The 72,089-nt window shown below is 41.0% G+C and overlaps 1 pseudogene; it reads left to right on the top strand.

The window, feature by feature from the left end:
* The first annotated feature begins 27,453 nt into the window (after nt 1-27,453).
* LOC134616218 (uncharacterized) lies at nt 27,454-52,337 on the top strand (annotated as a pseudogene).
* Nucleotides 52,338-72,089: the final 19,752 nt, after the last annotated feature.

Genomic DNA, 72,089 nt, shown 5'->3' with positions numbered 1-72,089 from the left:
ATCGGGGCAATAGTGCCTAAAATGTTGCATAATTTTGCTGAGAGATCTTTTACTTTGTGGTAATCTTAGATGAGTAGTTTTATGGACAAAACCCAGCAGGTCATTCAGTGTTCCCTTAGTGCTAATGTGTCAGAGATGTTGGTGTACTATAACTGAAGTAATGTTGTTAAGTCCTTAAAGTCATATTTTATTGTCATGACTGTATTTGAAGCTATTTTTGTATGATACCTGATTTATATGGAATATGGCTGAAGTAAACTAAAGTCTAAAATACTTTAGTCATTTGTTTAATAGTAATTTAACATTATATAATTCACATATAAAACTATGAATTGTAATTTTAAATGGTTTAAAAGCATGTAGAATATCATATGTAGGCAAGTATATTTCTCCTTTTTTTTTTATCAAGAAGCAAAGACAAAAAGAAAAAAAAAAAAAAGAAACAGGGCAGGGTTCTGTGGTTGAATCATCCGTCGCCACCAACGCCAAAACCAAATCTACGCCCTTGGCTTAGATATCAGCCTATAGTTCACGAGGTCGTTATGATCAAGGTTCCTTTTTTTAAGAACAGGCTGGACAACAGCATGTTTGAAGGCTAAAGGAACAGAGCCAGAAAGTAGGGATATATTCAATAGAGATAGGATGCTGGGTCCAATTACGCCAAAGCAATCCTCAGCTATACGAGATGGAAGGATATCGCAGGCGGGGGAGATATCCTTAGACTGTTCAATGAGTCGCTTGAGAGTATGGAGTGACACAGGCTCAAACTGTTGGAATGATGATGAACAACCAGGGGTGGGAACTGAACACTGAAAGAAGCAAGGACTTAACAGATGAAACTTTATCAATAAAGTGAGTAAGAAATTGTTCGCAGAGAGCAGGAGAGCCTGCCAGAGGCATTTCAGCACAGGGGTTAACTAATGAATTGAAAATATTAAAGAGGGATCGGGGATTGTGACCATTAGCAAGAATAATATTAGATAAGAAGGCAGCTTTAGCCATTTTAGCAGCAATTTGAAATTGCAACTGGCTGGCATGCAGGATATCAACCTGGAGTCTCTTTCTTCCATCTTCTCTCATCATGGCGGCACATACGTCACAAGGCACGTGTAGAATCATTTAGCCAACATTGGGAAAAGGATCTAGGTCGCTTCATTTTAATAAGATAAGATAAGATAACCTTTATTAGTCCCACACGTGGGAAATTTGTTTTGTCACAGCAGGAAGTGGACAGTGCAAAAGTTATGAAGCAAAAATTAGAATAAAATAAAATAAGAATAAATACAGTACACAACTGTACAGAATAGAATAAAATACTATATACAGTAGAATAAAATAGAATAAAATATACAATAAGATAAAAATAGAATACAAATGCTATATACAACTGAGTAAAAATACAACGATGCCAGAAAGATTATTGCACATTAGTGTTATTGCACATGTGTGGATGTGTGTGTTTGATCAGTTAAAGTCTTTGTTGTGGAGTCTGACAGCAGTGGGGAGGAAAGACCTGCGAAATCTCTCCGTCCCACACCGTGGGTGCCGCAGTCTCCCACTGAAGGAGCTGCTCAGTGCTGTCACAGTCTCATGCATGGGGTGGGAGATGTTGTCCAACAGGGATGACAGCTTAGCCACCATTCTCCTGTCACTCACCACCTGCACTGGGTCCAGAGGGCATCCTAGAACAGAGCTGGCCCTTCGGATCAGCCTGTTCAGTCTCTTCCTGTCCCCAGCAGAGATGCTGCCGCCCCAGCAGACCACACCATAAAAGATGGCTGAGGCCATAGAAGGTCTTCAGGAGTGGGCCCTCCACTCCAAACGACCTGAGTCTCCGCAGCAGGTACAGTCTGCTCTGCCCTTTCCTGTAGAGGGCGTCTGAGTTATGAGTCCAGTCCAGTTTGTTGTTCAGATGAACACCAAGGTACCTGTAGCTGTCCACAGCCTCAGTGTCCATACCTTGGATGTTCAGTGGTTGCAGTGGAGGATGTTTGTGCCTGCGGAAGTCTACCACCAGCTCCTTGGTTTTACTGGCATTGATCTGGAGGTAGTTCAGCTGGCACCAGTCCACAAAGTCCTGAGTCAGTCCTCTGTACTCCTTGTCGTCCCCATCAGTGATGAGGCCGACTATAGCAGAGTCATCAGAGAACTTCTGCAGGAAGCACTGGGTGGAGTTGTGGGAGAAGTCTGCAGTGTAGATGGTGAAGAGGAACGGAGCCAGAACCGTTCCCTGTGGGGCCCCCGTACTGCAGACGACCCTGTCCGACACACAGCCCTGAGTCCTCACATACTGTGGTCGGTCGGTGAGGTAGTCCAAAATCCAGGTAGTGAGGTGATGGTCCACTCCAGAGTTCTCCAGCTTGTCCTTCAGAACCGAGGGAAGAACAGTGTTGAAGGCACTGGAGAAATCAAAGAACATGATTCTCACAGTGCTCCCAGCGTTCTCCAGGTGAGCGAGGGAGCGATGTAGGAGGTGAATGACGGCATCATCCGCTCCAATGCCAGGCTGGTAGGTAAACTGAAGTGGGTCCAGTGATGAGCTCACAAGGCGCCGAAGCTGAGCCAGGACCAACCGCTCCAGGGTCTTCATCAGGTGGGATGTCAGAGCCACCGGCCTGTAGCTGTTGAGGTCCTTGGGGCGTGAAGTCTTTGGCACTGGTACAACACAGGAGGTTTTCCAGAGCTGTGGGACTCTTCCCAGCCTCAGGCTCAGGTTGAAGAGGTGCTCCATCACACCACACAGTTGGTCCGCGCAGGACCTGATGACCCTCGAGCTGATGCCATCTGGGCCCGCTGCCTTCTTGGCTTTAATCCTCCTCAGTTCCCTCCTAACCTGAGTGGTTGAGAGAGACAGGCTGGAGCCTTGTGTAATAGGGGCAACAGTATTGAGCAGGGGTGGGCAATTCCAGGCCTCGAGGGCCGGTGTCCCTGCAGGTTTTAGATGTGTCCTTGAACCAACACAGCTGATTTAAATGGCTAAATTAGCTCCTCAACATGTCCTGAAGTTCTCCAGAGGCCTGGTAACGAACTAATCATGTGATTCAGGTGTGTTGACCCAAGGTGAGATTTAAAACCTGCAGGACACCGGCCCTCGGGGCCTGGAATTGCCCACCCCTGGTATTGAGGATGGAGGAGCATGTGGAAAAAAAGGTGATGGCAAAGTCATCAACCATGGTTCAGAAGTTCAGAATTACATAAATTAACATCAAAGATAACAGGAAAATGATCAGAAATCCCAACATTGCTTATATCCTTAATACAAATGTCCAAACCATATGAAAAAACAGATTGAGAGTCTGGCCCTTAGTGTGGGTTGGTTGGTTGACTCACTGGGCAAGATTAAAAGAATCAGTTAATGCAAGGAAGTCTTTAGCTAACGGATCGTCCTTACAGCAGATATGAATGTTAAAATCACCAATAATAATCACACAGTCATATTTAAAAATAACAGAACTAAGAAGGTCTTCTTATATTTAGGTGACCGGTAAACCAGAACAAACAGAGTAGTTCGAGGGCCGGTCATCTCCAAAAGTTTAGCCTCGTAGCTAAGGTAGGAAGGAGAGGTTAGCTGTCAGACTTTGTATTTACATTTAGAGACCGAGGCTAAGCCACCGCCTCTACGGGTAAGCCTCGGAGAGCTAAAAAAGACACAGAGAAGCTCAGAAAGAGGAAAAGACATGGCTGTTCAATAGGTTAGAGATCATCTTTTCAATTGGGGATGCTACAATCATCACAAAGAATGCAGAAAACAGAGAAGTTAACAGTGTGTGGCTCCCTCTAGTGGATGTTGTGGAGTATTCTGTTGTCTTTGCTCCAAAGGTTTTTGTACAGAGTTTTGGTGTTTCCTGTCACTGTGGGCCTCACAGCACAGTAGTACACAGCAGAGTCTGTCACTGCAGCAGAGGAGATCTGAAGATCCAAACGCTTTTTTCCAGACAGTTTTGTGGAGAATCTTGCAGCTGATTTCAGAAACTCTGACGGTCTTGAACTGTTCGTTCCGGATATGTAGATCAGGAACTCTGGAGGTTTTCCTGGATATTGTCGATACCAGAAAAAGTAATCATTAATTATAATATCTCTGGATAATCTGTAGGACAGAGTGAGAGTGTTTCCTTCTAAAGTGGACTCTTCATCCTTGACTGCAGTGAGTTGATCACAGCTGACACCTAAAGGAAGAGATAAATGTTGTTAAAGACGATGTTAAACTGTGAGCGCCTGTTCCAGTGATTTCTAGCAAACAGATCCTTTAAAGACATTTCTTCTTCCTGCTTTAACCGACCTGTTAGTGTGATCAGAAACAAAGGAAACATGAGCCAGTAATGCAGTGACAGCATCTTCCACACACTATCTGTTCTGTATGCTTCAGATATTGAATGTATCTGACAGTGGGAGTCCTTTTCTGCTCTGTGACAGTGTTGCTCCTCCTTCAGCCTCTTCCTCCTCTCATATCACTGCATGTTACAAACACCAAAACCACACCTCAATACATGTTACAGCTTTCAGCACAAACTCAGACACCTCCAGTGGTTTTAATCTTTGTTTTTAACTCCTTTGAACATCTTCATCACTCGCCGACAAATCTTAGGAAATATTAATTTTATATGAAAAGAATTTCACTAAAGAAACCAACACATTTTAATCCATTAAGGTTTCCAGGTATTTTATTGTTTCTTGTATTCATAAAATTCATAAAACTTCTTTGTGTAAAGTTTTTGTAATTTAATTCTTTGAGAACAAACCCAGCATATATCTGATGTGGAACTAACACCTGTGGAAACACCGAATAAAACTAATTTATTTGAGTATTCAGTGTTATATTTTTTATTGTGTCTGAACGTTCCTACAGTTGGTTTGTGGTTGATGTGGATTTGCTGCTCATGTGAATCCTCCCACAGTGTTTCATTAGCAGCTGTAACCACAGTGACTCTGATAAAATAGGAATTAGCAGAATCCATCTGATATGAAGCTGTGCTTTGAATACCACTTCCCTCCTCTTTGAAGAGTAGTCAGATATCTGTGTTCAGGTTTTTGTACAGCCTCTTCTACACTTTGTATCACTGTGTTTGTAGAGCACAGTAGTAGAGAGCTGTGTCTGCCAGGGTTAGGGCTGTTATGGTCAGAGTAGTTGATCGATCTGATGTTTGGGTTTTATAACGTTTATCAGGAATATATTCAGCTGTGCTCCCTTTTCCATATTTCCAGAGTATAAACTGAGGAGCCTGAAGGTCAGAATGATGTCTGTACCAGTGAAGGTTAGCAACACTTGCAGTTGTCTGATAGCTACATGTGAGTGTGACAGATTCTCCTTCTGTTTTAGTGACTTCAGTTTGTTGAGGAGTGATTGAGTCTCCAGCTGTTAGTCCTGGAAAAAGAAAGAAGAAAAGTAGTGAAATGCAGTCTGTATATCTGCTTAATGCAGCAGCTTCAACTAAACTTTAATCCCTGTTCTTAAACTCACCTATAATGTGAGATAGAAGCAAAAAGAGGTGCAGCAACATGTCTTTGGAGTTATTAAAGCCAGACAGACAGCACATGAACAATGTTCTTCCACTGCAGCACAATGACCAACAAATAATGTCATTGGATGAGCTCAACTTCAGTGGGCGGGGCCAGTTTAATAGCTGAGCCAATCAAATAGTTTTGTGCTTCCACAGCAGCTCTGTCTCTGTCTCTGATCTTTACTGCTTCATTTCTCTGTCTTTGTCATCAGTCCAATGACAGAAGAATCAGAGGTTTAACAGTGTGTGGCTCCCTCTAGTGGATGTTGTGGATTATTCTGTTGTCTTTGCTCCAAAGGTTTTTGTACAGAGTTTTGGTGTTTCCTGTCACTGTGGGCTTCACAGCACAGTAGTACACAGCAGAGTCTGTCACTGCAGCAGAGGAGATCTGAAGAGTCATCAGTGTTTTGTCTCCACTCACATTAAAAGTGATTCCAGGAACTGGGTCTGACATTTTCTCTCCTGTTCCAAAATGAGAGATCAGGAACTCTGGTGGTTTTCCTGGATATTGTTGATACCAGAAGAAATAATCACCATAAACTGCAGCTTTGGAGTATCTATAGGACAGAGTAACAGTGCTGCCTTCTACACTGAACACTTCTTTGTTGGTTGGAGTGAGATCTTCACAGCTGACACCTAAAGGAACAGAAACATATTTGATACTTTTATAAATCCTCACAATTCAAATGTATTTCTTTAAACACACAGATTGTAACGTACCTGTTAGAATGGTGAGAATCAGTAAAGAAAGTGCATAATAGTCCAAAGACAACATGTTGAATGAAGGTAAAGTTTATGGTTTGTGTGCTGAACTCTGTTGAATGTGGAGGTTTCTCTCTCTTCTAGTTCAGTAACAGCTCAGCTCCTCCCTGAATCTCTCCTCCTCCTCTCTGATCTGGATTTGAACTTCTCTCACTTCCTCCTGCTTTACACACTAGTAGCAGCATTTTCACTTTAAGGTGGGAGCTCAATTATACAGCCACCAAAAAGTTTGGATATTGTTGAAAATGAAAATGAAGACAGAGTGACTTGAATAAATAATAATTTAAACTCTATATCCAATTAAAATTACGAAAACCTGTCACATGTTTATAATCAGAATCTGCAGCAAATTTGATTTCTTTGTGTCTCTGATTTTGTTTCATGAAAATCTGCCGGTGCAGCACATTTGATTCCAGCTCATCTTCATTTAGTAAGTTTGTGTTCGTTTGTCTGTTCTGATGCTTTTATTGTCTCCATTTTTTCTTCATTATGAAACAAACAAAAAACTGTACTAAGCAGAGCCCTACTTAAGTGTTCGAAAAATTGCTACTGGCATCAAATTCAAAATTAACATTTATTTGTTTATAAAAAAAAAATTAAAAACCAACAGCTGTTATTTTTGTATTCTTTTCAGTTTAATATACGGCTGAAATAATTTCCATTACCTTCTCAACAGTTTTTGAAGTGGAGCTGCTGGAAAATCTGGAATAAAATAAAACCTCACATATAATAAACAAATTTGCCAAGGATTCAGATTTTTAAAATAACACAATTTGTTGTCAGAAAAACAACAGAGTAGAGCTGCTGCTCCTCCACATCGAAAAGAGACAGTTAAGGTGGTTCGGGCATCTGACAAGGATGCCTCCTGGATTTCTCCTGAGTAAGGTGTTCCGGTCCCACCGGGAGGAGTCCCCAGGAGAGACCCAGGAAATGCTGGAAAGACTATATCTGTCGGCTGGCCTGGGAACGCCTTGGTGTTCCGCTGGGCAAGCTGGAGGAGGTGGCCAGGGAGAGGGAGGTCTGGGTTTCTCTGCTTAGGCTGCTGCCCCTGTGATCCAGCCCCACATAAGTGGAGGAAAATGGGAAAATGGTTGGATGTACAACATGTAAAGAATACACTTGAGGAACTCTCACTGAACCTTGTGGTACACCACAAGGAGTTCCATCCTGACAATCCATCGCAGAAACTTGTTCTACAAAGATGACATAAGAAATCTGTTTATTCTTTTGATGTTTTTTTAGGTCACTTTTAAAAAGATCATTGAAAGTTAATGACTGAAAATCTCTCTGCTTTTTTCATTCCAAAGAGAATCTGAGCTTTTCAACTGATGTTATCATCCAGAGAAGCTCATGAAATATTTCAAAGATTAGATAAGAAGATCATTTAAAAGCTTCTACTTTATTAAACAGTTGAAAGAAAAAAGAGAAGTAATGGAATTTGTAATATTCTTTTATTGACATTTTATCAGAGTTTACCAGATGATGTTAATGTCACATGTAAAGGAGAAGATGAGATAGCCTAACATTGAACCATGTGGTACACCAGAAGAAATCATGGCCTAACAGGCCAAAACACAGAAACTTGTTTAATAGAGATGAGTAAAATACAAAGAAAACATTATTGGTAACACTATAAAAGTTTTCTGACATTTTAAATATTTAATACATATACCTGCACTGCCTAATTATGTATTTGCCTACAGAGTTTGATGTCAGTTCTCAAAGACTTTCCTTTCTAAATCTTAATGTAGCTGCTTAGAAAAGGACTGGCCTCAGGTTTCCGTCAAACCTGAAATCCTAACACTCACAGTTTAATCGTCATATTTTGTTATTTATATTTTTGTTATACATCAGGTGCAGAGATTTTACAATTCACAGACAGAAAATCATTGCATCCCCTCTTCAGGTTCGCTTGGTGAGCTGAGTCTCAGTTGGCGATATAAGCCACTGAGTCCCAAACAAACTGCTTAAACTTAAGATGAACAACAACAACATCTGCTGGAAATATTAGGAAGAAGAAGATAAATAACAATAGTTAACAATCATAGATGCATGTAATTCTGGGAAGATTTAATTACTCTCTTGAGTCAGCTGTTTCACTTACACTTACAACATATTTATGTACTCTGGGTCTGTGACAATATCAGATTAAATGAAAGGAAGAGGTCGTGTGTTTGTTTGCTAAGAATTGCGCTGGGAGACACTTAAAAGGAGGATCTATCAGTTTTGTGACGAAAGAAAAGATGAGAGGTAAGTGTGTTAACCTAACAATCCGTCATCAGTATTAAATGAATCATGAGATTAAAACAAACATATCATATTTTGGTTTCTGCTACTGGTCTGTCGGGTTATTGTCTCCCTAGAAACACTTCCCTTGTGCTTTTGGAAATCAGTTTTTTTGTATTTCCGTTTTTCCAATTTCCGTTGTGTTTTGTGTACTTTTGCAGTGTTTTTCTTATTGCTGGTGTTTTCCTAAGTTGTCCGTTTGGCCTCTCAGGGCCACCGTAACAATACGATGAAATGAATGTAGTCTGTATCCTGTCAAACTAGAATGGTTTAACAGTGTGTGGCTCCCTCTAGTGGATGTTGTGGAGTATTCTGTTGTCTTTGCTCCAAAGGTTTTTGTACAGAGTTTTGGTGTTTCCTGTCACTGTGGGCTGCAGAGCACAGTAGTACACAGCAGAGTCTGTCACTGCAGCAGAGGAGATCTCCAGATGAAACTCCTTTTTTTCTTTCTCATGTATAAACTTCAGCTTTTCTGTTTGTGGTGAATATTCTGCCATGAGAAGCTGTGGACGTGAACCGGACTTCTGATGGTACCAGTAGAGGTTCAGGACAGAGCCTGAATAGTTGCAGGAGAGAGTCACAGTGTCTCCTTCCAAACTCATCACTACATCTTTAGATGGTGTCAGTAAATCCTCAGAGGATCCTGAAAACAACAAAGACATATTTCACCATCATGTTTCTGTATCTTTAAACTTAGTTTAGTTTATAAAAAGTGAATCAATTCAAACAACATCCAAATATTTTCATGTCTATCATCTCCTTTTACATCTCACTCCATCTTTTGATGACTCACCAGTCTGAAAGGAGACTATCATCATCCAAATGAAAAGCAGGAACATGATTTTCTCTTGGACTGAATGAACAATAGAGAGAACACAGCAGCTCTTCAGCTCCTAAATGAAGCCTTTCATATTCACTGGTGTAGCTCCTCCTCCAAAGGCTGCTTCTTCTGGATAGGCTTGGCCCTGGTTTCTGTGGAGCCTGTAAATAAAGAGAGCTTTGAATATTTGAAATATTTAGCAGAATGTAGAATAATCTCACTCATGTATTAAACAGCAGAAGTACACGTGTAAACCAGCCAGCATCAATACTGGATTTTAAAGAAATCCATTACTGTCATCAGCTCAGACGAGACTGACTGATGATGACACTGGAAAGTATTAGTGATGTAAAGAAGAGAAAAGCAGCAGAACATGTAAGAAAGCAGGCAGGTGAGTGATTACAGATCGTCCTTATTGAACTTACACTTAAGCTTCATATGTTATCAGTCCTGCCTACTAGCAAGTGCAGCAGGGCCAGTCTGACCAACACTTGTGAGACTGATAACTGTTAATGACGGTCATTGAATGGACTGATAACATCTCAAGCAGGAGCATGGTCCTGGGTTTTGGAGGGTCAGTTTTATGTTCTGGGACTTTGAATTCATGTTTATTATGAAGCTCTCTGGTTGGTTATGGTCCTAGACTTTATTTTTTCCCGGAGGAAGATGGCGCCAGCAGTATGCACAGCGACACGTCCGTCAACTCTGCTAGCTTTGCTTTGGCTTTCGCTAGCCTTATCCTTTTCTATTTTATCCCAAAATGCCCTCGCTCTGCGTGTGTACAATTGCCAGTTACTTAAACAAACGGAGACAGGAGATGATTATGGGCCTCCTCCACCACTTTTTGAGCCCTGTATTCCGGTTTATCTGTGCCAACACTCCTACACCACTTCCTGGAAGAAGCGCCCGAGGAAACGAGGAAAGCGGGCTGGTACACTCATCAAAGTCCGAGCTCTTCTCCGTGCTTCTCGTGGAACTACTGGACCAGCAGAGTGCATCTTTAGATGGATCCTGCCTGTTGTCCCTGGAGCTCCTACGACACTTGATCCCCCGCTCTCAGCTTTCTATTTCCCTAAGACTATTTCTCTATTTCCCTAAGACCCGCATCCACGGGTCCGAGGGACCCGTGGATGCGGTGTGGACCACAGAAATCTTCGCACACTTAACCGAGCTGGAACATCTGATGTTAGGATCTACACACTCCAAATGGCTTTACTAAATGTAAGATCATTAGCAAACAAGACGTTTGTATTAAACGACTTCCTTAAGTCACAACAGCTGGACTTTCTGTTCCTGACAGAAACATGGCTTCAACCCGGTGAGTCTGTAGCTTTTTCGGAACTGGTTCCTCCTAATTTCTCATTCTTCAGTCTCCCTCGGTCCTCTGGTAGGGGGGGAGGCTTAGCCACCGTGTTCAACGCTCGATTTCATTGCCATCAAACATTACAGCACGACTCATTTTCTAGTTTTGAACTCCAGCTGTTTGAGCTACACCTAAACTCTGCTGCGCCTTTGCTGTGTGCCCTCATATACCGTCCTCCCAAGTTTAATAAGGATTTTATCAAAGAGTTTTCAGGTTTTATGGCTGGAATTGTTCTTAATTTTGACAGTTTTTTAATCCTTGGTGATTTTAACATCCATGTCTGCTGTGACTCTAAACCTTTGGTCAAGGACTTTTTAAATATTATTGACTCTTTTAACTTGATACAGTGGGTTACCGGTCCCACGCATGAAAAAGGTCACACACTGGACTTGGTGCTCTCCCACGGGCTGGATGTGTGCATCACGGAAATATCCGAGTTGCGCATGTCCGATCATCTTCCTGTGTTGTTCACTCTAACGCTGCACTGCTCGGTAGACAAGCCGTACGCTCCAGCGCGCAAAAAGCGAGCGCTTAATGCTCTAACAGCGCCCGCTTTTTCTGCTGCCTTTATGGATTCTGGAATAATGAACTCCAACTGTAAAAGTGTTGAGGACCTTTCGGACATTTCGGACATTCTTCATTCTACCTGCACTGATATCTTGGACTCTATTGCTCCGTTCAGGACTGTGCGCGCTAAACATTTATCAGAGCCATGGCTGAACGAACATACGCGCTCCCTCAGACGTGACTACAGACGCGCCGAAAGGAGATGGAAAAAGGACAGATTGCACGTTTCCCTACAGATTTTAAGGACTCGTCTTTCTGCTTACCAAGAAGCTGTAAAAACTGCAAAGACAAAGTTTGTCTCAAACTTAGTGTCAGTAAACAGTCACAGGCCTCAGGTACTTTTTAATGTCCTTAATCGCTTTCTTAGTTCACGTGATAATGCTGGAGTCATTTCTTCACCAAGTATGTGCGATGATTTTTTTAGCATTTTTTAATGACAAGATTCTATCGATTAGGGCTCTTGTCTCGTCGTCTGCTGCTTCAGATCCGAGTCTTTCTCCTATGTGCTCAGCTGTCTTAGAGCAGTTTGATCCTGTCTCCCTTAATGACTTGACTGTAGTAGTTTGTAACCTAAGATCATCACACTGCCCCTCCAAGCTTGCTTAAAAGCACTTTTAATACTGTTGGGCCTTTTATCATGAGATTAATTAATATGTCCCTTGCTACAGGCTGTGTCCCATCATGCTTTAAACAAGCTATAGTTCAGCCTCTTCTTAAAAATCAAAACCTGGACCCAACTGTTCTGTCCAACTACAGGCCTATCTCAAAGCTTCCATTTCTATCTAAAGTCTTGGAGAAAGTGGTCTACCTACAGTTGCAGGCCCACCTTGATTTTAATATGATCTCTGAAAAATTTCAATCTGGTTTTAAATCACTACATAGCACTGAGGCGGCACTTTTAAGGATTTTTAACAATATTCTTTTAACTCTGGACTCTGGCAGCCCTGCTGCCCTTTTATTGTTGGACTTGTCAGCAGCTTTTGACACGGTCGACCATGACATCCTGTTATCACGGCTAGAATTTCATGCTGGCCTAAAAGGATCTGCCCTACAGTGGTTTCGGTGAATAAGCAGGTGAGTGCAGTAGTTCAGTCTTGCTTTTTTCAGCTAAGACAGCTAGCCAAGGTAAAGCCATACCTCCCGGCTAACGTCTTTGAGCGTGTTATTCACCTTTTCCTTACTTGCAGATTAGACTACTGCAATTCATTGTATTATGGTCTAGATCAGGCCACCATCCATCGTCTTCAGATGGTTCAAAATGCAGCCGCTCACCTGCTAAATGGTACCTGTAGGAGCCATAATTAAATATATAGAATTTTGATGATCACTGGGTTTTCATTTGTTTGGTTGTTATGGGAGTCACGTGGGTGCTGGCGGTGACATAAATGGGCGTTGTCAGTCTGTCATTCACTGGGTTTGATTTTGACAGAGAGGAGGGCTGGGTAGCCGTAATTTTTGTTGACCGCTGGACAACATGTTTTGCTTTGTTATATTAGAGCCTGTGACGTTGTAAGAGTACAAATCGTGAGATGATCACATTACTCTGTAAACTCTCAAAGCACTTTAATAAATAAGCAAACAATTCCACCTTTCGCATTATTGCATAAGTTGACAGCGCGTCAGGCAAAGAGGCAAGCTTCATCCCCGGCCTCTAGCGACTGTGGAAGTCGCTACATTTTTAGTCAACAAAAAACGGCATTCTGGAGAAGCAAGCCGCAAGCAGGATCAAAGAAATCAGATCAAGGAACCTGAAAGACGCCAAGTAAGTGCAGCGCATCTGAATGAGTGAGCCAGCAGCACCGACACACCTGACGCAATTCTGAGGAGCGCAGGTAAGAATACCTGTGCATGTCTGGTTGTGGAAAAGGAAGCCACATTGCATTAGCGCTAAGATGTTTCAAGAGGAGACACTGAATGGAATGAATGGTGGTTAAATGTGCAACGCTTTTGCTTCGCTCTTGGATTGATGTCTGCGCTGCGTCTTATTAATTATGCTGCTTGGATGACGTTCAATGGACAATTAAAGTGCCGTTACGTTGAAAGGATTTTATGGTCAAAGTTTATTGTGGCTTCCAGTGGATATATGTTTTATGGATGATCACTGAAGATTAAATTAAATTAAAAAAAATCGAACAAACAAACGGGAAAATCATGAGTCAAACAGGTGGTGATGATTGTTCCTCTAATGATTTGGGGGGAAAGAGAGAAAGCAAAATGACTGGAAAAGCATTGTTGAATAAAATTGAAAAATTACAAAATGAATGCAAAAAATATGTCAATAAAATGAAAGGACTAATACAAAAAATGAAAGAGCTTATGCAACACAATGAAAATCTTTCTCAAATTAAGCAGTATGTTGTGGATTTAAAAGCATTGTGTGAAAAGGCTTCAAGTTCACATGTTGAGGTGTTGCCTTTGGTGCCAGAGGAAGAAGTAATAAAACAAGAGGAATGGTTTTCAAGTATCATGAAATACACCAATGTGTTTTTAAATGAAATTCAAAACTGGATAAATCAAAGAGAGCAAAACCCTGCTGTGTGTCCAAAGCAAGTCAATTTATTGGAAAACAAAGTTGCATCAAATACTGAGACTGAAGTGGAGGATGATATCAAACCAAGTGACAGTGTTTCAAATGTTGAAAGCCATAAAACTTCTTCATCAAGATCTTCAACTTCATCTGTTCGTATGAAAGCTGAGGCAGAGTTGGCAGCTTTAATGATAAAGCAGAAATTATTGGATGAAAAACATGTACTGGAAGAAGAGGAGGAACGTCTTCGTAAAAGAAAGGAAAGGCTAAAGTTGAACACTGAAATTGCTGAAAAAATGGCAACAATAAATGTCCTTAAAGTTCAAAGCATAACAAGTAAAAAAGGATCTTCAAAAGTTTCAGATGGAATGAATTCATACATTTCCAATGAAATATCTAAACAAACCCTTAATGTTGATGCATTGGAATTTATACCTCACATCTCTGCAAAACAAAATTCATTGACTAATGCTGAAACTCAAAACAGGAGAAAAGAAAAAACCCAGGAATGTGTCATGCAACAAGCAGTGTTGACTGAATCTTCTCAAAATAATCATCCTCAACAATATTCAGTTATTCCTTCAAACCCATCTGATGCAAATGGACAAAATGACTGTCATACAAATGGTATGGTGGAACTGGAACCCCAAAATGATGTTATTGGAATAATGACTAAACAAAATGAAATAACAACACTTTTAATTCAACAGCAAAGCCTCTTTTCCTTACCAAAGAGAGAAATACCTCATTTTGATGGAGATCCACTTCAATATTATTCATTTATTAAAGCATTTGAGAATGCAGTTGAGTGCAATACAAAAAATAACAGTGATCGTTTATATTTTTTGGAACAGTACACAAGAGGCCATGCAAAGGAATTGGTGAGAAGCTGTCAACAAATGAACTCCGATCGTGGTTATTGGAAGGCAAAATCACTGTTAAAGGAGCACTATGGCGATGAACAGAAGGTCGCAGCTGCATATCTGGACAAGGCACTTTCATGGCCTTCGATTAAAACAGAGGAAGTAAAAGCTCTTCAGAACTACAGTTTGTTCCTCAGGGGATGCTGTAATGCAATGGAGGAGGTGCAGCATCTGAGTGATTTGGACATGCCTTCTAATATGGTGAACATTATTAAAAAATTGCCGTATAAATTTAGGGACAGATGGAGAAGCCATGTTTGTGACCTGCAAGAAAAGCATAAGAGAAGAGCCAAATTTATGGATATTGCAGACTTTTTGGAGAAGCAAATAAGAATATTAACTGATCCTGTATTCGGTAATATTCAAGATTCTCTGCTTTCTTTACCAACTAAAGGAATGAGTAAACCCAAGTATCAAGGCAGACCTGGAAATAAAGGAACAAGCTTTGCCACCACCATGCAAGTTGTGGAGAGTACACCTAAGCCTGTGGAAATGGAAATGAAAAATAATCAGGTTGGAAGGAACGTCTGTATTTGTTGTGGCGGAAGACACATGTTGGACGTATGTGCACAGTTGGGAAAAATGGCTCATGAGAAGAAGATAACCTTCTTAAAGGAAAAATGGCATCTGTTTTGGCTGCTTGTGTATAGGACACATCAGTAAAGATTGCCGTAAGAGGATTTCCTGTTCCAAATGCAGCCGGAAACATCCCACCATCCTGCACAAAGAAAGTACACCCTCTGAAAAGACCGACAGGAACATGCAGCCGCATGTGAGCACATTGGTGTCAAGTGGTCTTACAGGGGCTGGAGATCAGGAATGTAAACTGCCCATTGTACCTGTCCAAGTAAAGTCAAAGAAAGGAAGCAATATTGTTACAACATATGCTTTTTTGGACCAAGGGAGCACAGCAGTTTTCTGCACTGAGAGTCTGATGCGCAGACTACACCTTGAGGGAAGGAAAGGAAACATCCTCCTCAGAACCATGGGCCAGGAAAGAATTGTGAGCAGCAACACTTTATCAGGACTGGAGGTTGCCGCTCTTTGTGGTGACGAATTTCTGGAGCTGCCAAAAGTGTACACACAGGAGTCCATGCCTGTACATAAAGGAAATATTACAACACCAGGAGATATTGAAGGATGGCCACATTTAAAACACATAAACTTGCCTCAAATAAATGCAGGAATCGAACTTCTGATTGGAACAAACATTCCCAAAGCCTTGGAACCTCTGGAAGTGGTGTGTAGTGTTGATGGAGGACCGTATGCTGTAAGGACAAGGCTTGGCTGGACCATTAATGGGCCACTTTCAGGAAACTGTGAAGCTACAGGTGATCAGAAGCATCCACAAGTTACAGTCAACAGAATTTCTGTTGTCACGCTGGAAGAGCTTTGGCAGCAACAGTTTAAAATTGACTTTCCTGAGAGCAAAGTTGATGAACAGGTTGGATTGTCAAGAGAGGATCAGAGATTTCTGGAAATAGTGACTAACTCTGCCAAATATGTGGGTGGTCATATCCAAATAGCATTACCTTTGCGGAATGCCAGTATCAGTATGCCAAACAATAAGAAAGTTGTTCAACAACGTCTGTACTTTCTAAAAAAGAGATTTGAGAAAGACACAGTGTTTCATACTGAGTACAAAGTCTTCATGAATGAGCTCCTGGCTAAAGGTTATGCTGAAAAGGTCCCGGAAGAGGAGATCGATCGCAATGATGGCAAGCTGTGGTATATACCACACCATGGTGTTTACCATCCGACCAAGAAGAAACTCAGAGTTGTGTTTGACTGTGGAGTGAGTTATCATGGAACATCTTTAAACTCCCAACTCTTACAAGGACCTGATCTTACAAGCTCTTTAATAGGAGTGATCACAAGATTCAGGAAAGAGCCAGTTGTAATTATGGGAGATATTGAATCCATGTTCCATCAAGTCATGGTTCCAGCTGAAGATAAAGATCTATTGAGATTTCTCTGGTGGCCTAAAGGTGATCTGGAACAACCAACATCTGAATACAGGATGAATGTACATCTCTTCGGGGCAACTTCATCACCAAGTTGCGCCAATTTTGCACTCAGAAAGTGTGCGGATGACTTTGGACATCTCTACAGTGAGGAAGCTGTGAAGAAGTTGTTGCACTGTTTTTATGTGGACGATTGTCTTGTGTCCGTTGGAACTGATGAGGAAGCAGTGTTAATGTACCAAGAGTTGGTTTCTTTGTGTGCCAAAGGAGGATTTCTGCTCAAAAAGTGGATTACCAACAAGCCTGGAGTGCTGGAGGCCATTCCTGAAAGTCACAGAGCAACAGGCATGAAAGAGTTGAACATGGAATTGGATTCCTCAATGATCGAGCGAGTTTTGGGTGTGGAGTGGTGCATAAAATCAGACTCCTTTAAGTTCAAGATTGTGCTCAAGGACAGACCACTCACCAGAAGAGGAATCCTTTCAATTGTCAGTTCTATCTACGATCCTCTTGGAATGCTAAGTCCTGTGGTCTTAACTGCTAAGAAAATCCTAAGAGGAAGATGCAAGGAAGGAATCGGCTGGGACGATAATGTACCAGAGCTGTTTTCCAAAAGATGGTTAACATGGCTCCAGCAGCTCCAGCTATTGAGCAAGTTTGAAGTGAGTCGATGTCTGAAACCTGATGGATTTGGAGAAATCACGAGTGCTCAGTTGCACCATTTCTGTGATGCCAGTGAGGATGGGTATGGAACAGTGACCTATCTGCTGATTGAAAACATCTGTTCAGAACAACACTGTGCTTTTGTTATGGGAAAGGCTCGTGTTGCTCCTCTTAAATCCTTTACCATCCCGAGGATGGAGCTCATTGCAGCAACCATGGCTAGTCGATTAGATGTACTCTGGAGGAAAGAGCTGCAGATGGAACTTCTGGATTCTGTGTTTTGGACAGACAGTGCTTCTGTTCTTAAATACATCAGGAGTGAGACTTCAAGATTCAAGGTTTTCGTGGCCAACAGAGTTTCACAAATCTTAAAAGTTTCATCTTCCTCGCAATGGAGATATGTTGACACAGCCAGTAATCCAGCAGATATGGCCTCAAGAGGAGTGAAAGTCGATGTTTTTATGAAGAATACAAAATGGTTGTCTGGGCCTCAGTATCTTCTACAATCTAGGAGTGAATGGCCTGTCTACTCAGATGACATCAGTCTGGTTTCATCTGATGATCCTGAGGTAAAAACAGTTGCCACAGTGAGTGTTGAGCAAGCTGGAGAAAATTCTGTTACTCGCTTGTTTAAACGTTTTTCCACCTGGACACGTCTTAAGAAGTCAGTGGCATGGCTGCTGAAATTTAAGGACTTGCTTCTGTCCTTAGTGACGAAAAGGAGAGAATTGTGTTCAAGCTTACCACAGTCAGAGGTCAGTAAAGAGCAACAGAAATCATTTGTGGAAGAAAAGCTGAGGAACTTTAAGAGGACATCTGTGATTAAGAATCTTACAGTGGAAGATCTGGACAAAGCTGAGGTTGCCATCATCAAGTTCTGTCAGAGGATGAGATTTTCCTTGGAGCTTGTGAGTCTGGAGAAGGGACAACCCATTATGAAATCAAGTCCTCTTCGAAGACTCTGCCCACAGCTGCAAGATGGAATTCTCAGAGTGGGTGGGAGACTCAGTAGATCATCGATGCCAGTTGAGGTGAAACATCCCATAATACTAGCAAAGGATCAACACATCTCCGAGCTCTTGCTTAGACACATACATCAGGAAGTTGGACATGGTGGTCGTAACCACATGCTGTCTAAGCTAAGAGAAAAGTACTGGTTGATTGGAGCTAGTACAGCAATAAGAAAAGTGTTAACTAAATGTGTCATCTGTCGACGTCTTAATGCTCCACCAGTGAATCAACAGATGGCGGATTTGCCCAATGAAAGAATCATTCCAGATGAACCTCCATTCACGCGGGTAGGAGTGGATTACTTCGGACCCTTCAGTGTGAAAAGTAGGAGGAGCGTGGTGAAGAGATATGGTGTTATATTCACCTGCCTTGCTATCCGTGCTGTTCACATTGAGGTTTCTCCATCACTGGATACTGACTCTTTCATTAATGCGTTCAGACGTTTCAATGCAAGAAGAGGTCAGGTTCGAGAACTGCGTTCTGACAACGGAACCAACTTTGTAGGTGCTGAACGTGAACTTAGAACTGCCATTGAACATTGGAACCAGGTGAAAATCAATGACGTCTTTCTGCAAAAGGGAGTTAATGGACCTTTAATCCACCTGGAGGTTCACATCACGGAGGAACCTGGGAGCGACTGATAAGACTGGTTCGCAAAGTACTTAATTCCATAATGAAAGTACAAAACCTGGATGAAGAAGGTCTTCATACGGTACTTTGTGAGGTTGAAGCCATCATTAACAGCCGCCCAATTACCAAAGCCTCAATGGATCCTAACGACCTGGAAGCTTTGACCCCTAATCATCTTCTTCTGTTAAAGACCTCCCCGATATTACCACCAGGAGTATTCAGTTCCACTGATATGTATACACAGAGAAGATGGAAACAAGTCCAATACATGTCTGACTTGTTTTGGAAAAGATGGGTGAGGGAATACCTACTACAGCAACAGGAACGTCAGCGATGGATTGGAGTAAAGAGGAACCTCATCGTGGGAGATCTGGTTCTCATCATGGACAGTTTGGCACCTCGAAACTCTTGGCCAATGGGACGTGTGATAAAGACTTTTCCGGACCGAAGAGGATTTGTTCGTCAAGTTCGGATTAAGACTCAGACTAGTTGCCTGGATCGACCTATTACCAAACTGTGTCTACTGCTGGAGGCAGATCACAGTTAAAGACTTCTAGATCCAATTATCAGACTTTGATTGTATTTGGACATGAAATGTCTCTCATTTTTCTTTAAAGATAGACTTTAACACTACCTATGGGATTCCTGTGGGTAATATTAAAATACAGTAAATGATTGACTTTTCTCTGCATGTTTTATGTCTCCTACTTGGTTAATTCTGGGTAATTATTAGAAGGGGTGCTAATAATTAGGGGCTGGTGTGTAGGAGCCATAATTAAATATATAGAATTTTGATGATCACTGGGTTTTCATTTGTTTGGTTGTTATGGGAGTCACGTGGGTGCTGGCGGTGACATAAATGGGCGTTGTCAGTCTGTCATTCACTGGGTTTGATTTTGACAGAGAGGAGGGCTGGGTAGCCGTAATTTTTGTTGACCGCTGGACAACATGTTTTGCTTTGTTATATTAGAGCCTGTGACGTTGTAAGAGTACAAATCGTGAGATGATCACATTACTCTGTAAACTCTCAAAGCACTTTAATAAATAAGCAAACAATTCCACCTTTCGCATTATTGCATAAGTTGACAGCGCGTCAGGCAAAGAGGCAAGCTTCATCCCCGGCCTCTAGCGACTGTGGAAGTCGCTACAGTACCAAACGGAGAGAGCATATAACCCCAGTTTTAGCTTCTTTACACTGGCTTCCTGTCTCCTACAGGATCCAATTTAAACTTTTACTTTTTGTTTTTAAGTCACTTAATGCCCGAGCCCCTCCTTACCTGTCTGAGCTCCTCTCTGCCTATGCTCCAGGAAAAACCATGAGGTCTAGCTCAAAATTAATGCTGTCCATCCCACGGACTTATCTCAAATCCCGTGGTGATAGATCCTTCTCTGTGGCAGGTCCCAGACTCTGGAATAGTCTCCCCTTAAATATTAGATCTGCATAAACACTTGAGCAATTTAAATCATTACTAAAGACACATTTTTATGCCCTGGCTTTTAACACACTATGACCCAAGCATTTTGGTCTTATTTGAATTAGTTTTAGTTATTGTTTTTAATTCTTTTATTGTCCTATTATTGTTTTTTATTGTTATTATTGTATTACATTGTTGCTTTTTAATGCCATTTTTATATTGTTAAGCACTTTGTGCAGCATCGGCCGTTTGAAACGTGCTATATAAATAAATTTGACCTTGACCTTAAGTTTTTCTTGTTCCAGTTTTTACTTCATGGTTCAGGTTTGATTTACTTCTGTAACAGTTGGTCTTTATGATTGTGGGTTCATGTTTTCTCTGTTTATTTGATTGTTTCTGGTTTTGTGTCATTTCCAGCTGAATGTTCTTCGTCTCCACAAACAGCTCTTTATGAACAGAACTCGTGCAGATTTCTCAGCATTTTTATTTCCTGTTAGTTTGCAGCTTTGTGGGAGCTGACTTCTTTAACTGTGTTACAGAGACCTTTACTGTCCTGTAAGAGCTCAGCATTGGAAGGATTTTTTTTATCTGCAGAAAATAACAATAAAAACCTTTTTAGTTGTTAATATGAGGACGTGTGTATAGCTCATGTGGGTCAGTCTACGGTTTAATATGAGATCAGTTTTTACCAACAGTTGGAATCAAAATACTGATGATTTTATAATGTCTGGATGTGATGTTGATGAAACTCATGACTAGAAACTCTGAAGGAGAGCATCATCATCTGATGTGATGAGTTCAAGGAGAATAAATGGAATAAGCATGAGATGGTCTTCCTGGTTGGACTTTTAGCTTCATGTGAGAGATTTTAACTTAAAGAGATAAACCTCTGTTACTCTGTTTATTTTGCTTCTGCTGCATTTTTGCATGTCCTCATCCACTAAATATAAAATAGTGTAAATGAGCAGCTTTTGGTGTTTGACAGTTTTTATTGTGTCTGAACGTTCCTACAGTTGGTTTGTGGTTGATGTGGATTTGCTGCTCATGTGAATCCTCCCACAGTGTTTCATTAGCAGCTGTAACCACAGTGACTCTGATCAAACAGGAATTAGCAGAATCCATCTGATATGAAGCTGTGCTTTGAATACCACTTCCCTCCTCTTTGAAGAGTAGTCAGATATCTGTGTTCAGGTTTTTGTACAGCCTCTCCTACACTTTGTATCACTGTGTTTGTAGAGCACAGTAGTAGAGAGCTGTGTCTGCCAGGGTTAGGGCTGTTATGGTCAGAGTAGTTGATGTAGAAGATGTTTCTGATTCATATCGTTTATCAGGAATATATTCATAACCACTGTTGTCTTTGGCTCCTTTCCACAGTATAAACTGAGGAGCCTGAAGGTCAGAATGATGTCTGTACCAGTAAAGCCAAACATCACTATCACTTGTCTGATAGTTACATGTGAGTGTGACAGATTTTCCTTCTGTTTTAGTGACTTCAGTTTGTTGAGGAGTGATTGAGTCTCCAGCTGTTAGTCCTGGAAAAAGAAAGAAGAAAAGTAGTGAAATGCAGTCTGTATATCTGCTTAATGCAGCAGCTTCAACTAAACTTTAATCCCTGTTCTTAAACTCACCTATAATGTGAGATAGAAGCAAAAAGAGGTGCAGCAACATGTCTTTGGAGTTATTAAAGCCAGACAGACAGCACATGAACAATGTTCTTCCACTGCAGCACAATGACCAACAAATAATGTCATTGGATGAGCTCAACTTCAGTGGGCGGGGCCAGTTTAATAGCTGAGCCAATCAAATAGTTTTGTGCTTCCACAGCAGCTCTGTCTCTGTCTCTGATCTTTACTGCTTCATTTCTCTGTTGTCTTTGTCATCAGTCCAATGACACAAGAATCAGAGGTTTAACAGTGTGTGGCTCCCTCTAGTGGATGTTGTGGAGTATTCTGTTGTCTTTGCTCCAAAGGTTTTTGTACAGAGTTTTGGTGTTTCCTGTCACTGTGGGCCTCACAGCACAGTAGTACACAGCAGAGTCTGTCACTGCAGCAGAGGAGATCTGAAGAGTCATCAGTGTTTTATCTTCACTCACATTAAAAGTTATTCCAGGGACTGGATCTGATATTTTCTCTCCTGTCCCTGAGTGAGAAAACAGGAACTCTGGTGGTTTCCCTGGATATTGTCGATACCAGAAGAAATAATCACCATAAACTGCAGCTTTGGAGTATTTGTAGGTCAGAGTAACAGTGCTGCCTTCTACACTGGACTCTTTATCTTTAACAGGAGTGAGTTCTTCACAGCTGACACCTGAAGAAACAGATAAATGTTAGAATTGTTCCAATAAATAATTGACATGAATCAATCATTTGAATTGAACATAGTTTCCTGTGTAGGTGAGCATACCTGTGAGAGTGAGAAGAATCAGAGGAAACACACAGTGATGTAATGACAGCATGTTGAGGAACATAAAGTTTGTTTTGTGTTGAACTCTGTTGAATGTGGAGGTTTTTCTCTCTTCTATAGTTCAGTAACAGCTCAGCTCCTCCCTGAATCTCTCCTCCTCCTCTCTGCTCTCAGTCACTCCTCCTGTGGTTAACACACTTTATAACCAAAGTTGCTTGTTGCTTCATCATCCCAACTAATGCTAGTTGGGATGAAGGTTTCAACTGTTTTGAAATCTTTTCCATTATGTGCAACAAGGAAAATTTACTCTTTTGAATAAAAATGATTAAAACATGAAAATCTTACATCATCCATGTGTTCCTTCCAAAGCTGCTGCAGGACTTATTGTTGCTTCTGTTAAAAAGGCCGATGAATTACTAACGACTAACTCTTGCTGCCTGCAGTTTTGCAGTGCAGCTTAGACTCTGTAAAAATCTTCCACACTTCACATTTGCTTACAGAAGTTTTGTTCAGTATTCCGATGCACATGAAACACTAATAATAAAAGTGTAATGTGAGCAGTGAGCCTCACATGAACAGAAAGTTTTGACTTATTTCTCTCAGATTAGTTGTCTAGATTTTTAGAAACGTACAGAAACATCACATTCGGCCTACGAGATCATTTCAAATGTCAGTTACTAAGTGACATATTAACTTAATATGTCTGTACGTGGGAGCCTTTGTCAAGGCGGCCTTTTGCCAATGGATTTACAGTGAGACTGAGTATGGTGGAAGCAGGGGGTGTTTATTTTCCCACACATATATAACGCCATGGCTAAGTAATGGCAGCTCAAGCAACAAAATCATGACCCTGCCTAATGACCAATGGCAGCCTTAAATCATTTCAGCTGTTAAAGGACTAAACCATTATTTACTGTGTCAACGACCAGCAAACATCATGTAGAAAAAGAGTTAAATATGTAACTTCTTTACACTGAGAGAAAGTTTCACCGGTCTGACCCACTTAAGATCACACTGGGCTATGTGTGGCCTGTGGTGGTCTAACAGCCCAGCCCGAGCACTCAATCCACTCGCTCATCCTTACAGTCTGACAGGACAACACAAAGTATCTTTATTAAAGACGTCTTGATGCACGCGCAAACATTCAGGTAAGTAAATCCCAAAAGGTTGATTCTGTTCATTTGGATGTAGCGTTTCAGTGGGAGAAGAAAGCAGCAGACACCATGAAGGTATCAGTTTTCTTTATTGACAACAATTTTGAATATTTAAATTGAATATAATATATTATTTACTATTATTGTAATTTTCTTACATTTAGGAAGAAATTATGATGTAAATACATCAGTTCAATTAGTTGCCATAATTTTCTTTAAATAATGATAATAATTAGGGGTGGTTGATGTGTGAGTTTCCATCAACATCAATGTTATTTATTATATTTTGCTTCATAAGTGAAATGAATCCAGTCTGTATCCACACAGACTGTTTATAAGATTGGGGAAACCTGCAGTCAGCTGAGACTGAAGAAGTCACTTGGATGAAATGTTTCTCCCACAAAACGCTACGTCCAGATGAACAGAATCAACTTTTGGAGATTTCCACACAGAGGTTTAACAGTGTGTGGCTCCCTCTAGTGGATGTTGTGGAGTATTCTGTTGTCTTTGCTCCAAAGGTTTTTGTGCAGAGTTTTGGTGTTTCCTGTCACTGTGGGCTGCAGAGCACAGTAGTACACAGCAGAGTCAGACAGCTGAAGCTTCTGGATCTTCAGAGGAACTGACTTTTCTTTTAGCGTAGCCGTAAATCTGCTCCTCTCAGAGTCTTCATTTTCTGTTGATCCAGAGAAGCGTCGTAGTATAAACTCTGGAAAGCTTCCTACTTTTTGTTTGTACCAGAACAATCTGGGGAAATTGTCTGTTGTTTCATATCTACATCCAAGTGTAACTGTGTCTCCTTCAGCAGCAATGACATCTCCTTGTTCCTGGATCACTTTGTCTTCTCCTTTACACTCTGAGGAAGAACAGAACATGCAGAGGAAGAGATGGATCAATAAACATGGTTAAAAACTCACCATTAATCAGGCTTACACATTTATTTAAACAGAGGAAACATGTTGATGTTTGTATCTTACCAAAGAAAAGAGCAGCAAGAATAATCCACAGCCAATGTTCCATCTGTACAACAAGGTTTAAATCAACAGGAGAAACTAGCTGATGTTCAACATTCAGTCTGAGAATTGTTCTCTTCACAGCAGCACTTATTATTGACACAATGGTTGAACACAGTGCAGAAGGAGAGCACCGCCTACTGGATGATGTCGCCCTCTGTCTCCTCTTTGAGCTGGATCTTCACTTCTCTCACTTCCTCTTCCTCCTGGTTCACAGACTGTTAGCAGCATTTGAATCACTGTGAGGAGGGAGGATGGAGCACTTTTCTCTGTGTGCAAACTAGAGATGACACGATACCACTTTTTTATGTCCGATACCGATATCATAAATTTGGATATCTGCCGATACCGATATGAATCCGATATCGTGTTTTTTAATCAATAAAACTGTTTTTTTTTATATCTTGCTGCATTTTGTATAAGTTCATACTCAAGTTTAAATAAACAACAACACTAAAGTTATTCTGTTATACCTGTATGTAAAAAAAAAAAAAAAAAAAATACACTGCGCCCAAAATATTTCATAGTTCAGCAACACTGATCAATCTAATAAACTTAAACCTGCACCATCCCCCCTATTCTGGTATTTTAAAGAGTACTTAGCAGAAATATTAAGCAACCTAACTAATAGGGTTGCAAACTCCCAGCAAAAAAAATAGTGAACCACCCCCACCCTCTACCTCATGATGCTTAATCGACATAATCAACTTTAATTTGATGCAGGGTGAAAAAAAAATGCACAGAAATAAATTATTTTTCAAGAATAATTAAATAGATTCAACATCTTTCTTCAACAGAATTGCAGACTGCACAGATGGTACTTTCCCAAAGGAAAAAGTACTATAGCTTACTAGGGTATATTAGACTTAACAGTTACTATATACAGTAATGGACTTCTATATATTTTACATCAGATTAAAACTTTGGGTGTAAGATTCAGATTCAATTATTTATTAAAAGCTAGACGTTTTAAATGAGAATAAGAAAGAAAAGTATGTCTTTGTGCCCCCTTTTCCCTGTTAATGCCCTTCCTGCCCCCCTGCTAGACCCGCCCCTGCACAGTTACCAGCCGTCAGCTGCATAGAAAAGGATCCTGCTCTAGAAAGTAATATTAAATAAATTCTAACAACAGCTTATCAAGCTTAAACGTGCTGCTGTTGTTCAGCCGCTGGTTTCCTCTTTCTGGCGCGAAGTGGGCCAAAAACAAAGAAGAGAGACGGGAGTCACAACAGAAAAGCCGATCAGCTGATCATTAAGCAGTTTCATGACTGAAGTAGCAGCAGAAGAGGGAGAGAGAGAGAGGCAGTCGCTCCATATAGCGGTTGTTAAACTTAACGCTGGAACGCTTTACAAACATTCAGAGATGAACTTACACACTTGCTTTACTTCTCTCTGGGATAACATCCTCGGAGATGAAATGCTGGTTTGGTAGCGAGGCTACAAATACACACACGTGACGCATACTGCTGCGACGTGCTACGGTTATGAGCCGAGTTACGCCGTGTCGCAAGTTTTGTGAGGTGCTTTTTTGATATTTAATGGATCGGATTACATTTTTTATTTCTCTCCGATATTCGATCCAGTAATTTAGGTCAGTATCGGACCGATACTGATACGTAATATCGGATCGGTCCATCTCTAGTGCAAACACAACGACCCAAATGTTCTCCATCACTGAGCTCCCACGAGAAGAGCAATGAAAGAAAATATAAATGGTCACAAACAGAACTTATTTCTTTGGGTTTCTGGTGGGTGGTTGGACTGGAGCGGTGTCTTGGGTAGATAATGATCATGACATGGATTTGGGCGAGTGGGCACTGGGTCATCGGATTGTTGGTTTCTTTATAATATTGCGGGGTCTTTGCTCTTTGAGGCAACTTTGATGTTTTATGTGTTTATGTGTTGGATGTGACTTGGTTGGGTTGATTGGTGCTGTGAGTGTCATTATGGATGTGTAGTAAATACTTCAGCATCGACATGAGCGAGGCAGAAATAAAGAGCATGATAAAGCAGAAATGGTGGAAAAGTTAGAAAAGCAGTGGGCGGAGGAAAAAGAAGGATAACAGCGTTACAGGACTCAGAGGAAAGCAGGAGAGAGAGGACATATCAACACTTTGATTTGGATGCTCGGGTTTAAACAGCACATGGTTCATAACAGGAAACAGGACACAAGGAAATGTGACAGCTGTGAGGAAACCAAACATCTTCTTACACCAGGCTGTCAGAAACATGAGGCTGAGAGCTGCAGACTGATCCCAAACCTCATTAAAGTCACTGACAGCTAAACTTTCAGGTCATGTTAAGTAACAGAATCAGTTCTTCTTTTTCTCAGTGACGCGCTGGTTCACACTCCACACCAGCAGATGGCGCTAATGCACTATTTCTCTGTTTTCCAACCACTAATATCTGCCTTCCACTGACGGAACTTCACCATGTGACACCAGGCGGAAGAAAACAAAGAAGAGGCGGAAGAACCGTTAGCTTTCGTCCTGTGTGTCTGAGCACGGAGTGTGTGAGCTGTGGCAGTAACAATGCCTTCAGTTCAGTCTCTGAGAGAGTTTATCAACGAGCGACTAACTGCTGCTGCTGAACAAATATTCTTGGAGTTTGAAAAAACGATCGTCCAGTACGAGGAAGAGATCGACCGTCAGCGCAGACTGCTGGATATCACCTGGAAACCCCAAATCAAGCTGCACAGGACAGGTGAGTGTCACTCTGAGGGAGGATCCTAATCACAGCTCTGCGGGACGTTTATGATTGTGAGGTAGAAAAACCTGAATGCATCCTTTTCATTTTCACCGAGCCGGTGTGTGTGTGTGTGTGTGTGTGTGTGTGTGTGTGTGTGTGTGTGTGTGTGTGTGTGTGTGTGTGTGAGAGAGAGAGAGAGAGAGAGCGAGAGGCTCATACAGATGTCGATATTAAGTGTAAATAACTCGGACTGAGCTGATGGACTCTGAGTTTCTGTCTTTAATGACAGTTTAATCCGAGCAGCTGCTCAGTGAGATGCAGCACAGATGCTTCTTATCTGTGATCAGTGTTTACCTTCAGACAGCTTTAACTTGATTTAAAACTGATAGATGTAAAAACAGGGCGGGTCCATCGGGCTCAGAATCTATTGGAGAACCTGGCTGGTGTCATTTGTTGCCATCAGGCTGTAAGCATGTGCTTTTTATGTCAGGAGATAAGCTGAGAACATGAAGCACGTATGAAATTATGAGTTTAGAGTCTATTAGTGTCTTAAAGTGGAGCTGCAGCGCTGGCTAGTGTGAACCTTCTGACAATAATAAATGCATATATGAACTTTAATTTGTATCATATTTGTTACAGCTGGCTTTTTTCAATTTATTGGTTGCATTTTTTTTTTTTAAATTCGTTTAGGATTTTCAGTGGAGAGAAACCCACTGATGATGTAAGTCTCAAAAACTCACAAAGACTCTATCAAATATGATACACCAGGTGTTAAGGAGTTAAAGACTTCAGCAAATGAAACAGAAACAATCAGCAGTTTCCACCAGATTCCTGTCAGTGTCAGTGTAATCTACAGGAAATGTTACAAAATGATGATTTGGTTAAAAATGTCTGCTAACTGACTTCTTCCCAAAGCCCTACCAGCTCGCTGATCACATGAAAACCTGCAGAAGCACTTTGGTTAACAGCAGCTCTTCTGAATGGAGCTGCTGATTGTTTCTAAGCTGCTTTTACTGCTCAGGAGACGAGCTTTCATGTTCCAGAGCAACTGACATTAACTTCAACTATGGACCCGCCTCATCTGCAATAATTCAGCAGGCATGAATGCACAAATACAAAAGTCAGCCATTACTTTTATGTAACTCTGGGTATACTCGGCTCTGCTCACAACCTCTTGAGATTCTGAGAAGCAAAGCTGATTTTAAAAAATGAGTCCAACGTCTAACATCATCACTTTTCTTTTTCTCGTGTCCTTTTTTCCTCCAGACGTCCCACAGCAGCCTGTCTGTAAGGAGGAGGAGGTTCTCTCTGAGCAGCAGCTCTGGAACCAGGAGAGGAGCTCCAGTGTGGACCAGGAGGAACCAGAACCTCCACAGATTAAAGAGGAACAGGAGGAACTGTGCAGCAGTCAGGAGGGAGAGCAGCTGGGACTGAAGGAGGAGACTGATACCTTTATGGTGACTGCTGCTGTTGAAGGAGACCACAGTGAACCAGAAGCAAACACTGACCAGCTCCCCTCTCACAGCTCTGACACTTTTATGTTTATTCAGTCCAAATCTAAAGAAATATTTGAAGTTATTAATAATTCTATCCAGTACGAGGAAGAGAACGACCATCAGCACAGACTCATGGATATCAGCTGGAAGCCCAAAATGCAGCTTCACATTACAGGTATGTAAAAGTCTGAATGAAGTCACGCATGAATGGGACTCATGGAGGATCCTAATCACAGCTCTGCGGGACATTTATGATTGTGAGGGCTTTTTTGGAGATGTGAGCTAACAAAGAGCAAACAGAGGACAGGACTGCACTGTGCTCCATTCAAACAGCAGGCGCTGAAATCCTTTAAGACAAATCAGGCTGGATTTGAGCCTTTTATCCATCTGAGTCCATCACTGACCGAGTTTCTTTAAGCTGATTCATTTCAAACAGCTTTATGTTTCCTGTTAAACTTGTGAGAGTTTCAAACGTCATAAATAAAGAAAAGCATCCAGTTGTCTGAATGTAATTTTTTCACCACACATAAAATGCTGCTACCAGATATTCATGCAACTATATTTTCCTGCTGTTTATCTGAAATAAATCTTCATTAAGTATTGCTTGCAAACACATGATTACTTAGCTATTAGGATTTGTATTTATAGTACATATGTTGTATTTGTATTTGCATTTAAATTTAATATTTTAACCACATTTCAAAATATATGCACAAATTAATGCATTCAGTCACCCTGATCAAGTCTTTAGTTGCGGTGTGTGGGGGTGCACTAAGGTGAAGCGCACACTCGCAATGTCTGACAGGACGTCTTGGTTTGTTAGGCTTCTATTTTGAAGTCCAGTAACCACTGTCTTTTGAGGGCAACTTCCTAAAGCCTGATTCATGGAGTGCACACATGATTATGGGCTAATGACGTTCACCTGAAAGTTTATCACTGTTAGTGGGGTAAACCGTGCAGGGGTAAAATGAGTGCAGTATTTCACTGTATATGTTTATTTGTAGCTGGAGTGTGTGGTGGAATCTCTTGAATTTTATTGGTGATGATCGGTGGCGATTTCAGGAGTAATATATTGAGAGCTCTGGAAAACAACGAGTCTGTTGTGGTTGTTTTTTCCATCATCTGGTCCCCTTCATGTTAACCACCGACCGCTACACAGTGCTGCTGTATTTGGGATCATTATCTTGTTTCTTGTGGTTAGTTTGGACGCTCGTATTTGTAAACGTCTGTGATCGTTCTGCTTCTACCATCATGAGTAAAACTGACTGAACCGCGAAGCCCGAACCATCACACGTCCTCCACCGTGCATCACAGATGAGCTTGCACGTTTAGGATAATGAGCAGAGTGACTTACTCCAAACTCTGGTCTTTCCATCACTTTGGGCAAAGATTTCTTCTTCTATCACTCAGCCCATAAAACATCGTCCCAGAGCTTTTGTGGTTCCTTTCTGTACTCCTTTGCAAATTCCAATCTGACTTTAGAATTTTTGCTGCTACTGAGTGATTGAATGTTGCAGTATGGCTCTTTGAAGTTTATTCTTGATGTTTCAGACTGTTTTTTAGGGAGTTTGACTATACTGCTCTCAGCATTTGTCTGTCATCAGTTGTTGGTTTTTTTTGGATAACCAGTTTGATGCTCGTTGCACCACACACCGCTGATTTCCTGCTTTTTCAGGACGTTCCAGATATTGGTACTGCTCACTGTTTTTGGAACCCTTAGCATGTTTTTTTTCCCCGTAGACAGCCCTCTGGTCTTCATATTGATCTGTCCTTTTCAACTATAAAAACGTTCACAGGTGAGAGTCAAAGATTAAACTGAGAGTAGATATTCAGGACTATTTAAGGATTAAACGGTCGGTCTTGTACGGCACACCTGGATAATAAGAAATGTCTGTCGTCATATTCTAAGACTTAAGCTCACTCGATAAATTGAATGTTTTAATATTATCTTATTTGCTGTTCAACTTGTCCAGAATTAAGTGCCAGGGAATAAAAACTAAATAAAATAACATAAAAACTGATCTGTCATAATCATCTTTGGAGCTCACATCTAAAATCGTAAGTACACGGCAAATACAAATTAACTGGACCTGCTGCCGTAATGCTGTGTGGGTTCACTGTGACTCCTGGAACTGTTTTCAAAATTAAAGGGTTTCTGATTGGACACCAGTACTAATGTTTGTGTTTGGTCCAGAATTGTACAAAGGTCAGAGTTTTCTTTGGACATTGGCAGCTTTTTCTCTTATTTTTACACATCATTGTACCTGAATATTTTCAGACGAATGTTTTTTGTTCGTTAAGCTACTGAACACTGACCTATGAATCACTCAAGCATAAAACAGCATCTAATTCAAGGATTGAATCAAAGACCTGACAGATTCATCTGCACCTTCAGCTGCTCATCTACTGTTCACCAAAGCGTCATCAGAAATGGTCTCAGGGAAGGGCGGCTTGCAGGAGGCCATGCCTACGGAAGGAAAACGGAGGAAAGGCTGAGGTAACTGGACTAAAAAACAGATGAATGGATCTGATGGAGTTATGAATCTGAATCACGTCAGCCTGTTTGAAGGAGGTCAGGAGAGAGGTCTAGCAGTCGGCGTCTGCAGCCTTCTGTAGAACACAGTGGAGGCACTGCCCTGGTTTGCGCTGCATTTCAGCCAGTGTTGTTGGAGCTCATATTAAAACTGAAGGAATTATAAATGCAGAAAAGTACATGCAGATTTAATCCACCGCACAATATCACCATGAGACTGGAAATGGCTTCATTTCCAGCATGAGCATGATCACAAACAGTCTGATGATGCATTCATCTAGATGGTGCTCCACTGTGTGTTTTTCTATGAGTCATGGATCAGTCTCCCTGGAGCTCAGACCTCAACATTATTGAAGAAGTGTGGGGTCTTGACAGGCAACAAAACAAAATTCAGCCAATATCCAAAGAATATCTATAAATCTTTTTCAGGAACCCTGGAGAACTCTTCCTTAACACTACCTGAATAAATGACAAAAAAAGCTGCCAAACTGTGTTCAGTCTGTGGTGAAGATTAAAGGTAGACATACCACATCAATCAATACCAAATATTTAAAATTGTACAAACCTTTGCTTTGTATACTGTATAATGTGTTTGGTTTTGCATACATTTCAATAAATCTGCCATTTCATTAAATTGCTATTTCCCCATTTTCCAGGCAAAACATAAATGAAGGATAGCTTTAGACTTTTGCACAGTATTACACTTTTATTTATCTCACTCATCTGTACATTTTTACCAACTGACATTTTTAAAATACACGTGCAAAATATAAAAAGAGCATATATTATTTAAATGTACTGGAAATGTATTCAAACTGAAAGTTCTTTAAAGAATCGACTAAAAGTTCTTTGCACTTGGAACAAAAACCTGCATGAATGCCATAAAAACGACACAAACACAATCTTTTTATTTTGTTACTATTAGAAAGTTGGTTTGTCGTGTCATACTGATCATTTATTGTTTCAGTGTATGTTCATTGCCTGCAGCTTTTCTACCTTGCCATTTAACCGCTCTCTTCCTTTACTGCTGCACGTCTGCTGATGTTCCTCTGCTGATTTCTGTAGTGGCAGCCTTTGTGGATGACATTTATTTTGTCTGTAAAAGTGTTATTTTGACAATGTATTTTCTCAGGGATGTTTTTCTAGTATCACATCACTTTTCTTTTTCTCGTGTCCTTTTGTCCCTCCAGACGTCCCACAGCAGCCTGTCTGTGAGGAGGAGGAGGTTCTCCCTGAACAGCAGCTCTGGAAGCAGCAAAGGAGCTCCAGTCTGGACCAGGAGGAACCAGAACCAGAGGGAGAGCAGCTTGGACTGAAGGAGGAGACTGATACCTTTATGGTGACTGCTGCTGAGGAAGAAGACCACAATGACCCAGAAGCAAACACTGACCAGCTTCTTTATCACAGCTGTCCTATAAATGAGAGCCAAAATCATGAAGGAAGCTGGAATTTAGATTCAGGGACAAATAGTAACTCAGAGAGTCGGTGTAACTCTGACACAGGTAAAAAGTCCTTAACATGTGATTTTTGTGGAAAATCCTTTAAGAATAAGTACAACATGAATCAACATCACAGAATCCACACAGGTGAGAAGCCGTACTCTTGTGAAACATGTGGGAAAAGTTTTTATGTGTCATCGTCTCTTAAAAGCCATAAGACTACCCATACAGGTGAGAAACCATATTCTTGTAAAACATGTGGGAAAAGTTTCACACAGAGGGGTAGTTTGACTATACACATGAGAACGCACACAGGTGAGAAGCCATATCATTGTAAAACGTGCAGGAAAATATTCACATGCAGTAGTCATTTATCAGTGCACATAAGAACACACACAGGTGAGAAACCATATTGTTGTAAAACATGCGGGAAAATGTTCACATACAGAAGTCAGCTGTTTGGGCACATAAGAACGCACACTGGTGAGAAACCGTATCATTGCAAAACATGCGGGAAAATGTTCACATATAACAGTCATTTGTGGCGGCACATGAAAACTCACACAGGGGAGAAACCATAATGTTGTAAAACATTGCAGAAAATGTTCACATACAGAAGTGTCTGTTTGGACATAGAACAACTCACACCGGTGTATCAAGCGTATCATTTTCAGAAATTGTAGTCTTGAAACATTTGGAGAGAAGCCAAGCATGAAAGAAGATTGGAGGACTTATACGTGTTCACAGGAAAGCTTTCAGAGTTCAAATATCTTTAGACTGTATTCTGACAAGCATCATTTATTGCATGTTTATTATGTATAAAGCAGAGTTTCATCTAATCTGTTCTCATCTAATTCTTCAGTAAAAATATGCTGACTCTTAAAAAAATGGATTTTAGTTTTGGTTTTATTATTAATATACAGTATTTATTTATAGGGAGATTGAAACTCAATTTGTATATTACGTTTTGTATTTGCTGTCTATTAGTGGATAACCAATGGCTGTTGTTGGTTGGTGTCTTGTGATGTAAAACTGCATTCGAGCTATTTGTTTTTTAATAAATAGAAAACATTGATGGGTTTTTTTATTTTGTTTTTTTACATTTGTAGCTATTCAGTTTATTTGGTTCATAATACCTTTGGTTATTTAGTTCATTTAGACTGACTTTGTTTTGTTGTGTTTTATCTGCATAGCAGTAACTAATGAAAGGATATTTTGACAGTAATAAAGTAGAAAATTTGGAGGGGATGATTGTTTCCCTTGGACTCCTCCAGCCTGCAGCAAAGACCTCGTTCCTGTAGCTGCACATATGTTTCTCTGCTTGAGAGCACAGTGTGAGGCAAAGGTGTTTTTCCTGCGTCATGGAGACCTGCGAGAGCTGAGCTCATCTTTCATCCAGCACCGCTTTAAAAGATCAAAGAGGGTTTTAAGCAGAGTAGAATAATAGGGATAAATGAAGATAATGGTTTATTTCAATTTTAACTTTATAACTATTGAATAGATTTTTATATATTATTGCTGTTAGCTTCTGCATGCATTAAATAAATTGAATCTGTGATTAAAGTAAAGCCCACCTGTCATTACTTATTTCATTCAATAGTTTCTTTCAGATTGTGTGTTAGAGAAACAGTTTTTCCCCTTTACCTCCATCATTTTGGTTTGTGTACACCTGAACTTTGTTGAAAACTGTTACACAGGGGTCTATGTCTGTTCCTCAGACTCCTCCCACCTGAATGCTGTCATTATAAAGCCACTTGAGCTCGGTCCTTAAGATGTTTCAGATTAAATATCTGGCACTATGACTCCATGAATATGGACTCTCAGAAGTGGAACTCGTGGAATGATGATGGAAGTCCCTAAAATATTTGGTTGTCGGATCTCTGATGCAGAGTTGGAGGTGAGTAGAAAACAGAATTTTGCAGGTAGGAGGCTGGCGTTTGAGTTCCAGCTGCTCATATATATCATAAAGTTCAGACCACATCAACTGTTTAATCAGCCATTTTATTATAGTGAATTAAAAGAAATGTGGAAAGGCTGACAGTCATGTGGTGAGTGTGTGGATGTCTGTATGTAGTGGAGGTCTGAAAAAGAATGAAAATTAAACCAATGCCAGAGAAACCACATCCCTACCTGCTGGAGAAAAGACTGAACATTTGTTACCAGGTCTTTTTGAACAATACCACAATGGTAACAGGTGTGCCTCCTCTCATCACCTGCCTCACAACCTACCTAATCCTACACAAACCCAGAAAGGGCAAAGGCCTGAGTGTGCAGGGTTATCTGGGAAGCAGTGAAGATTTTTATGTACAAGACATATAATAATCTATAAAACAGTCCAAATCACATCGATGTTTTCACAGTTGCTAAAGTTTGAATGTGAAAAGAAAGAAACATTTTTTTTTGATCCATCACTTTTAAATTCTTTGTGGAGTTTCTGTTAATATTCTTCAAATGATGGCGGCCTGTCTCATTTTACTAGTAGAAATGTTTGTGTCAGCCAGGGTTAGGGCTGTTTGTTTAGTTGATATAGGTGATGTTTCTGAGTCACATCGATCATCAGGAATATATTGAACACGACTCTGTGACCGTGCTCCTTTCCAGAGTATAAACTGAGGAGCCTGAAGGTCAAAATGATGTTTAATAGTTCAGCCAATCAAATAGTTTTGTGCTTCCACAGCAGCTCTGTCTCTGTCTCTGATCTTTACTGCTTCATTTCTCTGTTGTCTTTGTCATCAGTCCAATGACACAAGAATCAGAGGTTTAACAGTGTGTGGCTCCCTCTAGTGGATGTTGTGGAGTATTCTGTTGTCTTTGCTCCAAAGGTTTTTGTACAGAGTTTTGGTGTTTCCTGTCACTGTGGGCTGCAGAGCACAGTAGTACACAGCAGAGTCAGAGAGCTGAAGCTTCTGGATCTTCAGAGGAACTGATGTCTTGTTGATTTTAGCATCAAATCTGTCATCATTGAATTCTGCAGCCTTAACTGTTGACTCTGAGACACATTTCAGCATATACTTTGGGTAACTGTTCACTTCTTGCTTGTACCAAATCAGTGTAGGGCCAGGGTAACTGGTCTCAAATGTACATCCAAGTTTAACTGTGTCTCCTTCAGCAGCAATGACATCTCCTTGTTCCTGGATCACTTTGTCTTCTCCTTTACACTCTGAGGAAGAACAGAACATGCAGAGGAAGAGATGGATCAATAAACATGATTGATTAAAGGAGAACAATCAGCAGCTTTAAAGAGTTCTATTACATGCAGAACATTTGTCACTTTGAACCATATCAGGTGTTTTTACAAGCTAACAAATGGCAGCAGAGATGATCTTCTGAACCTTCAAACAGATTTCTTCTCTTGTCTAACACTCACCTCTGATATGAGAGAAAAGTAAAATGAGGTAAAGCAGCATGTCTTTAGTTGTTGGGTTAGTCAGACAGCAGAATGAAGAAACTAAGCAGCCTCTCTGCTGCAGTCCTTCTCCTCAACATCAGGCTGGCTGTGCTTTGACTTGTGCAGACAGAAATCATCTCATTGGTTGAGTTCAGCATCAGTGGGTGGAGTCAGAAACAGTTTCAGGTCAGTCAGTGGGGTTATTTCTGTCTTTACGTCTGTGTATTACTCTACTCGATCTATTTTCTTTTTCTTGTTTCCTTTTGTTCTTCCATACGTCCCACAGCAGCACATCTGTCAGAAGGAGCAGGAGGAGGAGGTTCTCCCTGAGCAGAAGCTCTGGAACCAGGATAGGAGATCCAGTCTGGACCAGGAGGAACCAGAACCTCCACAGATTAAAGAGGAAGAGGAGGAACTCTGCAGCAGTCAGGACGGAGAGCAACTTGTATTGAAAGAGACTGATACCTTTATGTTGACTGCTGCTTATTAGGAAAGAGATCACAGACCATAATAGGAGTAGCTCCTCTCTCACAGCTCTGCTGTAGCTGAGAGCAAAGATCAGGAAAGAAAGAATAAAGATTTGGGATCATCTAAAAATTCAGAGTCAAAGTCAAAGAAGAGACTTCACAGAAACTGACGTCAGAGCAAAATTGTAAAAGACTCTCCTCCATCAAAGAGTCAGTGTGACTCTGGCGCAGGTAAAAAGTCTTTAAAATGTGAAAAGGCTCCAAATGAATAAATTTCACAGAATCCGAACATGAAAGAAGTCGTGCTCTTGTAAAGGATGTGAGAAACATTTTACTCACAAAAGTACTTTGACTCCCCACATGAGAACACACACAGGAGAGAAGCCATATCATTGTAAAACCCACGGGAAAACATTCAATGTAGGAGTTAGTTGTCAGTACACACAAGAACTCAGACAGGTGATAAACATATGAATGTAAAGCATGTGGCAAAATATTCATATTGTGTAGAAATATTTTACGCCACACTGAAAATCACATGGGTCAGAAGTCCTAGTCTTGACAGTTAAACATTAATAGGGAATCCAGCTTTGGGCAAAACATCCAAAAATGTGTACATGTTTCAGTTTTCAGAGTTCAAACTCCTTTTGTGTTTGAGTTTATTACGTGTAACACTGATCAGTCTGATCTGTTATCCATCTACATCAGGCTTCTCGGTGATGTTTATTCTGATTAGACTTTGTTTTAAAAAAAAAAAAAAAACATGGACAGTTGTTTAGTTTATTTGGCTCATTTTCGATTATGAAGTTCATTTAAATCAGTTTATTGTTAGCTTTATTTAGGACAGCTTCCTTTGAGCTCATCGTACAGCCATGTGTCACATGATCCCAGGCAGTCATGAGTAGAGGAGGATAAGGTGGAGTAGAGATGGATGAAAATAATGGATGATTAATTTTTGTCTTCATGCATTTATTATTTTGAACATAATTGCACAGATTATTGCTGTTAGCTTCTGCAAGCTGTAAATAAAGCATTTAACTTGTTGTTAAAGTAAAACTCTCTTGTCTTTATTTTATTTGCCTGTTTGGTTTCTTTAAAATGCCAGTATCCTCTCCTCAGTGACCTAAAATACAACTATGTCTAAGTCAGGTCTTTAATCATAACCAGTTGTCCCTAGATGCAGAAACTAATCTCCTTAGCAAACACTTTATTTAAAGGTTAAAAACTTCCCAGAAACGAAAAAGTAAGAAAGAAGCTGTTGTGAGCAAAAGTGTTTTCATTGGTATTTTGGGGGCTGCCCTGCAGGGGTGCTCAAGAAAAGGCAGCAGGAGAGAATTTGGGAAGAAGACAGCAGCTGCATGGATCTTCAATTCAGCCTTTTTTAGAGACTTGCTCTGTTTGGTCAGGTAAGTTAGTCACACCACTTTAGAGTGAAAGCTCTGTCCTGGTTTGCCATGGTACCAAATAAATCTCCTTTTATTACGATTTTGTTGTATTAAAACTCCCTTAGCTAAGTGGTTCTGATGTTTTAGGGTAAGGTTTGAGTGTGTAGGCTCTGTCCGAAGTTTTCAGTGAAATGATGAATATTATACATGCAGCACGTAAGATCGACAGCACACAGTGTGCTTTGAGGTAGGAGCCAAAAAGGGTGTAGTTTGTGTGTGTGAGCACCTGTGTGTACACCTGTGAGCATGGACGCGCTTGTTTTTAAAAGGTTCCTTCATGTAATGATCTGCTAGAGGGTGTGGGGGGCCATAGCCCCATCCTCCAGGGCATGAAACAGGTATGAAGGAGATCCAGGCTCCAGACATCCCGAGGCCCCAAGAGCAAAGGAGACCAAGGAAGACCAACAGAGGGGCAGCCGCGCCACTATCCCAGAAAGAGCTGAGGAGAGCCCCAGATGAGGGGTCACTCAGCAGCCGCGGAGCAGAAGCCAAGGGGGGTTGGAGTGACGTGCCCGTGAGCTCCGCCGGCAGGCAGCTGTTCCAGAGTGACCGAGCCCCAGGCCGAGAGGCCGAGGGCACCCCACCCCCGAAGTGGCCCGAGTGAGCCCCAGGCTCCAGGCTGGACAATCTAACACCAGACAATCTAAACTAGAAATACCGAAAACTAAGCTACGAACAAGTCACACAGAGAAAAAAATAATGAATGAACAAGACTCAAAAAAACATAAAGACAAAACAAAGAGTCAGAAACCCAAGGACACTAACAGTTTTATATTTTATATTTAGACTCTTATTGACTCGATTCTGTCACAAAACAGACAAATATTCACATTTTGTTGGTTGAATCTATGTAAAATTCAAAGATAACATTTTGATATAATGAAATCAATGAGGTGATTCTCATCTATTAGCTTGAAAATGGGAATTTTATTTAAATATGAGAAGAAAGAGTTCTTAATCTTTTATTTTATAAAAGAGAAATTATGCAAAGGAATCAAAAATATGAAAAAAATAACCTAAAGGCTTTTAGCTTCATGTGAGAGATTTTAACTTAAAGAGATAAACCTCTGTTACTCTGTTTATTTTGCTTCTGCTGCATTTTTGCATGTCCTCATCCACTAAATATAAAATAGTGTAAATGAGCAGCTTTTGATGTTTGACAGTTTTTATTGTGTCTGAACGTTCCTACAGTTGGTTTGTGGTTGATGTGGATTTGCTGCTCATGTGAATCCTCCCACAGTGTTTCATTAGCAGCTGTAACCACAGTGACTCTGATAAAACAGGAATTAGCAGAATCCATCTGATATGAAGCTGTGCTTTGAATACCACTTCCCTCCTCTTTGAAGAGTAGTCAGATATCTGTGTTCAGGTTTTTGTACAGCCTCTTCTACACTTTGTATCACTGTGTTTCTAGAGCACAGTAGTAGAGAGCTGTGTCTGCCAGGGTTAGGGCTGTTATGGTCAGAGTAGTTAATCGATCTGATGTTTGGGTTTTATAACGTTTATCAGGAATATATTCATAACCACTGTTGTCTTTGGCTCCTTTCCAGAGTATAAACTGAGGAGCCTGAAGGTCAGAATGATGTCTGTACCAGTAAAGATAAGCAACACTCGAGGTTGTCTCATAGCTACATGTGAGTGTGACAGATTCTCCTTCTGTTTCAGTGACTTCAGTTTGTTGAGGAGTGATTGAGTCTCCAGCTGTTAGTCCTGGAAAAAGAAAGAAGAAAAGTAGTGAAATGCAGTCTGTATATCTGCTTAATGCAGCAGCTTCAACTAAACTTTAATCCCTGTTCTTAAACTCACCTATAATGTGAGATAGAAGCAAAAAGAGGTGCAGCAACATGTCTTTGGAGTTATTAAAGCCAGACAGACAGCACATGAACAATCTTCTTCCACTGCAGCACAATGACCAACAAATAATGTCATTGGATGAGCTCAACTTCAGTGGGCGGGGCCAGTTTAATAGCTGAGCCAATCAAATAGTTTTGAGCTTCCACAGCAGCTCTGTGTCTGGTGTTTTCTGCTTTTTTTCTCTGTTGTCTTTGTCATCAGTCCAATGATAAAAACATATGTGAACTGCTTCAGTCTTTCCAGTCATGTCAAGGCTTCCAATGTTTCCAGTGAAATGATGACTTATGTGAATGTGATGAATCTTACATTATCTATTTTCACTAAATGATGATATATAGACAGATACTTTATATGTACAGCAAAGATTAAAAAAAAAAACCAAATAAAAGAAAAAAGGAAGTTAGTTAAAAACATTCGTTACATTTAAAGTCCCTGAGCTGAATATTTCCTTTGTTTTTTCCCAAGTTACTGAATTAACAATAGGAATGAGTTTATCTGCTCTGTGTTGTTCTAAAGATGGGGTTTTTTAGATGCCAAGACAGATTTCTCTCTTTTTTAAAACTGACTTTCAAATGCATCACTGGCCTTGTCCCAGAGTTAGTGACCAATATGATTCTAAAAGTCAGCTCATGGAGACTGCAAACTACCAAAATACAAAACATTATTTGGTCAGTCCTTGTTTTCTTTCAAATGTCCTCATATTTTGAATAGTTTACCATTTGCAATAAAACTAGCTGATGTTCAACATTCAGTCTGAGAATTGTTCTCTTCACAGCAGCACTTATTATTGACACAATGGTTGAACACAGTGCAGAAGAAGAGCACCGCCTACTGGATGATGTCGCCCTCTGTCTCCTCTTTGAGCTGGTTCTTCACTTCTCTCACTTCCTCTTCCTCCTGGTTCACAGACTGTTAGCAGCATTTGAATCACTGTGAGGAGGGAGGATGGAGCACTTTTCTCTGTGTGCAAACACAGCGACCCAAATGTTCTCCATCACTGAGCTGCTTAATGCTTGACATTTAAGAATTATATGAGGTTTAAGTTTGACATGAACAGAATTTTACCAAAACAGAATCTCTCATGGTTATGATTAGAGAAAAAATACACGTGACATAAGCCAAACAGGGAATTAAAAGCAAAACTAAAATTGAAAAGAACAAAGTTAACAGTAATAAGTTAAATCATCTCATCTATATGAAAGTATGAGCACCAGAACTTGTGATTTATTAGACAAAAGGCCAAATATTTAAGATCTGAATATAATAAAAATTAATTTATGGGCAAACCATAATAATAATTAAGAAATAATCTATTCTGGCAATGCTTTGTGAGTTCCTATGTAATAAAAGTGTGTATGTTGTAGTGGTGAATGAAGTGGTGGATTAGAAGGTAGCGGAGCTAGTTCTCCTGAGCCTCCAGAACACGAGGAGAACAGCTGGACGGGCTCACCTGAGCTTCCAGTGAGGTCAGAAACTGCACCTACCGGGCACTAGCTGCTCCCACCAGAGGAGCAGTTTGTTTGTTCTGAACTCACCAAATCCAAACAGTAACTCCTTTTATAAAAATAAGATTTAAAAATGTCATCTGAGTCTGTGGTGTCAATCAGTTTAAGGAGGCACTGGATTCAAGATAGGAATCATGGTAAAGTTCAATGTAAGAAAACCATTCAGATAATTTCAAAACAGAAAACTTAAAATTCAAATGATAATATTTGTAATTTTCTTGTTTTTCATGGATGTAGAAAAAACATTGTTTTCAGCTGGAAACTGATTTGAAACAGAGAGAAATCGTCGACAGCGGAACAGTTAAAGGTAAATGTTCTCTGCCGGAACAACACCGTGTGACACCAAGCGGAAGTAAAGAAAGGAAAGGCGCGTGTGTGAACAGAGCCGAGAGTGTGGGACCGAAAAGAGTCAGCACATCACTGTGGTGTTAGCGGCTTTACACTGACTCCCCGAGCTCTCTGTAATACTTTACATTCATTAATACGAGAGAGAGAGAGTGAGAGAGAGAGAGAGAGAGGGAGGTGCGTTAACAGTCCCGCTCCGGCGGAGCTTTATCACGTGACACCAGGCGGAAGGAAACAAAGGAAAGGCGCTAATGGCGTTAGCTTTCCTTCTGTGTGACTGAGCAGAGAGTGTTGTGTTGTTGTGTGTGAGCTGAGTGTGTGAGCTGAGTGTGTGAGCTGAGTGTGTGAGCTGTGGCAGTAACAATGCCTTCAGTTCAGTCTCTGAGAGAGTTTATCAACGAGCGACTAACTGCTGCTGCTGAACAAATATTCTTGGAGTTTGAACAAACGATCGTCCAGTACGAGGAAGAGATCGACCGTCAGCGCAGACTGCTGGATATCACCTGGAAACCCCAAATAAAGCTGCACAGGACAGGTGAGTGTCCCTCTGAGGGAGGATCCTAATCACAGCTCTGCGGGACATTTATGATTGTGAGGACTTTTTGGAGATGTGAGCTAACAAAGAGCAAACAGAGGACAGGACTGCACTGTGCTCCATTCAAACAGCAGGCGCTGAAATCATTTAAAGCGTTGAAGTCAGAACTTTTTCCTCTTGATGATTTTTTAGCTAAGGAATCAGATTTATATACAAGACCAAGCTAAGAGAAATCTGAGGATGAATAGTGTGTGAGGCTGCACATGTGTTACATGTAGAGGTGACAGTATTTTCATGTAGTTGACTTTATTCCCCTTTTTAATTTTTTTACTCATATACAAGCTTATGGTTGCAGAGGTACTGATGGTGTACATTTTATTTTTATCATCACATCTGTTTTATTATTTTCATCCCTCCAGATGTCCCACAGCAGCCTGTCTGTAAGGGTAAGGAGGAGGAGGAGGAGGTTCTCCCTGAGCAGCAGCTCTGGAACCAGGAGAGGAGCTCCAGTCTGGACCAGGAGGAACCAGAACCTCCACAGATTAAAGAGGAACAGGAGGAACTGTGCAGCAGTCAGGAGGGAGAGCAGCTGGGACTGAAGGAGGAGACTGATACCTTTATGGTGACTGCTGCTGAGGAAGGAGACCACAGTGAACCAGAAGCAGACAGTGAACAGCTTCCATCTCTCAGCTCTGATAACTTTTTTTGTATCAAACCAAAAGACACAGAAGACATTAGAATTTTTTTCCAGTACAAAGAAGAGATCAACAATCAACAAAGGCAGTTGGCTGTCAACTGGAAACCTGAAATAAAGCTCTACAGAATAGGTGAGTCAGTCTCAGGGGGGATCCTATCAGGAGGATCAGAGGAGCAGGTCATAAAGAAACTGACCACATGACTGAAACTATAGTCAAATGTCTGTAGCTCAGTTTGTAGAGCAGGCCACCTACCATCTAAAAGGTTGGTTTGATCCCCATTTCTGCCACTCTTAATATTGTAGCAATTTCTCAGGTGGGTTTTTTCTGTTTTGCAGCTTGCAGGCTTGTTTCACCTGCATGGAGAGCTCCTTTGACCGCATGTTGTATGTTCACAGCAAAATCTTCCAGATGAAGGGACCACAACTCAGATCAACTCCAGGCCTTTTATCTGCTTAATTGATAATGACATAACAAAAGAATTGCCCATGAAATGGTATTTGAGTCAATTGTCCAATTACTTTTGGTCCCTTTAAAAAGAGGGTGGCACATGTTAAGGAGCTGAAACTCTTAAACCCTTCATCCAATTATAATTGGAATAAAATGTGTTTCGTTTCATCTGACCAGCTCCTTTGCTGACTAAAATGAGAATCTTGGCCTTATTTTTACTATTTTCTATCCAGAAAAGAACTCAGGGTGGGACCACTGGATTATCAGACTGGGCTGGTGGTACTCTCTTTTAAGAAGGGAAGGTGTGCTCCAGCTGTATGGGGGATCACAATGCTAAGCCTACCTGGGAAGGTGCACGCTGGAGTACTGGAGAGGAGAATTCATCCTTTAGTCAAACATCAGATTCAGGATGTACAGTACAGTTTTCATCCTGGTCATCGAACGCTGGCTCTTTATCCTCTTGAGGCTATTCGAGGGTGTGTGGGATGATAGGTTTGTAGCATAAACCTATTCGCTGGAACATTCAAGACAATTCAGTTACACAGCAAAAAGCATTGAACACCAAGCAGAGCTCTTTATATTTCTCGTATATGAGGGAGGCCCGAGCCAAGTGTCGTTCCTTCCACTTGACCTCGGTTGCTCTCGTCTGCTCCCTCGCAACACTGCTCTTTTATTGAGGTTACATGAATATACATAGGTTCATTAACATATGACGTATACATACAAAGAGTACCTTGCCTGCGCGTTGTGTAAGTGTGTGTGTGTGTGTGTGTGTGTGTGTGGGGTCAGAGTGTGACCCCATAAACGACTTCCCTAAACCTGCTGGTCTGGAAGTCCAGCAGTTCATCTAAACAAAAGGCACTTAGACTAAAACAGATATAGATATGTTTATCCTATGTGAATCATATGTGAATCTGCTCTTATATAACTATCATTAGCTTACAGCTTGAAGTGTGTAGTAGGGGTGCAACGATACACAAAATTCACGGTTCGGTTCGATACTTTGGTGTCACGGTTCGATATTTTTTCGATACAAAAAATGTTCATGCCTTTTTAATTTGTCATTTATTAAAATTATAAATATATATTTTTACTCAAAAGTACAGTTTTTAAATTTAATGTTGCTGAAACAGTAAAATAATTAAAATAAATATCTCATGGAGAAATCACTCATCTTTGGAAAAGAGAGTTTATATATAGTATTCTATTTTTATTCTATTCTGTACAGTTGTGTACTGTATTTATTCTTATTTTATTTTATTCTAATTGTCCTTCATAACTTTTGCACTGTCCACTTCCTGCTGTGACAAAACAAATTTCCCACGTGTGGGACTAATAAAGGTCATCTTATCTTATCTTATCTTATCTTATTACAGAGAAATGGCTCTTTCCAAAATAAAAGCTATACTATACGCTTCTTCTGGGGTATATTCTCAGCAGCATATTAAACATATCAGGTCCCCATAAGGAGAATCATGTGCTAACGCCTGTCTAAATGACTCGGGTAAAGTTTGTAGCATGCGTGCTTGTTGTTTTTGTCTGCTTCCACTTGTCTTTGCACTAGGATGATGTCGGCGTAAATGTGCAGTCATATTCGTTGTGTTCTCACTAGTGCTGTCAGCTTTAATCTCATTAAAATGACATTAACGCCATAACGACGCAAATCTCCGTTAACGAGTTACCGCGGATCGCCCCGTGCGTGGGGCTGGATGGCGTCAACACGTTAACGAGCTAACTGCGCTAACGCACTAGTTCCCACAAATGTAATTGAGCATTGCGTGGCACATCCGACATACTGTTTTACTTTTGTCCATGACGCGCTTACCTTCAGGGTCATACTTCACATGAAGACCAAGATAGTTCCAAAGGCCAGATCTGAATGAGGGTGGGGGAGGTTCAGTTTGCCATGTTGGAACAAGTTTAGCTTCCGTCTTGCTAGCTTGCGGTGCGCTCAGTGGATCTGCGCTCGACAGTGCAGCCTAGGCGGAGTAGTCGAACGCAGATCCACTGAGCGCTCAACACAGACAGCATCGTCAGAAGAAAAGTTGATAAAATAAATAAAAAATTTTGTATTGTTCGATACATATGCGTACCAAACCGAAAGCACTGTATCGAACGGTTCAATATCGATACGAGTATTGTTGCACCCCTAGTGTTTAGGTATGTGCTAACTAAAAATAAAGACAAGATGATAGTTTATTAAGTTTTAATGAAATTTGCAGATTGTTTCGGTGAAGTTTAATAGACTCAGCCGTCTGCTCCTTGCTATCTAAAATGTAACAGGACACCGGAGTAAATTCTCAAGCATCTCACACTTCTGATAATCAGTTGTCTGCTTGACGTTTATTCAGCTGTGTAAAAACTATAACTTTAATCTCAGCCAAACCGATTTAATCAGGAACAAATAAAATACTAAAAAAAGCCAAACAATATCATTTTTAAGTTATCTAAGTGACTTATATATCCTGTTGAACCAGAGTGGCGAAAAACCGTGGGGGAGTTTAAAAAGATTTGCCGGGAGTTCGCTGTTCTCACCAGATCTAGTGAGCCTTGCCCCCGGCTAGCTATCGAGCTGGTGGGTAACAGACGTCTCCAAAAACGTCGGAGCGCTTTTGAAAATATGTGGTGTCTTGATAAACTGAGCAGATATTTGAGGTTTACACAGCTACATTCTCGCCTGAAAATATGTTAAACGTTTATTTTGTGACCCAGAAAGAATAATAAGAGTAATATTAAAACTAACTAGCTGCCGCCATTGTTGGAAACTGAGCAGAGCCGCGCTATGAATTCTGGGGTAGGTTGGGCCACGAGGGATACACCCGACCCATCCTTCAAATCTGGGGAAATGAAGGACGCGTTTGTCGAAGTCTTTAAATTTGGACAGTCTTCGTCGTGTTGCTGTAATGTAATCTGCCTACAAATGCGGGCACAGGAGGACGCGGTTCCTGAATTTGGACACAGCTGCGATACCGGACGCAGCTTCTTCTTCTTCGGGGTTTAACAGCAGCTTGGCATCCTTGTACATGCAGTGCTGCCATCTTCTGTTTCAGTCCGTTATTACACTCTTAAATCCTACTACTTATTCCCGTGTCTTTTGGGATCTTACAAAGCTTCAAACGACGCGTCGACTATTAAATTAGTCGTCAACGATTTTGATAGTCGACGTAATCGTGACTAAATGACTAATCGTGGCATTAAATTACGCCAAATGTTTTCCTTTTAAGCACATTTTATATAAAACCGATTTTATCAGTAGGCTACCATTGTTATTAACTTCTCAATGCACTCTGGGTAGTGATGTTGAGTTCACAGTTAGCAGCGCACTGAAAATGGGTTCTGTTCAACCTTTCCAGTGTGAACCAGTGCAAACCGAGAGAGGATGAAAATAGTCAACCAGTACTTAGTTTAGATGAAGATGAAAACAATCCATCACACGAGGACGCGAGAGTGAGGGCAAACTACTGGTGTCTATGCGGCTACAGCTTGCCAATGGCAACGGTGACTGAGAGCGTAAAGAGCTCAATTTTATGGCAGCAGCTATCCATGCTGTCGCATAACTGCATGATAAAATCATTAACACATTTAAATTTTTGTTATATAGTGAAATTACGATATCGTTGTTCTTACAGATTCTCCATGCAACACAGTGCACCAAAACTTTGAAGCCGTATGTCTTAATCCAGATGTTCTTTGGGCAGCCCTTGTTAGCCTCCATGACCGCCATAGTGCTGGTCTACCAAGTCGTAACCAGGTCACTAATAGGCGAGTTAATTAATACCCTCGGTACACTATAAACAGCAGCACAGGTTAGCTGAACGAAAGCGCCTATACTGCCGACAACCAATACATGTCATCGTCCCAGAATGCATTGTGTGTGAAAAAACATGGCCGCTCCCACGGCTCCAAAATAGTTGTAATCAACAAAGATTTAATGAACAACAACAAAAAATTGTAGTTATTCTCAACTATGTTTTCATGTAGTGAAGATAATTTGTAACATATTTAGAGTAACTTGTCATAATAGCCGGGGTTCCTTCTAAGGAGTTAAAGAATTCAGCAAATGAAAACGAAGATCACTGTTGCCAAAGTGCTTGCTCATAGGGGGTCATGTGATTGTTGGGTTTTTCTCTGTATCTATTATTATAGGATATACTGTACAATATAAAGCGCCTTGAGGCAACTTTTGTTGTGATTTGGCGCTATATAAATTGAATTGAATTGTCAGTATCAGTGTATCTACAGGAAATGTTACAAAATGATGATTTGGTTAAAAATGTCTGCTAACTGACTTCTTCCCAAAGCCCTACCAGCTCGCTGATCACATGAAAACCTGCAGAAGCACTTTGGTTAACAGCAGCTCTTCTGAATGGAGCTGCTGATTGTTTCTAAGCTGCTTTTACTGCTCAGGAGACGAGCTTTCATGTTCCAGAGCAACTGACATTAACTTCAACTATGGACCTGCCTCATCTGCAATAATTCAGCAGGCGTGAATGCACAAATACAAAAGTCAGCCATTACTTTTCTCTAACTCTGGGTGTAATCGGCTCTGCTCACAAGCTCTTGAGATTCTGAGGAGCAAAGCTGATTTTAAAAAATGAGTCCAACGTCTAACATCATCACTTTTCTTTTTCTCGTGTCCTTTTTTCCTCCAGACGTCCCACAGCAGCCTGTCTGTAAGGAGGAGGAGGTTCTCTCTGAGCAGCAGCTCTGTGACCAGGAGAGGAGCTCCAGTGTGGACCAGGAGGAACCAGAACCTCCACAGATTAAAGAGGAACAGGAGGAACTGTGCAGCAGTCAGGAGGGAGAGCAGCTGGGACTGAAGGAGGAGACTGATACCTTTATGGTGACTGCTGCTGAGGAAGGAGACCACAGTGAACCAGAAGCAAACACTGACCAGCTCCCCTCACACAGCTCTGATATTTTTACGTTTATTCAGTCCAAATCTAAAGAAATATTTGAAGTTATTAATAATTCTATCCAGTACGAGGAAGAGAACGACCATCAGCACAGACTCATGGATATCAGCTGGAAGCCCAAAATGCAGCTTCACATTACAGGTATGTAAAAGTCTGAATGAAGTCACGCATGAATGGGACTCATGGAGGATCCTAATCACAGCTCTGCGGGACATTTATGATTGTGAGGGCTTTTTGGAGATGTGAGCTAACAAAGAGCAAACAGAAGACCGGACTGCACTGCGTGAATCTAAGTTATGAATCTGAATCATAGGGCTGCACGATTTTGCATAAAATGAGAATCACGATTTTTTTTGCTTAGAATTGAGATCACGATTCTCTCACGATTTTCTTTTCCAATATAAATATTTATTGCACTTATTAACTGCACATCAACTTCGTAACAGTTGAAACTGAACATAAAAACAATAAATACACATAAAAACAATAAATGCCTCACATTTTGTGGTTGCCGCAAAATGTTGTACTGCTTGAAATTCCGTCTCCACCGTTGCTCGACACTGCGTGTATAGAGCAGGTAGTGCAACAATAGAAAAATAGTTGCGGGACGGCACTGTGTAGCGTTTGTCTAGGGTGTTGATCATTTTCCTAAATCCCTCGTTTTGCACAGTGTTGATATATCTTTGGTCAGGTGATAAGTAATAGCCTCCGTAATTTCTTTGTGCCTGCGGGAGTTCAACGTGTATAGGGAAGCGCTGTATAAGGTTCCCGTTATTGATGTTTGGGTCGTTGACCGGGACGGATTTTCTCCTGTCACTTTCTCGTCATCCCTGACGTGTTCTCCGTTGTTTTTCCCTGCCAATTTGAGCATCACAGCACAGCTTCTGTATCACGTGGTATAAGGCTCCGCCCTTGTCATTTGTTGAGCAGGAAGAGTGAGCGCTGGTTTTCATGCAGATTACGTCCCGGATCAAAATGCGGTACAATCGTCGTCGTCTTTTTTTTTTTTTTTTTTTTTTTTTTTGAAATCGTTGTCATTTGGAAATGAGATCGCACATAAGTATGAATCGAGATCGCGATTTTCTAACGATTAATCGTGCAGCCCTACTGAATCATGATCAACATGTTTGAAGGAGGTCAGGAGAGAGGTCTAACAGTTGGCGTCTGCAGCCTTCTGTTGAACACGGTGGAGGTGCTGTAATGGTTTGCGCTGCATTTCAGCCAGTGTTGTTGGAGCTCATATTAAAACTGAAGGAATTATAAATGCAGAAAAGTACATGCAAATTTAATCCACCGTACAATATCACCTTGAGACTGGAAATGGCTTCATTTTCAGTCTGAGCATGATCACAAACAGTCTGGTGATGCATCAAAAGGTCATCTTTGTTAATGTTATTACTGTTAGAAAGTTCGTTTGTCATGTCATACTGATCATTTATTGATTCAGTGTATGTTCATTGCCTGCAGCTTTTCTACCTTGCCGTTTAACCTCTCTCTTCCTTTACTCCTGCACGGCTTATTTCTGGAGTGGCAGCCTTTGTGGATGACACTTATTTTCTCTGTAAAAGTGTTATTTTGACAATGTATTTTCTCAGGCATGTTTTTCTATTATCACATCACAGAGGGAGAGCAGCTTGGACTGAAGGGGGAGACTGATACCTTTATGGTGACTGCTGCTGAGGAAAGAGACCACCATGACCCAGAAGCAAACACTGACCAGCTTCTTTATCACAGCTGTCCTATAAATGAGAGCCAAAATCATGAAGGAAGCTGGAATTTAGATTCAGGGACAAATAGTAACTCAGAGAGTCGGTGTAACTCTGACAAAGGTAAAAAGTATTTAACGTGTGATTTTTGTGGAAAATCCTTTAAGGAAATGTACAAAATGAATCGACATCTGACAATCCACACAGGTAAGAAGCCATATTCTTGTGAAACATGTGGGAAAAGTTTCACAGTGAAGGGTAGTCTGACTGTGCACATGAGAACGCACACAGGTGAGAAGCCTTATTCTTGTGAAACGTGTGGGAAAAGTTTTTATTTGTCATCATCACTTAAATACCATAAGACTGCCCACACAGGTGAGAAACCATATTCTTGTAAAATATGTGGGAAAAGTTTCAGACAGAGGGGTAATTTGATTATACACAAGAGAGCACACACAGGTGAGAATCCATATCATTGTAAAATATGCAGGAAGATGTTCAGACGTAGAAGAAGTTTATCGGCGCACATGAGAACGCACACAGGTGAGAAGCCGTATTCTTGTGAAACTTGTGGGAAAAGTTTTTATTTTTCATATTCACTTAAAAGACATATGATTGCCCATACAGGTGAGAAGCTGTATTCTTGTAAAACATGTGGGAAAAGTTTAACACAGAAGGCTAGTTTGACCATACACATGAGACTGCACACAGGTGAGAGACCGTATCATTGTAAAAGATGCAGGAAAAAATTTATAAGTAGTAGTCATTTATCAGCACACACGAAAAGAGCACACAGGTGAGAAACCGTATCATTGCAAAAGATGCGGGAAAATGTTCCCATACAGAAGTCATCTGTTTGGACACACGAGTACTCACTTCGTTGACAAAGCATATGTTTGAGAAGTCGTAGTCTTGAAGCATTTAGAGAGAACAACATCTGAGAAACCAAGCGTGACAGAAGATCTAAGGATTTATACATGTTCACAGGAGAGCTGTTCAGAGAATATTTATCTATCGGCTGGTTGAAACTCATTTTGAATATCAAGTTTTATATTTGCTGTCTATTCGTGGATAACTGATGGCTTTTGCTGATTTGGAGTTGGTGTCTTGTGATGTAAAACTGCATTTAAGCTATTTGTTTTTTTAATAAATAGAAAATGTTGAAGGGTTTTTTTTAATTTTGTTTTTTACATTTTGTAGCTATTCAGTTTATTTGGTTCATATCACTTTTGGTTATTTAGTTCATTTCAACTGACTTTGTTTTGTTTTTGTTTGTTTTTTACTTTTCAATTTTGTAAGAATGTAGACATTGTTATGCGATCATCAGGTTATAACAGTACCAGCATTGGGGAGGGTCTTTGTCTTGTTGTGTTTTATCTGCATAGCAGTAACTAATGAAAGAATATTTTGACAGTAATAAAGTAGAACATTTGTTTCCCTTGGACTCCTCCAGCCTGCAGCAAAGACCTCGTTCCTGTAGCTGCACATATGTTTCTCTGCTTGAGAGCACAGTGTGAGGCAAAGATGTTTTTCCTGCGTCATGAGGACCTGCCAGAGCTGAGGAAGGCTGGTTTGAGCTCAACTTTCATTCAGCATCGCTTTAAAAGATCAAAGAGGGTTTTAAGCAGAGTAGAATAAGATGGAATAGAAAAATTTTAAAACCTTCTAGTAAACAGGGTCCCAGCTTCTCCTGGGAAAGGTCACCACTGCCATAATCCTCACAGCCCGGACCCTCCACACATCACACATCAGACTGCGGAGACAGAGCATGAAGGTGGTAAGGAGGAACTAAGGGGGGCGAGGCTGGGCAATGTAACTTCGATTGCTCTGTTGAGGGCGGGGCTCGATGGCGAACCTTTGGCTGCTCTGGTGGGGGGTTTATGGGGGACAAAAAGGGATTGGGCCGGGGGGTAGATCTGAGCCCAGCATTGACCCGCTCCATCATCTCCTCAGTGAATTTCAGGTGTGGGGAGGAGGGAGAAAGGGAGGGGGAGGGGGGTGATGGCCTGTCAGGGGTTTGGGGGACCGGGGAAGGTCGTGGTCCCTGGTCCTGGTCGTTGGTGTTGTTGAGAGAGTTGGAGGCAAATAGTGACCCCTCTTCTTGCCTCAGATGTCTCTCCAATCTGAGGCTCTTCCCAGGTGGGGGCAGATGGAGCTCCTCCTCAAGGTTTCTGCTGGGCTTTGTCTGTTCTTGGAGTACTGTTTGTTCCTCTTTATGAGATAACTCCTCGTTTATCTCAGCCTTGGCACCAAGCACAGGTGGATGACGTATGGAATAAAACAGGTTGGAGGTGAACAGTTTCACCCGTGACTTGTTAAAATTAAATCCATTTGCTTTAAACAGATGCCTGCGTTCCCAGAAAATATTCAAATTGTTGATAAAATGCACTGAGTGGTCAGTACATAATAATAATAATAATAACGGATTGCATTTATATTTAAATGCAATTTAAAATTTACCCTTCATTTTAATTTTTATATTTATTTCCTATCCTATTCATAGTCTTTTTTTTCTTTAGGTCACGAGCAGTTGTCTAAGCATTTCACTGCATATCGTACTGTGTATGACTGTGTATGTGACAAATAAAATTTGAATTTGAATTTGAATTGTCTGTGAAGGTTCTCAGTCATCCATGAATTTGAATTATATAGCGCTTTTCAGGGCACCCAAAGCGCTTTACAATTCCACTATTCATTCATTCTCACACTGGTGGAGGCAAGCTACAGTTATAGCCACAGCTGCCCTGGGGCAGACTGACAGAAGCGAGGCTGCCATATTGCGCCATCTCGTCTGCTCCTCTGACGGGCGGTACAGCTCCACTGATGAATACAGCAGAGGACTTTAGTGTTCTTACCGCACATCCTTTGTACATCCTTTACGGCAGAGTCACCCACAATCAGAGTTTCAGGCCTAGCCTTTAGCTTTCCCTGTGGCCTTTTACTTTTCAACAGATTTTCAGACCTTACTTCGCTACTTTTAGATGGATGGTTGTCCGATATAGATCCAGGGTCCTTTGATAGTGGAGCAAATCTGTTCTGCAGTTTCACATTCAGTTGTTTTGGAGGTTTGTTGTTAACCTTCCTATTCACGGTTGTCCAGTCCTGTTTCCTCCCATATACAGAGGTAGAAGAGCTTCTCTGTCTCGTAGGAAGTGAAGGCCAGTCGGTTTCAGAGATTTCAGCTCGCTGTGCTCTGCCTGTGATACGTCCTCCCCCTTCCAGGAGACATGATTTATGTCTTGGTTTTGCACCAAGACAGTCCAAGGGGGGATTATCACTTGAGAATTTATTATAATGCACAGAGTCTACTTTCTTGGTCATGTTATCTGTGCTCCTTAGCTGTGTACTAGCTTGCTCATCACCATTGTTTTGAATCAAAGGCAAGGTTGTTTCATTTCCACACAGTCCATTTACCTCCACATTTACTTCTAAGCGATGAATTTTTGTCTCCAGTGCTGCAATCTTCTGCAGGAGGCTGTGGTAGTCATCTGTGGAGAGGGAAGGCATCATGTTGCTAGTTAGCCTATCGGTTAGCACCTTTCCAGGCTATTGAGGCTGTTCGGTGCCCAGACGCTGTAATCAGGCTTCAGCTGTGTCTAGGCCACAGACACACGGAGCGCTGAGGATAAGGTAACTATAAAAATGTTGCTGTTTCTGTTAAGAACACTTTAGTCCGAATGATCTATAAGTGTCCAAAAGCTATCGCAGGTAAGCTCATACAGAAAAAAGGGAAAAAATCAGCATAAAAATCAAGACGTTAAACGTGACAAAAGTATTCAGGAGTATATAGTTTACCATGACTCCTATCAACACAATTTATAAACTGGTATATATCACCTTGTTGCTTTGTCATCTTGAAGTGGTCGTGTGATTGGCTTACCATGACTACTTTATTCTTCCTCAGTCAAACAACAGCACTCATGCGATTGTTTTGCCCCCTGAGAACCAGGTGTTGTGCCAAAAAGTGATCGTTGGGCAGACAGTGATTGCTATCAGCAGGAGCGCGTGCAGCCGCTTAAAGCTGTAGCGTCCAGATTACTTACGTAAACAGATACTTCCGTGCAACTGATATAAGGTGCAGTAAGCTGAACACCGCTTCAACCGTCTGTTTGCTGAAAAATAGTAAAATCTGTTTGCGACCGCACCGCATTTTCCTCTTAGTAACGTTAACAACGTTGTAACAATAGAAATAGTAATTAGTTAGATTACTCATTACTGAAAAAAGTAACGCTGTTACTTGTAACGCCGTTATTCCCATCACTGCCTATAAGATATATTTAGAAAGAAATATCGCCCAGTCCTAGAACACATAATCAACCATTTTATTATTGTAAATTAAAAGAAATGTGGAAAGTCAGGTGACAGTCAGGTGGTGAGTGTGTGGTGAGGTCTGAAAAAGAATGAAAATTAAACCAATGCCAGAGAAACCACATCCCCGCCTGCTGGAGAAAAGACTGAACATTTGTTACCAGGTCTTTTTCAACAATACAACAATGGTAACAGGTGTGCCTCCTCTCATCACCTGCCTCACAACCTACCTAATCCTACACAAACCCAGAAAGGGGAATGGCCCAAGTGGGCGGAGTTATCTGGGAAGTGGTGAAGATTATTGTGTACAAGGCTCATAATAATCTGTAAAACAGTCCAAAGCACATCGATGTTTCCACATTTACTAAAGTTTGAATGTGAAAAGAAAAAACTTGCTTGCTGCGAGGCAGGGATGCTAACCACTGTGCCACTCTCTTACCTGTGTGTTAAAGTTTTACAACAAAAGTCTAAGTGTGAATTCGCAGAACAAGATTTCACAGCAAAAAATGGTTACAAGAAAAATACAATGTCATCTCAAACAGTGTCATGGTGATATAAATTTGCCTGTAGCATAAACCTATTCGCTGGAATGTCCAAGACAATTCAGTTACACAGCAAAAAGCATTGAACACCAAGCAGGCAAAGTTCTTTATGTTTCTCATATACGAGGGAGGCCCGAGCCAAGTGTCGTTCCTTCCACTTGACCTCAGTTGCTCTCGTCCGCTCCCTCGTAATACTGCTCTTTTATTGAGGTTACATGAATATACATAGGTTCATTAACATATGAGTTATACATACAAACAAAGAGTACCTTGCCTGTGCGTTGTGTTAGTGTGTGTGTGTGTGTGGGGGGGGGGGGGGAGGGAGGGGAGGGGGGGGGCAGAGTGTGACCCCATAAACGACTTCCCTAAACCTGCTGGTCTGGAAGTCCAGCAGTTCATCTAAACAAAAGGCACTTAGACTAAAACAGATATAGATACGTTTATCCTACCACAAAACAATAAGAGAAGGTACGACCTCTCCCATGCTCCCAGGATGTGGATGTGAATGCCAGAACACTCTGGAATGCACACAACGTCTTTGCAGACTATTAAGGATCAAACCTCTACCAACATGACATTGATTATACAACTCCAAGCATATATGAGTAGATATTTCTAAGCATAAATGACAATCCAACAATGTAAATCTAACACCTCCCTTGGTTATGCTGCAAAGGTGTTGTCTGCTGGAGCACTCCCATGATGCACTGAGTATTTCTTCTTCAGTCACCTTTCTTACTCACTGTGTGTTAATAGACCTCTCTGCATTGAGTCATACTTGTTATTGTGGCAGATGGCTGCCCCTCCCTGAGTCTGGTTCGGCTGCAGGTTTCTACTTTTTGGGTTTTGTCATGGTCCTCAGTCTGGTGACTCAGTGTTTAGGCTTTTAATTATTAATATTCTTTGATTCAGTTAGTTTCTGGTTATATTTTAGTGATTTTTAGATCTTAGGTTCCTTCATCCTGCCTGCCATGACAGGTTTATTGTTACAACCTGGTCCCCTGGTGGTTTACTTTGGTGAAGCTCGCTCACTGTGAGAAGCTTCCACATTAACAACATGTTAGCATGTGGCTATAAGATTCCACAGGACTATTTGTTTATGCTGCTGTGACATGTAGCACATACACACATGAAGTGGACTGGCTTATTCATACATATACTACACACATGGGAGGCTGACTGGCCCGTCGTTGGTCAAGACTGAGAACACAATGCAAATCAGATGATTCTTATTCATGGCAGGCTGATCATTGCATCCAATTCAAATGTTCCTCTACTCTGGAAAGGTTTCTGAAGAAAACAATACTAATGAAGAAAGGCATGAAAAATGAAAAACATTTTTTTTTTGTTTTGTTTTATCTTTTTTGTTTTTGTGTTACAGATGGGAAGAATCCCCTTTCCTGCAGTAAAGACTTCCTCCCATACCTGCAGAGGCAACTGTTTGTTTAATAGTTTCTTTAATTTTTCTTTATTTTGATATTTTTTGTGCATCATTTTTTTTTTTTTTTAATAAAAGTGCATCATTTTAATACTGATGCTGTGCATTGGGGTTTTGTTAAAATCTAGACATGATTTGGCGACTTTAGAATCCAAAGACGGGTAAAGGGCCACCATGTGCTCGGGAGATTTTGGGGGGGGGTTTTACACAGCAGCACAGGAGTGCAGTTTCTTGTCTGTGTCAAAGATTTTGAAAAAGCAGATGCTGATTAAAAATCCTCGCAGGCTGTTTTTGTTCCTTCGTACTCCCTCAGCCTGTTCCTGGACCCACCTAGAGGTGTTTGGAGGCCTCTGCTCACTTAGCCAAGGAGCACAAATGAGGCCACAGCCTGAAGTAAAGATGCTTTTTCTCCTTCATGGGGACCAACCACAGCTGACAACAGCTGCCTCATTCAACTCATTCACAATGAATCCTTCAACAATTTTTGTTTCCAACAAACAACTTTCACTTCAAACAACTTTCACTTCAAACAACTGTTTGTAACTTTTGTCACTAGACTGCTTCATTAGTTTGCACCACTTCTTCAAAATAGCAACAAGTGAAACAGAATGTGAACGTGGCCAGACATGGGAAAGAAAGTTCAGTCTTATAAAGAAAAATGTGGTTGGGTCTCGTGCCCCAGTCCTGTTTTTCGGCACCACTGTAAAAGATGCACAACAGACCCGACCACATGATCGCACTTTTCAGTACACTCCTTTATTGCAACTGTCGACTTACACATGCGGCTGCAGCTTTTCAGCAGATGCTTAACATGAGGAACTAATGTTAAACATTAGTTGCGCATGGTTTTTCTGCCAGGTAACTTGTGCCTTCCCCTGTCAGAACCCCACCAGTGGCGCACGCCACATACTCTGAGAATAACTGTTTTAAGCTCATCTATTATCCAGCCATCTTTCAAGATCCAAGGTGGTTACAAGTACAGGAAAAGAGAACTAAGGACAGATTAGAATAGTTGACTTTGTGTTTTTTCTGAATGCATTTATAACTGCTGCAATAAAACATAAAACCACTTCTTTAAAATGTCAGTAGTCTCTCCTAAGTTATGTAAAAACACAGATTTTGTGGCTGAGTCAGATCCTTAGTTGAAGCTTCTAAACAGTTCCATCTAAATTGCACATAACTAAGGACTAAGAACATGAATTAACATTTTAGTATTAAAAGTATAAATATGTATTTAAAATCAGTGGGTTTTGAATTTCAGCTGTGTGAATTTGCTTTTTTATTTCTTTATGTCTGAACGTTCCTACAGTTGGTTTGTGGTTGATGTGGATTTGCTGCTCATGTGAATCCTCCCACAGTGTTTCATTAGCAGCTGTAACCACAGTGACTCTGATAAAACAGGAATTAGCAGAATCCATCTGATATGAAGCTGTGCTTTGAATACCACTTCCCTCCTCTTTGAAGAGTAGTCAGATATCTGTGTTCAGGTTTTTGTACAGCCTCTTCTACACTTTGTATCACTGTGTTTCTAGAGCACAGTAGTAGAGAGCTGTGTCTGCCAGGGTTAGGACTGTTATGGTCAGAGTAGTTGATCGATCTGATGTTTGGGTTTTGTAACGTTTATCAGGAATATACTCATTGTCACTCCATGATCTTGCTCCTTTCCAGAGTATAAACTGAGGAGCCTGAAGGTCAGAATGATGTCTGAACCAGTGAAGGAGAAGACTGCTATCACTTGTCTCATAGCTACATGTGAGTGTGACAGATTCTCCTTCTGTTTCAGTGACTTCAGTTTGTTGAGGAGTGATTGAGTCTCCAGCTGTTAGTCCTGAAAAAAGAAAGAAGAAAAGTAGTGAAATGCAGTCTGTATATCTGCTTAATGCAGCAGCTTCAACTAAACTTTAATCCCTGTTCTTAAACTCACCTATAATGTGAGATAGAAGCAAAAAGAGGTGCAGCAACATGTCTTTGGAGTTATTAAAGCCAGACAGACAGCACATGAACAATGTTCTTCCACTGCAGCACAATGACCAACAAATAATGTCATTGGATGAGCTCAAGATCAGTGGGCGGGGCCAGTTTAATAGCTCAGCCAATCAAATAGTTTTGTGCTTCCACAGCAGCTCTGTCTCTGTCTCTGATCTTTACTGCTTCATTTCTCTGTTGTCTTTGTCATCAGTCCAATGACACAAGAATCAGAGGTTTAACAGTGTGTGGCTCCCTCTAGTGGATGTTGTGGAGTATTCTGTTGTCTTTGCTCCAAAGGTTTTTGTACAGAGTTTTGGTGTTTCCTGTCACTGTGGGCTGCAGAGCACAGTAGTACACAGCAGAGTCTGTCACTGCAGCAGAGGAGATCTCCAGATGAAACTCCTTTTTTTCTTTCTCATGTATAAACTTCAGCTTTTCTGTTTCCTCTGAATGTTCTGCCATGAAAAGCTGTGGACGTGAACCGGACTTCTGATGATACCAGTAGAGGTTCCTGACAGAGCCTGAATAGTTGCAGGAGAGAGTCACAGTGTCTCCTTCCAAACTCATCACTACATCTTTAGATGGTGTCAGTAAATCCTCAGTGGATCCTGAAAACAACAAAAACATATTTCACCATCATGTTTCTGTATCTTTAAACTTAGTTTAGTTTATAAAAAGTGAATCAATTCAAACAACATCCAAATATTTTCATGTCTATCATCTCCTTTTACATCTCACTCCATCTTTTGATGACTCACCAGTCTGAAAGGAGACTATCATCATCCAAATGAAAAGCAGGAACATGATTTTCTCTTGGACTGAATGAACAATAGAGAGAACACAGCAGCTCTTCAGCTCCTAAATGAAGCCTTTCATATTCACTGGTGTAGCTCCTCCTCTTGCTGAGCTCTGTTTCCTGTCACTGTTTCCTCATATCTGCAGAGCGCAGAGTCCAACACCCACCAGGAACAAATTCGTTTTATTGCCAGCTATGAGGATCAAGCTCTTGGAATGGTTGCAGAAGGATCAAATTGATTGATTGATGATATACCGTTATTAGTCCTACATGGGGAAATTTCATGTTAAGGCTTAATGGCTTAATAACAGACCACACACCCCATAGTCCCAGAGCACCTCCCACAGAACACTCTGAGACACAGTTGAATACCTTCTCCAAATCCACAAAACACACGAAGACTTGTTGGGCAAACTCAAATGCAGCCTCAATTATCCTTGAGAGGGTAAAGAGCTGATCCAATAATCCAGTGATGAAAACGGCATTGTTCCTCCCGTATCCGAGGTTCAACTAATGGAAAGACTCTACTTTCCAGCACCCTGGCATAGATTTTCCCGGGGATGCTGAGGAGTGTGATCCCCCTGTAGTTGGAGCACACCTTCCAGTCCCCCTTCTTGAAAATGGGATCCACCACCCCAGTCTGCCAATCCAGACCAGGGTGGTGCTGATCCTGAACAACATGCAACATTGTAGAGGCGTGTCAGCCAAGACAGACCGACAACATCCAGAGCATTCAGGAACCCAAGGATCCTGCCACCAAGGAGTTATTAACTTCGTCTGTGAACTCAAACCCAGGCTAACCATAACCTGGGTTTGGGGCTTACCACCACAACAGGCACCAACCACCTTGTGGCCAAAGCTCAGTGCAGGAGCTTCAGCAATGGAGGTGAATGGGCTCAGTGTACCCAGTCTCCCTCTGAATGCTCGAAGGTGGCAGTTAAACATCCCACGGACCGGGACCTCAGCCAAGTGTTCCCATCCTAGTTATAGGTTTAGGCATGCCAGGTCTGTCCAGCATCCTCCCCCGCCAACTGATCCAACCGACCACCAGGTGGTGATCAGTTGACAGCTCAGCGTGTCCAAAACATACAGCTGCAGATCTGATTATACGATTACAAAATTGATCATTGACCTGCAGTCTATGATGTCCAGGTGCCACATGCATTTATGGACACCCTTATGTTTAAACATGGTGTTTGTTTTTGACAAACTGGTTTGCACAGAAGCCCAGTAACAGAACATCGCTCGGGTTAAGATCTGTTAAGATCTGAAGACGCTGCTCCTCCCAGTCACGCCCCTTCAAGTCTTATTGCCGTTGTCCACATGAGCAATGAAGTCTCCCAGTAGGACAACAGAGTCCCCAGGTCAAGCATATATATATATATATATATATATATATATATGTGTGTGTGTGTGTGTGTGTGTGTGTGTGTGTGTGTGTGTGTGTGTGTGTGTGTTCAATGTGTGGGCTGGCAGATGCATGTATATTCCAAATAATACAGCTCCAGATGGGTCAGTCGTCGTGGGTGTTGTCTAATCCCATGTTTGATAACTCTAATTAACAGATAACATTAATTAAATAATTAATTTGCAACAACGGCACTAACGGAAGAACATGCAGTACCATCCTATCAAATGTCTTTGCTGGTTGGGGTCAGTGACGAATCAGGTGAGAAGGATTCAAGACTGAGGCGAGAGATAAGAATGTACACTGAATGTACTCAGCTGCATGAAGAGCACATGAGATTTTCTCAGACAGTTAAATAAAACCTGAGGAAGGTCAAAGGTCATCACTTGTGTGTTGAACTAAAATCTTGTGATCTGACATTCTTTCACTGTTTTTTGCCAGTAGCGTGTTATTTACCATAAAGTAATTCAGAGTAATTCATACCACAGTAACCAGAGATGATAATATATTTTTAAATATATAACTTTCTACAGGACTAACTATAATATCTTTATGTAAAAGTCCAGAGCCTCTGAGGAGTATCCAAGTATTTATGACATTACACAAACCAAAGGTCTCCATCACAGTGTTCATGAAATGCTGGGTTTATCCATCTTCTGGGTGGGCCTACGGAGGAGATTTCCCTGTGAGGGAGCTGGTGGTGACCAGCACCAGAGGGTCTAATTTAATAAACAATATGCCAAATGTTTAACAGCTGAATATAATAAAAATTTATTTGTGGCCAGTCAAACAATAATAATAATTAATTAATAACTTATTCTGGCATTACTTTGTAAGTTTTTAATCAAACTTTATATATTTTGATTAGAAAGCATATTTTTGTTTGTTCTGAACTCACCAGATCCAAACAGTATTTAAACCAGTTTAAGGAGGCACTGGATTCAAGATAGGAATCATGTTAAAGTTCAATATAAGAAACGTATTCAGATAATTTCAAAACAGAAAACTTAAAATTCAAATGATAATAGCTGCGATTTTCTTGTTTTCCATGGATGTAGAAAAAATTGATTTCAGCTGGAAACTGATTTGAAACAGAGAGAAATCTTCGACAGCGGAACAGTTAAAGGTAAATGCCCTCTGCCGGAGCAACACCGTGTGACACCAAGCGGAAATAAAGAAAGGAAAAGCGCGTGTGTGAACTGAGCCGAGAGGGCGTTTATCAATATGCGTACTTGTGCGTACTTGCGTTCTCGTGTACTCGTGATACGTCATCAGTCGGAGACCAAGTACTGTTCCAATTCGAAGTACGCATCACGCCGAGAACGCGAAAAAGTCCCGGATGTGTTCTCGAGCATGCATCGGTGTAGACTTGGGACAGCTAAATATCCCAGAATGCATTTCGTCCAAAACTCAACAGCAGACTCCCGGCACATCGTTTCCAACCCCCCCCCCCAAACCGCTTGTTTTTATCAAGGTATGTACACATATGTACATGTACACTATTTTTATTAATAGAGGTTTCACTACTGAGGTTAACAATGATATATAAGTCACTTAGATCACTTCTAAATGTTAATGTTTGGTTTATTTCAGTGTTTTATTTGTTCCTGAGTAAACTGGTTTGGCTGTGATTAAAGTTAAGCTTCATAACATGTTACTTACAGTTAAATTAAGAGGGGACGGCAGTAAAAACTCCGGACCTGTGACATCATCACGTACGCTGGTGTTCCGACTGTACAGATCACGAGTCCGTGCTCGCGTACTTGAGAATTGAGAAACGGCCCACGAGTCCGTGCTCGCGTTCTCGGCGGGTACGTACTCCCGTGCGTTCTCGGCGGGTACGTACTCACCGAGAACGCGAGTACGTACTCGCGTACTTGGGCATTGATAAACGGCCGAGAGTGTGGGGCTGTGTCCCAATTCAGGGTATGCACGCTTGAAGTACGCATTTCAAGTGCGAATACGTCACCGCCACGCGACGACGGCTGTCCCAATTCAAAGTGTACTTCAAATTAGTGATGCGCGAATCATGAACGAATCGTTCAATACTCGAGAATCACTTTACTGACTCATGAATCATGATTCACAAGCCCAACTGACTCACTGACTCATCCCTGTTGCTGTTAGCAGCAATATATCTAGCTTATAATTAAAATTGTGGAGAAAAACACAACATCCAGTATCTTAACAAAAACATTTCTGCTCTGAACTGGAAGAAAAAACCCTGAGTAGAAGCTCACATCAAGACAATAGCTCCTCGGTTCACAGTAGCATCGCTCTGCTAACATGCTAACAGCACATTTGAGCTACTGAGACTGAGAACACAATGCAAATCAGATGATTCTTATTCATGGCAGGCTGATCATTGCATCCAATTCAAATGTTCCTCTACTCTGGAAAGGTTTCTGAAGAAAACAATACTAATGAAGAAAGGCATGAAAAATGAAAAACATTTTTTTTTTGTTTTGTTTTATCTTTTTTGTTTTTGTGTTACAGATGGGAAGAATCCCCTTTCCTGCAGTAAAGACTTCCTCCCATACCTGCAGAGGCAACTGTTTGTTTAATAGTTTCTTTAATTTTTCTTTATTTTGATATTTTTTGTGCATCATTTTTTTTTTTTTTTAATAAAAGTGCATCATTTTAATACTGATGCTGTGCATTGGGGTTTTGTTAAAATCTAGACATGATTTGGCGACTTTAGAATCCAAAGACGGGTAAAGGGCCACCATGTGCTCGGGAGATTTTGGGGGGGGGTTTTACACAGCAGCACAGGAGTGCAGTTTCTTGTCTGTGTCAAAGATTTTGAAAAAGCAGATGCTGATTAAAAATCCTCGCAGGCTGTTTTTGTTCCTTCGTACTCCCTCAGCCTGTTCCTGGACCCACCTAGAGGTGTTTGGAGGCCTCTGCTCACTTAGCCAAGGAGCACAAATGAGGCCACAGCCTGAAGTAAAGATGCTTTTTCTCCTTCATGGGGACCAACCACAGCTGACAACAGCTGCCTCATTCAACTCATTCACAATGAATCCTTCAACAATTTTTGTTTCCAACAAACAACTTTCACTTCAAACAACTGTTTGTAACTTTTGTCACTAGACTGCTTCATTAGTTTGCACCACTTCTTCAAAATAGCAACAAGTGAAACAGAATGTGAACGTGGCCAGACATGGGAAAGAAAGTTCAGTCTTATAAAGAAAAATGTGGTTGGGTCTCGTGCCCCAGTCCTGTTTTTCGGCACCACTGTAAAAGATGCACAACAGACCCGACCACATGATCGCACTTTTCAGTACACTCCTTTATTGCAACTGTCGACTTACACATGCGGCTGCAGCTTTTCAGCAGATGCTTAACATGAGGAACTAATGTTAAACATTAGTTGCGCATGGTTTTTCTGCCAGGTAACTTGTGCCTTCCCCTGTCAGAACCCCACCAGTGGCGCACGCCACATACTCTGAGAATAACTGTTTTAAGCTCATCTATTATCCAGCCATCTTTCAAGATCCAAGGTGGTTACAAGTACAGGAAAAGAGAACTAAGGACAGATTAGAATAGTTGACTTTGTGTTTTTTCTGAATGCATTTATAACTGCTGCAATAAAACATAAAACCACTTCTTTAAAATGTCAGTAGTCTCTCCTAAGTTATGTAAAAACACAGATTTTGTGGCTGAGTCAGATCCTTAGTTGAAGCTTCTAAACAGTTCCATCTAAATTGCACATAACTAAGGACTAAGAACATGAATTAACATTTTAGTATTAAAAGTATAAATATGTATTTAAAATCAGTGGGTTTTGAATTTCAGCTGTGTGAATTTGCTTTTTTATTTCTTTATGTCTGAACGTTCCTACAGTTGGTTTGTGGTTGATGTGGATTTGCTGCTCATGTGAATCCTCCCACAGTGTTTCATTAGCAGCTGTAACCACAGTGACTCTGATAAAACAGGAATTAGCAGAATCCATCTGATATGAAGCTGTGCTTTGAATACCACTTCCCTCCTCTTTGAAGAGTAGTCAGATATCTGTGTTCAGGTTTTTGTACAGCCTCTTCTACACTTTGTATCACTGTGTTTCTAGAGCACAGTAGTAGAGAGCTGTGTCTGCCAGGGTTAGGACTGTTATGGTCAGAGTAGTTGATCGATCTGATGTTTGGGTTTTGTAACGTTTATCAGGAATATACTCATTGTCACTCCATGATCTTGCTCCTTTCCAGAGTATAAACTGAGGAGCCTGAAGGTCAGAATGATGTCTGAACCAGTGAAGGAGAAGACTGCTATCACTTGTCTCATAGCTACATGTGAGTGTGACAGATTCTCCTTCTGTTTCAGTGACTTCAGTTTGTTGAGGAGTGATTGAGTCTCCAGCTGTTAGTCCTGAAAAAAGAAAGAAGAAAAGTAGTGAAATGCAGTCTGTATATCTGCTTAATGCAGCAGCTTCAACTAAACTTTAATCCCTGTTCTTAAACTCACCTATAATGTGAGATAGAAGCAAAAAGAGGTGCAGCAACATGTCTTTGGAGTTATTAAAGCCAGACAGACAGCACATGAACAATGTTCTTCCACTGCAGCACAATGACCAACAAATAATGTCATTGGATGAGCTCAAGATCAGTGGGCGGGGCCAGTTTAATAGCTCAGCCAATCAAATAGTTTTGTGCTTCCACAGCAGCTCTGTCTCTGTCTCTGATCTTTACTGCTTCATTTCTCTGTTGTCTTTGTCATCAGTCCAATGACACAAGAATCAGAGGTTTAACAGTGTGTGGCTCCCTCTAGTGGATGTTGTGGAGTATTCTGTTGTCTTTGCTCCAAAGGTTTTTGTACAGAGTTTTGGTGTTTCCTGTCACTGTGGGCTGCAGAGCACAGTAGTACACAGCAGAGTCTGTCACTGCAGCAGAGGAGATCTCCAGATGAAACTCCTTTTTTTCTTTCTCATGTATAAACTTCAGCTTTTCTGTTTCCTCTGAATGTTCTGCCATGAAAAGCTGTGGACGTGAACCGGACTTCTGATGATACCAGTAGAGGTTCCTGACAGAGCCTGAATAGTTGCAGGAGAGAGTTACAGTGTCTCCTTCCAAACTCATCACTACATCTTTAGATGGTGTCAGTAAATCCTCAGTGGATCCTGAAAACAACAAAAACATATTTCACCATCATGTTTCTGTATCTTTAAACTTAGTTTAGTTTATAAAAAGTGAATCAATTCAAACAACATCCAAATATTTTCATGTCTATCATCTCCTTTTACATCTCACTCCATCTTTTGATGACTCACCAGTCTGAAAGGAGACTATCATCATCCAAATGAAAAGCAGGAACATGATTTTCTCTTGGACTGAATGAACAATAGAGAGAACACAGCAGCTCTTCAGCTCCTAAATGAAGCCTTTCATATTCACTGGTGTAGCTCCTCCTCTTGCTGAGCTCTGTTTCCTGTCACTGTTTCCTCATATCTGCAGAGCGCAGAGTCCAACACCCACCAGGAACAAATTCGTTTTATTGCCAGCTATGAGGATCAAGCTCTTGGAATGGTTGCAGAAGGATCAAATTGATTGATTGATGATATACCGTTATTAGTCCTACATGGGGAAATTTCATGTTAAGGCTTAATGGCTTAATAACAGACCACACACCCCATAGTCCCAGAGCACCTCCCACAGAACACTCTGAGACACAGTTGAATACCTTCTCCAAATCCACAAAACACACGAAGACTTGTTGGGCAAACTCAAATGCAGCCTCAATTATCCTTGAGAGGGTAAAGAGCTGATCCAATAATCCAGTGATGAAAACGGCATTGTTCCTCCCGTATCCGAGGTTCAACTAATGGAAAGACTCTACTTTCCAGCACCCTGGCATAGATTTTCCCGGGGATGCTGAGGAGTGTGATCCCCCTGTAGTTGGAGCACACCTTCCAGTCCCCCTTCTTGAAAATGGGATCCACCACCCCAGTCTGCCAATCCAGACCAGGGTGGTGCTGATCCTGAACAACATGCAACATTGTAGAGGCGTGTCAGCCAAGACAGACCGACAACATCCAGAGCATTCAGGAACCCAAGGATCCTGCCACCAAGGAGTTATTAACTTCGTCTGTGAACTCAAACCCAGGCTAACCATAACCTGGGTTTGGGGCTTACCACCACAACAGGCACCAACCACCTTGTGGCCAAAGCTCAGTGCAGGAGCTTCAGCAATGGAGGTGAATGGGCTCAGTGTACCCAGTCTCCCTCTGAATGCTCGAAGGTGGCAGTTAAACATCCCACGGACCGGGACCTCAGCCAAGTGTTCCCATCCTAGTTATAGGTTTAGGCATGCCAGGTCTGTCCAGCATCCTCCCCCGCCAACTGATCCAACCGACCACCAGGTGGTGATCAGTTGACAGCTCAGCGTGTCCAAAACATACAGCTGCAGATCTGATTATACGATTACAAAATTGATCATTGACCTGCAGTCTATGATGTCCAGGTGCCACATGCATTTATGGACACCCTTATGTTTAAACATGGTGTTTGTTTTTGACAAACTGGTTTGCACAGAAGCCCAGTAACAGAACATCGCTCGGGTTAAGATCTGTTAAGATCTGAAGACGCTGCTCCTCCCAGTCACGCCCCTTCAAGTCTTATTGCCGTTGTCCACATGAGCAATGAAGTCTCCCAGTAGGACAACAGAGTCCCCAGGTCAAGCATATATATATATATATATATATATATATATATATGTGTGTGTGTGTGTGTGTGTGTGTGTGTGTGTGTGTGTGTGTGTGTGTGTGTGTGTGTGTGTTCAATGTGTGGGCTGGCAGATGCATGTATATTCCAAATAATACAGCTCCAGATGGGTCAGTCGTCGTGGGTGTTGTCTAATCCCATGTTTGATAACTCTAATTAACAGATAACATTAATTAAATAATTAATTTGCAACAACGGCACTAACGGAAGAACATGCAGTACCATCCTATCAAATGTCTTTGCTGGTTGGGGTCAGTGACGAATCAGGTGAGAAGGATTCAAGACTGAGGCGAGAGATAAGAATGTACACTGAATGTACTCAGCTGCATGAAGAGCACATGAGATTTTCTCAGACAGTTAAATAAAACCTGAGGAAGGTCAAAGGTCATCACTTGTGTGTTGAACTAAAATCTTGTGATCTGACATTCTTTCACTGTTTTTTGCCAGTAGCGTGTTATTTACCATAAAGTAATTCAGAGTAATTCATACCACAGTAACCAGAGATGATAATATATTTTTAAATATATAACTTTCTACAGGACTAACTATAATATCTTTATGTAAAAGTCCAGAGCCTCTGAGGAGTATCCAAGTATTTATGACATTACACAAACCAAAGGTCTCCATCACAGTGTTCATGAAATGCTGGGTTTATCCATCTTCTGGGTGGGCCTACGGAGGAGATTTCCCTGTGAGGGAGCTGGTGGTGACCAGCACCAGAGGGTCTAATTTAATAAACAATATGCCAAATGTTTAACAGCTGAATATAATAAAAATTTATTTGTGGCCAGTCAAACAATAATAATAATTAATTAATAACTTATTCTGGCATTACTTTGTAAGTTTTTAATCAAACTTTATATATTTTGATTAGAAAGCATATTTTTGTTTGTTCTGAACTCACCAGATCCAAACAGTATTTAAACCAGTTTAAGGAGGCACTGGATTCAAGATAGGAATCATGTTAAAGTTCAATATAAGAAACGTATTCAGATAATTTCAAAACAGAAAACTTAAAATTCAAATGATAATAGCTGCGATTTTCTTGTTTTCCATGGATGTAGAAAAAATTGATTTCAGCTGGAAACTGATTTGAAACAGAGAGAAATCTTCGACAGCGGAACAGTTAAAGGTAAATGCCCTCTGCCGGAGCAACACCGTGTGACACCAAGCGGAAATAAAGAAAGGAAAAGCGCGTGTGTGAACTGAGCCGAGAGGGCGTTTATCAATATGCGTACTTGTGCGTACTTGCGTTCTCGTGTACTCGTGATACGTCATCAGTCGGAGACCAAGTACTGTTCCAATTCGAAGTACGCATCACGCCGAGAACGCGAAAAAGTCCCGGATGTGTTCTCGAGCATGCATCGGTGTAGACTTGGGACAGCTAAATATCCCAGAATGCATTTCGTCCAAAACTCAACAGCAGACTCCCGGCACATCGTTTCCAACCCCCCCCCCCAAACCGCTTGTTTTTATCAAGGTATGTACACATATGTACATGTACACTATTTTTATTAATAGAGGTTTCACTACTGAGGTTAACAATGATATATAAGTCACTTAGATCACTTCTAAATGTTAATGTTTGGTTTATTTCAGTGTTTTATTTGTTCCTGAGTAAACTGGTTTGGCTGTGATTAAAGTTAAGCTTCATAACATGTTACTTACAGTTAAATTAAGAGGGGACGGCAGTAAAAACTCCGGACCTGTGACATCATCACGTACGCTGGTGTTCCGACTGTACAGATCACGAGTCCGTGCTCGCGTACTTGAGAATTGAGAAACGGCCCACGAGTCCGTGCTCGCGTTCTCGGCGGGTACGTACTCCCGTGCGTTCTCGGCGGGTACGTACTCACCGAGAACGCGAGTACGTACTCGCGTACTTGGGCATTGATAAACGGCCGAGAGTGTGGGGCTGTGTCCCAATTCAGGGTATGCACGCTTGAAGTACGCATTTCAAGTGCGAATACGTCACCGCCACGCGACGACGGCTGTCCCAATTCAAAGTGTACTTCAAATTAGTGATGCGCGAATCATGAACGAATCGTTCAATACTCGAGAATCACTTTACTGACTCATGAATCATGATTCACAAGCCCAACTGACTCACTGACTCATCCCTGTTGCTGTTAGCAGCAATATATCTAGCTTATAATTAAAATTGTGGAGAAAAACACAACATCCAGTATCTTAACAAAAACATTTCTGCTCTGAACTGGAAGAAAAAACCCTGAGTAGAAGCTCACATCAAGACAATAGCTCCTCGGTTCACAGTAGCATCGCTCTGCTAACATGCTAACAGCACATTTGAGCTACTGAGACTGAGAACACAATGCAAATCAGATGATTCTTATTCATGGCAGGCTGATCATTGCATCCAATTCAAATGTTCCTCTACTCTGGAAAGGTTTCTGAAGAAAACAATACTAATGAAGAAAGGCATGAAAAATGAAAAACATTTTTTTTTTGTTTTGTTTTATCTTTTTTGTTTTTGTGTTACAGATGGGAAGAATCCCCTTTCCTGCAGTAAAGACTTCCTCCCATACCTGCAGAGGCAACTGTTTGTTTAATAGTTTCTTTAATTTTTCTTTATTTTGATATTTTTTGTGCATCATTTTTTTTTTTTTTAATAAAAGTGCATCATTTTAATACTGATGCTGTGCATTGGGGTTTTGTTAAAATCTAGACATGATTTGGCGACTTTAGAATCCAAAGACGGGTAAAGGGCCACCATGTGCTCGGGAGATTTTGGGGGGGGGTTTTACACAGCAGCACAGGAGTGCAGTTTCTTGTCTGTGTCAAAGATTTTGAAAAAGCAGATGCTGATTAAAAATCCTCGCAGGCTGTTTTTGTTCCTTCGTACTCCCTCAGCCTGTTCCTGGACCCACCTAGAGGTGTTTGGAGGCCTCTGCTCACTTAGCCAAGGAGCACAAATGAGGCCACAGCCTGAAGTAAAGATGCTTTTTCTCCTTCATGGGGACCAACCACAGCTGACAACAGCTGCCTCATTCAACTCATTCACAATGAATCCTTCAACAATTTTTGTTTCCAACAAACAACTTTCACTTCAAACAACTGTTTGTAACTTTTGTCACTAGACTGCTTCATTAGTTTGCACCACTTCTTCAAAATAGCAACAAGTGAAACAGAATGTGAACGTGGCCAGACATGGGAAAGAAAGTTCAGTCTTATAAAGAAAAATGTGGTTGGGTCTCGTGCCCCAGTCCTGTTTTTCGGCACCACTGTAAAAGATGCACAACAGACCCGACCACATGATCGCACTTTTCAGTACACTCCTTTATTGCAACTGTCGACTTACACATGCGGCTGCAGCTTTTCAGCAGATGCTTAACATGAGGAACTAATGTTAAACATTAGTTGCGCATGGTTTTTCTGCCAGGTAACTTGTGCCTTCCCCTGTCAGAACCCCACCAGTGGCGCACGCCACATACTCTGAGAATAACTGTTTTAAGCTCATCTATTATCCAGCCATCTTTCAAGATCCAAGGTGGTTACAAGTACAGGAAAAGAGAACTAAGGACAGATTAGAATAGTTGACTTTGTGTTTTTTCTGAATGCATTTATAACTGCTGCAATAAAACATAAAACCACTTCTTTAAAATGTCAGTAGTCTCTCCTAAGTTATGTAAAAACACAGATTTTGTGGCTGAGTCAGATCCTTAGTTGAAGCTTCTAAACAGTTCCATCTAAATTGCACATAACTAAGGACTAAGAACATGAATTAACATTTTAGTATTAAAAGTATAAATATGTATTTAAAATCAGTGGGTTTTGAATTTCAGCTGTGTGAATTTGCTTTTTTATTTCTTTATGTCTGAACGTTCCTACAGTTGGTTTGTGGTTGATGTGGATTTGCTGCTCATGTGAATCCTCCCACAGTGTTTCATTAGCAGCTGTAACCACAGTGACTCTGATAAAACAGGAATTAGCAGAATCCATCTGATATGAAGCTGTGCTTTGAATACCACTTCCCTCCTCTTTGAAGAGTAGTCAGATATCTGTGTTCAGGTTTTTGTACAGCCTCTTCTACACTTTGTATCACTGTGTTTCTAGAGCACAGTAGTAGAGAGCTGTGTCTGCCAGGGTTAGGACTGTTATGGTCAGAGTAGTTGATCGATCTGATGTTTGGGTTTTGTAACGTTTATCAGGAATATACTCATTGTCACTCCATGATCTTGCTCCTTTCCAGAGTATAAACTGAGGAGCCTGAAGGTCAGAATGATGTCTGAACCAGTGAAGGAGAAGACTGCTATCACTTGTCTCATAGCTACATGTGAGTGTGACAGATTCTCCTTCTGTTTCAGTGACTTCAGTTTGTTGAGGAGTGATTGAGTCTCCAGCTGTTAGTCCTGAAAAAAGAAAGAAGAAAAGTAGTGAAATGCAGTCTGTATATCTGCTTAATGCAGCAGCTTCAACTAAACTTTAATCCCTGTTCTT

The sequence above is a fragment of the Pelmatolapia mariae genome, linkage group LG18, assembly GCF_036321145.2.
Source record: "Pelmatolapia mariae isolate MD_Pm_ZW linkage group LG18, Pm_UMD_F_2, whole genome shotgun sequence".
Lineage (NCBI taxonomy): Eukaryota > Metazoa > Chordata > Actinopteri > Cichliformes > Cichlidae > Pelmatolapia > Pelmatolapia mariae.
This window is presented reverse-complemented; position numbering and strand designations above follow the sequence as displayed.